Here is a 72,089-nt window from a genome sequence, read left to right on the forward strand (position 1 = left end):
GAAAAAGGCAAAAATAATATCCAAGTTAGAAGCTAATGAAGGGAGAATTGCTATCACAACTGATATGTGGACTGTTGATCACCAACAAAGAAGATACATGGCTGTCACTGCTCATTACATCGATAATCAATGAAACTTACAAAAATGCATCATTAGGTATATTTTTATTAAATTATCTTATTTTGATAATATTTATTTTTTATTAAGTAATTATTATTATTGAATTAATTATTAAATTAGTGTAAATAATTTATTGTTTAATTAGGTTTGAATATGTGCCAACTCTACATACAAAAAAAGTCATTACTTTAAGTTTGATGAAATGTTTCCTAGATTGGAATATTGATAGAAAACATTCATCTATTATAGTGAATAATTGTAGTGTGAATGATGGTGTTATTGAATTGTTAATTGATAGAATTGGTTGTGATGCATTTTTGCTTAATGGGACTTTTTTTCATATGCATTATTGTGCACACATCTTGCATTTGATTGTGAAAGATGGATTGAGTGTGATTGGAGATGGAATTGAAAGAATTCATGATAATGTCCTTTTTTGAGGTGTTACACCAAAGAGGTGAGAAAAATTTAAAGAGGCGACGCATCAATTGCGCATTCCAACTCTAAAAAAGTTATGTGTTGATGTCAAAACACGATGAAACTTTACTTATTTGATGCTTCGAACAGTTTTGTTTTATAAAGATGTTTTTCCTTATTGTGTGCAATTACATGATGATCCTTTGTACAAATATTTATCAACTGAAAATGATTGGATCATTGCAACTGAGATTTGTGAGAAGTTAAAATTATTTTATGATATCACTAAAGGGTTTTTTGACACAAAATATGCTACTGTAAATCTTTATTTTCCTAATATTTACAAAATTAGATTGGCATTGAATGAATGGATTATGCATACCGATAGAATTCTTTCATATATGGCTGTGAGCATAGGTAAATTTGAAAAATATTAAAATAATGTGCATGGTATAATGGGTGTTGCTACAATTTTAGATCCAAGGTACAAAACAAAGTTGTTGGAGTATTACTTTGAAAAGATTTATGAAGAAAATGCTGAATTTGAAATTGAAAGGATTGTGCAAATATGTCAGGATTTGCTTAAGAGGTATGAGGAGAAATTGGCTTTGAAAAAGGAAGAAGGATCTTCTAGTTCAAGCTTTTCATTCTTAGATGGTGTTGGTGTTACTGAATTGAGAAATTTGAGAGACTATGATGATTTTGTTTCAAGGAAAAAAAAAGAAAAAATCAAAAGTAAAATCAAAGTTAGATCGTTACTTGGATGAAGAAGTCATACCAAGAAAAAGAGATTTTGATATATTGAATTAGTGGAAACTAACTGGACCTCAAATTTTGACTTTACAACTTATTGTTAGAGATATATATGCCAAACTAGTTTCTACTGTTGCTTTAGAGTCTACTTTTAGTACTGGAGGCAAGTTGGTGAGTGCACAGTGTAATAAACTTCATCCATCAACTATAAAAGCTTTAACATGTTGTCAAAATTGGTTATGGGCTAAAGAAGAAGGTACAATAATGCATATTATGTAATTTTATTTTTTATTTTAGCATATTGGTAGTTATTATATTTTGTTGTTATATATTATTTGTTAATATTTTATTATTTCATTTGTAAGGTCAATTTCATTAGAAGAAAATTCTTTTTACAAGGATGTTGATGATAGTGAGATTGAGGAAAAGATAACTAGTTTTGTAAATAATATTATCTTTTTTAATTAATTCATTTTTTATATTATTATTTTTAAATATATTATTTTATGATATTTATTTATTCATCTTATTGTTTTATTTTATAGGACTAGTGTGGTTAGAAGAGAATGATGATATGAAGCTTAGTGATGATGAAATGATTTGTTATGGTCTTGAAAGATTTTCACCATATTGGATGAAAGAATGTTCAAACAATTTAACTTTTTATTGTGGTAATTTAAGCTTTTAATGTTTATCTTGTATTATGTACTATATTTAAATTTTAGTTATTAACTTATGCTTGTTTAATATTTGAATTTTAGTTTACTAAGTTTTATATATTTCATAATTCCATCATCTCTTGTAAGAATTTGTGAGTTTTGATTTACTATGTTTTATGTATTTTATAATTCTATTATTTATGGTAAGAATTTATGAGATTTTTATTAAATAAAAAAAGAAGTATGTACTAAGTTTGAATTTGTGAGTGATTATGTTAAATTTGTTGATGTTTGTAATATATTTAGATTATGATTTATTACATTTGCAGTAAATTTGAATAGATAGTAGATTAAATTAAGGTCGGGTAGGGTAAAATTCGGGTAAATAATCTTCAAGCGGTTTGGGGTCGGGTTTTTCAGCTACAACCTCCGAGTGGAGATGGGTCGGGTATCGGATAAAAGCATTAAAGCGTCAAGTCGGAGGCGAATAAAGTAAAAAGCTGATCTGCCCCACCCCGATGCCATCCCTAATCGCATGTCTTTCTTAAAAGAACAATATCTATATATATATATATATTATTGAATGATGAATTAAATAATAAAAAAGTATAAACATACTTTTACTTTTGTAATATTATTCAAATTGTTGTACAAAATATGAAAAGATGTTAAGAGATGTATGAAAAAAAGAAAAAAATATTGAAAAAATATTAATTTTCATAAGAACGAACTTGTAATAGTAATAGAATATACCTTAAAAAAAGAAATATGCAAATAAAAAAAACAAATTACAATAGTAATATAATTCCAAAAAATTGCAAATCAAAAAATTAAAAATGATATAACACATTACATGTATATTCTTTAAATTGTAGAATAACTCTTTGATGGCATTTAAGATTGAATAGATAATTTTTAAATTATTTAGAAAAATTAAAAGAATATAATAAATGATAAAAATTAAATCAAATCAAATTTTTTACCTATATTTTAATTATAAAATTAATAGTTAGAGTTGAAATAGATATATGTCCTATTATTTAGAAATTTAATATGAAAAGACTATTTGAATTTTTAATATAAATTTTTTAAACGATAATTTTTGTTTGATACAAATTAAGATAAAAAATATAGCAAGATTTTTAAAAATTTAGATAAACTTAATCTTTATAAAAAAATATTGAAAGATTTTCATAATTATATATATTATTATATTATAACATTCATAAACATCGGATAAGATTTGTTATATTGACGCTTACCTAAACAACTTATTTAAATGACTTGGAGGACAAATTTTTTAAAAAAGTATAACTTTTTTTAATTACAATTGAATAATCTTGAATTTATTTAAATATAAAATTTATTCAAATTTTGAATAAAATAAGATTATATGGTAAAAATTAAAATTATTCAAATAAAATTCATATTTTTAATTTTTAATTTTTAAAAAAATATATCTTTAGATTAATTTGATTTATAATTATAATTTAAATAATTTTAATATTTAAATAAATTCAAGATTATCCAATTATAATTAAAAGAAATTATACTTAAAAAAAAAAAAGCTTACAAAACAAGTTATCCATATAAGCATTTGTATAAAAAACTTTACTAGTGTTTATGTATGTTATAATATAATAATATATATGATAATGATATATAATTTAATGACTTTAAATTGAGCAAAATTATTGATAAAAATTAATTGAAAAAACAAACATGATACAAATAAATTTTTACCTTAAGCCTATTTTTTCATTCATTAGATAAGGGTCGGAGGACGAGGAAAGAGAGATTCAAATTTTCACTTTATATTTCTTCATAAATTTTCTTATTCAATGGATCAAGACTAATCTATTTGATAGTACATGTATCAATCTCGGACATTTTTCCAAATATCTTTGTTCCATAAAAAAAAAAAAAACAGTATTTGTTGTAATTAGGGTTTCCAAGCATTTTTTCCCGCACATTACTCGTTGTTTGATAGGAACTAGGAATGCTACGGAATGTCCCTGACTGTCACCGTAAGAGATGTCAGTCACCAATAAAGAAAGAAGAGGAGTGAGAAACAGAACAAAAGAGTGATGCAAAGCAACAAATAGGATAGTGCCACGTGGAAAGACAACTGGAAGGGGGATTAGGTGACTGACGGGTGAGAATGAAAGAGAAAGAGGAAAATTAGAGAGCCCCGTGGTGGTATTTGAATCACCGCATTTGGATGGACAAAACCCTCTTTCTCTCTCTTACCCTAAAACCCAAAACTCTTTTTGCTTCTCTCTTTGTGTGTCTCCTGGCGGCTGAAGCTAGGCTGAAAGTGTAATTGGCACCCTTTGTTGCCTCTCTCTCTTCTATCCCCCTAAAACACACAACTGAGTTTTTGGGTTGTTATTTAGAGTTTAGAGAGTGGATCTGGTGATGGCGGCCACAGTTGCTCCCCCTGCAGACCGTATCCTCAATTATTCGATTATGTCACTTTTGGGTATTATTATGCTTTCATGTAGATCTGTACTTCTTCGCACTTTTCGATCCACCTGTTATGCATGTCATATCCTATTCATTCATTGAATTCGCTGTTTAAGGATTCATATTCTGAATTCCATATGGCTTCGCTCCCCTTTATATTGTTTTTGAACTTCTTTCAATTATTTAAAAGGAATAATTCTTTGTCTTTTTTTTCAGGTAATTTATTTCCATTATTATTGTTATTGATTAAATTTGTTGTAACGAAGTGCTTTCTCTGTTAGCTTGTTCTTTGTAGCACTTTTGAATTGTAAAGGGTATTTGGGATGCTCTTTGTATTTCCTTTACTCTTTGCTTTCTTATAGAAACATCAGAGCTGTTGCAGAAATTGTCTTTAGACTCGCAAGTAAAGCCCTTGGATATTCCTGAGCCTACCAAGAAGGTAGTTCCGTTTCCTACTTTTGTTTCTGTTATGGATAAAACTGAACGTCACATGGGCCAGTTAGTTTGATGTTTTGAAGATTGCCCAGGTCATGGGAGAAAAATTAAATAGAAAAGAATGCAGATCGGTATTTGGTCTTTCTTCTAACTGGCAAGAATTTGGATGGTAACTAAATGCCTGATTTATTTTCTGTGCAGCCTTCTGTTTATCAATATGGATCTGTTGATTCAGGCAACACAGGAAATACCCAAATTCCATCTTTTGAGCGATCTGCAACACCTTTGCTACCAGATTTTATGGATCCAACTGTGTGCTATCTTCCTAGTGGTTATCCATCAGCCTTTTACTATGGTGGTAAACAAACTGTTCCAGCTCTTTTAAGCTGAAATACATTGGCGCTTTATATGTATGTGTTATTCTGAATTAATTGGGGCAAGAATTGTATTCATCTGTTCATTGTTCCTTGCAGGCTTTGATGGCACTGGTAATGAGTGGGATGAATATTCACGATATGTGAACCCAGAGGGAGTTGATATGACTTCAGTGAGTCTTTCTTTTTTGATGTTCTCATTATACTGGTAGTTATTAGTTGTGATATCTTTCGTTTATTTTTAATAATTTATATCTTGTTCAGGGAGTTTATGGGGACAATGGATCTCTTATGTATCATCATGGTTATGGCTATGCACCGTATGGACCATATTCACCAGCAGGTACCCCGGTTCCAACTGTGGGAAATGATGGTCAGCTGTATGGGCCACAGCACTACCAGTATCCTCCCTACTTCCAGCCGCTGACTCCAACCAGTGGCCCGTTCACTCCAAACCCTTCTGCCCCATCCCAATTGGAGCTTTCGACCTCTGCTGTTGCCGATCAAAAGCCATTGCCTGTTGAAACAACTAATCCTAATTCCAATGGAGTTGCTAATGGGGTCACTGTGAAGGGAAATAATGGTTCAGCTGCAATAAAGCCACCATACCAGAGCTCATTTAATTCTAATAATTCTTATGGAAGGGGAGCTCCACTAGGAGGTATTCCTTCCTCCGGATATCAGGATCCAAGATATGGATTTGATGGGTTTCGGTCTCCTATCCCATGGCTTGATGGTTCTATGTTCTCAGATGGGCAACACAGGCCTGTGACTAGCACTGGCATAAACTCTTCATTTTCAAAAACAAATAACTTTCCATCTTCAAGGAATCAAAATTTCCGCTCAAACTCCCATTACATGGTATGCATGATTTTGCTTTTCTAATTAATTTTCTTGTTTTGCATTTGACGTCATTGATCTTCCTCTGAGTTTTTCCTCCTAATGATTGTACCCTTTGAGTTTGTAGGGACTCTGCCATCCTGGGCCAATGTCTGGCATTGGTACAGCTCATGGGTTTATTAATAGGATGAACCCAAACAAACTATATGGCCAGGACGGAAACTCATTCAGATCTGGAATGGGCTTTGGATCTAATGCTTATTATGACTTGCAAACAAATGGAAGGGGCTGGTTGGCTACTGACAGCAAGTATAAACCAAGGGGACGAGGCAATGGTTACTTTGGTTCTGGCAATGATAACATGGATGGTCTTAATGAACTGAACAGGGGACCTAGGGCTAAGTGGCCTAAGAACCAGAAGGGTACAACACTTATCACAACAGCTATCAAGGGGCAAACTATTCCCACAGATGGAGCTAATGCTGAGGAGAAGGAAAAGGCACATGTTGTTCCAGACCGCAAACAGTATAACCGAGAAGAATTCCCTGTGGATTATGCTGATGCCAAGTTCTTTGTTATTAAATCATACAGTGAAGATGATGTCCATAAAAGCATTAAATACAATGTTTGGGCTAGCACACCAAGTGGTAACAAAAAGCTTGATACAGCTTACTATGAGGCTCAGCAGAAGTCTGGTGGCTGCCCTGTATATCTTTTCTTCTCGGTTCGTGTCTTGGTGCAAGTTGTTTATTTGGGTTATTTGTACCTTGTTTTTGCTGTGCTTAATGCTCTTTGAGTTTTTGAACTTTTTATAGGTCAATACAAGTGGGCAATTTGTTGGCCTTGCTGAGATGGTAGGGCATGTTGATTTTCAGAAGAATGTGGAGTACTGGCAACAAGACAAGTGGACTGGCTGTTTCACAGTAAAGTGGCACATTATTAAGGATGTACCTAACAATTCTTTGAAGCACATTACACTAGAGAACAATGAGAATAAACCTGTCACGAACAGCAGGGATACACAAGAGGTACTCTTTGTTCCTAAAGCCCATTTCACTCTTTTATTCTTGTTTTTTCCCCCATTCTAAGGGTAATCTCCTTTTGGTTTGTGCAGATCAAATTTGAGCAAGGACTTAAGTTGATCAAAATCTTCAAGGAGCATTCCAGCAAAAGTTGCATTTTGGATGATTTTGAATTTTATGAGGTTCGCCAGAAGGCAATTCAGGAGAAAAAGGCTAAACAGCAGTTACAAAAGCAGGCAAGACATACTTGGCTTTACCCCTGATATTGCAACTGAATTTTGCTTTGATCGAAGTTTACTTGGAGAAAATTTTGTGCTTGTGGCCCATGAAGTTGAACTGTTTTGCATGCTTTTGTTCTCTCATATGCAGGTAGGGGAAGGAAAGCCTGTAGATGAGAAGAAAGATGTAGTAAATGGTTCACAAAAGTGTATGGAAGTTGTATCGGATTTGATCAAGGAACCTAGTTCAACTGCTCATTCCAATGGGGATCTAAAGCTTTCAGAGAATGGTTCGGTTACAAAATCTGGAGATGCCACGAAGGGTGCAAAGCCAGTTATTGTGTCAGAGAAGAGGATTTTATCAAATGGGATTGCAAACGGTTGCTAACTTGTGCCAGCATCCCCTTGCGGCGGTTTGTGGTCTTGTAGAATACGATGATGAGTTTTCACTGAAATTTTGCTGTTATAGAACAGATTACAGAACCATGGACCGTCGAAGTGGGTCATCCGTACTGTCTTGGCTGATAATATGAAGTGAATAATTTATGGCGTTAGGGTTTGTCAGAATCAAGAAGGCAGGTTCTGTAGTTGGTAGCTTCTGTTGTCAGGTTTCTCTTTAGGAGGTTGGGTTTAGGGTTTTAATATCAGTGGCTTTTCCATTGTCGTTTCTTTATTTTATTTTTTTTTCCAACCTTTTTTGCCCCTTTCTATCCTATTATATGTTTTTACATGCTTGTCAATTTCCCTCCGCAAAAATCTAGAACAACTTGGTGCAGAGCAACTTTGCTTTGTACTTTTTTTTACTTTTTACTTTTCACTTTTCATTTTAATTTGTTTGTCATTTTTGCATGATGCTAGCAGTAAGTGTCATGAAGATTTAATAATTATTATGCGTGAAAATAATTAGAAATTGCAATGTGAAGAACGCTTTCGTTTAAGGCATAGCAAACGGTTGTCGTTTTTTACTCATCACTCTGGACGTGGCTGTGGCTTTATCTCTCTTATCTTTTGGTTTGGGAACAAGAAGGGTTTAGGAAGCGTGGATTATGGCTACTTTTTCTGTATCAGCTGTAAATTGTTGGTTAAAGGATTTATGAACTTTTCAATAGTAAGGTTCCTAATGCCTTAAATCATCCAGCCATTTCTCAAAGGGGTGTTCTAAAATACAGCATAAAAACTTCTTTATGTATCTCATAAAATTTTTTTCCATAATACTCTAATATCAAATACTAAATTTACGTTTTAGGAAATGATAAAAATACATTCAATGTCTTATACATCCATATCTTCTGTTTTTTTTCCCATTTCTTCCTTCTTTTTCCTTCTTTTTCTTTCATCCTTCTTTCTCATACACTAAACCTTAAATCTTTTTATCTAAAATTCAATTTTTGAAACCTTAATTAAATCTTACAAATAATGCAAGAATGGATTTAAAAATGAGAAACAATAATGAGGGAGAAGAGCTCAACGAGGTAAAGAGTCGAGTTTGAATTTTAGTAATTCTAAAAAATTTGGAAATTCATTTTCGAGAATTACATTATATTCTCGAAAACATATTTATGATAATTATGTTGTATTTTTTAAAATAGATTTTCAAGAATACAATGTAATTCTCGAAAATATATTTTTGAAAATGCAGTGTAACTTTTGAAAATCAATTTCCGAAAATATAACATAATTCTAGGAAATAGATTTTCAAGAATATAGTGTAATTCTTGGAAATAAATTTTCGAAAACACGATGAGATTCTCAAAAATCCATTTTCGAGTATTATTATATTCTCGTAAACATATTTTCGAGAATATAATATAATTTTTTACAATCTTTATATGTCTTTTAATAAAAGCTTTAACATATTGTGATATGTCGATTAATTTGGAAAATGCACTAATAGAGTGGGATCAATCACCACACAATTTAGATATTAAATATGATTGCACCGATTCATTTACTAGAAAGAGATAAGATTATATTTTTGAGATTTAGTGTTATTAGAAGGCATAGAAGCATAGAAGCATAGTTTGTATATACGAAATAAGTTTAAAATGTTTTGCAAGTGTTTTGTAGTAGAAAAGTTTTGATTTTATGGGCTAAACATGTTAGAAAATATGAAGGTTTCATGATAGTGATTAAACACTCTAAGATAGAAGGCTCGAGGAAACCTAAAATAAAATTGGCATGTGAACGAAGTGAAAAATATAGATAATTTAAGAATAAGGGCAATGTAGAAGAAATGAAACGTAAAAGAACAAAAACGAAAAAGTGTGATTGCCCATTTGAGTTACATGGGATTAAGTTGACAATGGATGATGAATGAGACATGAAAGTAGTCTGTGAAATTTACAATCATCTAACGGCATGACAATTAGAGGGACATTCATATCCGGGTTAATTAACTTAAAAAGAAAAAAATTTAGTTACTGATATGTTGAATAGTATGGTCAGACCCAAAAACATATTGTTTATTATAAAACAACATGATGAGAATTATGTCAGCACTATAAAGATAATATATAATGAATGTAAAAAACACAAATATGTTGAGAAAGCTGACAGATTACAAATGCAACAATTGATGAAGAAGTTGACAGATTGTAAATAACTAGAGTGGCATAGGTCTGATGAGTCAAACAATTGTGTGAAAGACTTATTTTGGGCATATCCTACTGGTGTATAATTATTGCAAGCCTTCCCATCAATCTTGATTATGGATTGCACTTATAAAACAAATAATTACCATATGCCACTACTTGAATTGTTGGTGTGACTTCCATTGAGATGACATTTTTTGTTGTATTTATGTACATAGAGACTGAGTGTTCTGAGAATTATATTTGGGCATAAGATAAGTTAAAAGATTTAATACTTGCTAGCAAATTTTCTATTGTTATTGTTATTAATAGAGAGTTGGCATTGATGAATCTATAGAGGTAGTATTTCTAGGCATGATCAATCTTTTTTGTAGATTGCATATCAATAAAAATGTGCTTGTGAATTATAAAAAACTTTTTAAGCAAAAAGAAAAATGAGAGGCATTCATGTCCGGTTAAAATGTACTAATGTATTCATCTACCTATGATGAGTACGAAAGGCATCTGAACTCATTAGAAATTGATTACCAAGCTTATCCAGGACATATTTGTTACGACTTGGATGGGTAAAATAATGCACTTTGACAATGTTACAACAAAAAGTTATGATTTATGTTACTAATATTATTTATGGTTTTTAGTCTTTCATAGCAAATTATTAATATATCTTTATTATTTCTTTTAGACCTGAAAGTGTACATTTGAAATTAAAGAGGCACCTTGGATTATTGTAAGGGGATTTTGAATTATCATGAAAAATAGTCAATGCACTTATTGAGCTTCAACATAAAATGATCAAGCCTTCATTTGAGCAAAGTGTTACCATTATGGAGCATAATTTCAAGCCTTTATTATTTAAAGAGTTGCAAGGTTTGGTATCTAAGAGCACACTGAATATGATATTGATAGAGATCAAATGAGCTAATCATGTTAAGATTGATGCACATGCTTGCGGTTGTGTGATAATAAGCATGGATGGATTATCTTCTACTCATAAAGTTAAAGAGCATCTAAGAATGGGAAGTCTAATTTTTTTATCTAAAGTGCATCCGTATTAGAAAAAGTTAGATTTAATAAAGAGCGAAAATAATTCAATATTTGATGAATTAACTATCTAGTTCGAGGTTAACCGAATCATCAAATGTTTTAATAAATGTGATGATTTGGGTAAATTAGCCATGAAAAAAAAGCAACGAGAACTTGGTGATCCATCCATAATTGTCTTGATGCCACCATTATAGATGGCTAAGCCAAAAAATCACAGAGCGTTAAAAGCATATACCTTTACACGAAGTGACTTGTCACACTAGGAGATTGTGTTATCAACTCATAATAGTACATCACCACTAAACTTTGTAAACTCAAATAAAACAACAAAGCGTATCACTAAAATTCTTGTTCGTCGGCCTATGATAAACAGAAAATGCAATATTTGGATAATTTACCAATGGAGTTATATCCATATATACAAGCATTGTTGATGTTGAGGCAGATGGATGTTATGGGTTTCGTGTTATTATTAGGTTGGTTAGATTGGGACTAGATGGTTAGGTACAGCTGTGATAAGATTTAATTGAAAAGCTTAATAGGTATCGAGGTAATTATATGACTCTGTATGAATCCATGAAGCATATTAAGGGGTTGTTACAAACTTTATCATGTTTAGAAACTTCTGCATCATACAATAAGTGAATGACCTTACCTAATATGAGTCATTTGATTGCCTCCCGATATAATGTCATGCTAATCCACATTAGTCTGAGACAATGTGTAATATATCTCCCTATTAATTTTATAACACTTGCATTATTGGAGCACAAGTTAATTACGATTGGATTTATTCATTATTATCATTTTATACAGGTATTGTTAATTAGTGTTACCAATTACTATTTATATTTATTGTTTTTATTTTATGTAGGTGTTAATGACATTATATAAATAACATTCCTATATTATGTAGGTGTTTCTAAAGCCATTCGCACTAATACCTCTTACTGATGCAATTGGCATAAGATTCGATATAATTTTGCTTGAAGGTAGGAGATTTTATATATACCTTGCATTGAGGATTTCAATTTATTATTTAGTTCAAATTCTAATATGGCCATTTGAGAAACAATAGCCATTGATTGATTTTTCTTTTTTTTTTTTGTAATGATCCTAAACATTTTATAGTAATGTTTATTGTTTATATTTGTTTATGCTTTATATTATGTTATGAACATATTACCTAATGAACAATTATTAAATTTAGGGGATATTTTTTAAAGTTATCAACATGTTATCCAATTGACATTGAACAAATAATAAGTTAATGAATATTCTATAAATATCAACTAAACATAAACATTACTACATATTAAATTAGTATCTAAACATAATTAAGTAAATATAAAATCAATATCAGCCCATAGTAATAAATACATCAATTCTTATCCATCAACCTCTCCTCCAGCCTCTTACCTCAATGATGAACAAGTAGTATGAGAAGTGATATAGCTGTGAACCGGGCATCATAGTCTGATGAACATTTTTCATGCCTCTGATATCTTTGGCTTCAATGCTCAACCAACACAACGTGCATGTCTCATTATTCTTAATATTGGTCTAGGAGGCTATATATAACATCTTACTAATTGAACAATGGTTTTCGTCAAGTTCTAGACGAGGCCAACGATCTCTACGAAATAGTATGTACAAAGCTAAACTGGCATAGAACCCTCTCCAGATGATATGGCTCTACGATTACCTCACAATTGATACATCTAATGAAAAAGGCAATCTCATGAAATGGATATGCCTCATGTCATCAATGTATAGGGCCTAGTACATGTCCAATACTGTCAACCTATCCAAGCTCTAATGTAAAGTGGGTAATGTATCAACATAAGTACGAGCCTTCCATCATCGAGCATGCGATAAATCATCTAAGTATGTTAAATTGATTACTAGGCTCAAGGATGAAATTGCTCATTAATCCATGCCTACATGAAATATACAAGTAATATTTAGTTAGATAATCAAAGATATGACCAATAAAAAATAAATCAAATAATTATAATATGTTTTTAAATAATTATAAATACATACATGGATAAGTGTCAAATATTCAATGATTCGATACACGTGTAACCTACTCATAATCTCAATCTACCTATACAAGTAAGTGAGGCCAACCATCCCCTAAACATACCTCCTAATGACAATGAGGTCCTCTAGTAAGGGTAAGTACACTATTGAGACTTTTGTTGCAATCTTGTCACAAACTAACGTACTCTCTACCAAATATAGTAGAAAAACCCGGGATGCACATGAAATCGTCTCATCATTTGATGCATCAGTGACATGCCTGAAGGTTTTACACAACTAAAATAGTTGAATAGCAGATCCCTTACCAGATTCAGTCTCTCTTCTAGCATCATCATGAGAAATTTCAAGCAATCTCTACAATAATGTGTTTGCCTTATGCATCATCAACAAATGAGGCACTGTAATTGGGGTCCCAATGATTGGTATGTGAAAAAGGGTGAATCTATCATTCAATGTGATAGTCATATCACCAAACGACATATAAAATGTGTTCGTCTCCAACTGCCACCTCTCGACAAAAGTGAAAACTATTATTATGTTAATGGTATGATAAGTGCAGTCAATAAGTAAACACAACCCTAATTGGACCACATGAGCTCAGATCCTATTACTTGCATTGTCTAGATGCTATTGCTGTAACTTTAGCCCATGGTTAGTTAACTTCAACGAATCTTGCTCCTGTAACAATAACAATAACAACAAATATATTAATACAACATCTCCAATATCAAGATCATGCATAATATCAACAAAATTATTAATACAATATCACCAATATCAACATCATACATAATATCATCAGCAACAACAACCAACTAGAGCACTATAAATAGATAAACTAACATGATTCGTATAATATAATTCGAGTGATTACCTAGCCATTCCAAATTCAAAATGCAACATGAAAAATGAAACTTGATATAATGGAGGTATCAATCAGACCTCCTAGAAAGGACTTCACATGATGTTAATCTGTGGTGCAAGTTAAAGGTTCAGCTTGAGGAATTTCATCAACTGTGCGATCCTCCGACTCACCATCCCCTTTACTTGCCATCTTCTATTGAAGGTAGTCAGATGCTTTTGACTGAGATTGACATTAGCTTCAGTACCTTTGCTTCAAGTACGAGCCATATCTATAACAAAACATAACTCATTAAAATTGTCAACTCAAAAATAAATTTACAAAATATATTAATTCGTTGAAAAATTGAATAAAAGTTTTACAATAAAAAAATGGATTTTTAAGCTTTTTGAAAATCAATTTTTGAGAAGCTTTATATCTTCTCGAAAATTAATTCGGAGAGTTTCAAGTCTTCTTGAAACTGGATGTCTAAGAAAACTAATGCCTTCTCAAAAATTCATTTTCAAAGGCCTCAAATATTCTCAAAAATAAATTTTTAAAAAGCCATTAGTCTTCTCAAATATTCATTTTTGAGAAAACTTGAGACCTCTAAAGCATCTAATTTTTAGAAGATAAGAGGCCTCTCGAAAATGAATTTTTGAAAAACATCAGGTATTCTCAAAAATTCATTTTTGAGAGGCCTTAAATCTTCTTAAAAATGCATTTGAAAAGCTCAAATTCAACCCAATTCTACCATAAGCCCTAAACCCTACTTGTACATGAATTTCAATCAAATTAATCAAAAAGAAAGATAGAAATCTTACCTTTAATTAATGAAAAACTACAAAATAAAGCTGATTTGGGGTTAGTTTGATTTATTTGGGTTTTTTTTTAGATTGAAAATGAAGAAAGAGAAAAAGGGAATAAATAGTGAAAAGGTAGGAAATGAAAATACAAAAATGGGTTATGAGGTGTATTTAGTAGAAATAGGAAATTTGAGTTTGAATTTATGGTGTATTTAGTGATAGGGTGTATAGAGTAAAAATGTGGGTGTAAATAGAATTCTCCTTTCACAAGTAATTAATTGTTACTTTTTTATTATTTTATGGAATTTATTAGAATAAAGAATTAATTTTATTGTATTTAACCTTAAAATTTAATCATTTCATAAAATTGATATTTTGTAATTATTAATATAAGAATTTTAAAATTTATACATAAACTAATTTTTGAAGTATTTAAAAATTATAAGTGTTTTAAAAAATGAAAAATTATGTGACATATATCAACTAAGGTATATTTTAAAAAATAAAAAATTAATTAAAAATGAAACATTTATTGTTCTTTTAATTTTACTTTTGAAATTAAAAGATTACATAGTGTATTAGATGCTGAATATATGGATATGTAAAGTGACACATTAACATAGTTAAAGATATGTATGAAGAAATTGTAACGAATGTAAGGACATTTGGGGGGTTTGATTGATAACTTTCTTATTACCTTAGGATTGTATCAAGGCTTAACATGAAGTCCATTTCTTTTTACATTAGTTATGGATGTGCTCAATAGATATATCCAAGACAAGGTGCCATGGTGTATGTTATTTATCGATAATATAGTCTTAGTTGAGGAAACTAGTGATGATTTTAATGCAAAATTAGAATTATAAAGGTATACACTAGAGTCTCAAGGCTTTAAATTGTGTAAATTTAAAACTAAATATATGGAATGTAAGTTTAGTAGTAAAAAGGAAGCAAGTGTTAGTATGATTAAGTTGGATTGTGAGGTAGTACTAAAAAGTAGTCATGTTCAATATTTAGGATTAATTATTCAAAGCGATGACGAGATAGAAAGAGATGTAAATCATAAGATTCAAGTAGGATGAGCGAGGTGATGAAATATAACGGGTGTGTTGTGTGATGTAACATGTCTTTAAAGTTAAAGGCTAAATTATATAAAACAACTGTAAGGCTTGCATCATTATATAGGACTGCATATTGGACCATTAAGAAACAAAATTAAAAGAAAATAAGTGTAGTTGAGATGAGGATGCTTAGATAAATGTATGGTAAGTTAGAAGAAGTAATATAAGAAATAAAAAGATTCAAGAAAAATTAAGGATAATCTAAATTGAAAAAAAGATAAGAGACATTGTCAGATAAGATAATTTTAAAAAATGAATAGAAAGAGTTAAGATGAAAATTATTGTTATTTAAAATACATTTAACTCAATCACCCCAGTTAACACTTTGGTACATTTAAAAACTTACATATGTTAAAGACATTCAATTTACTTTTTTAGGTCAAAATTATATTCTATTCTCTATTTATTTATTTCTTTACATAGGTTATGAAAAAATATATATAAAAAAGGAAAGATATTAAGTAAAGTCATTCAACATCCTTTGCTAAATGTCAATGAAATCTTTGTTTTTATCATTATTTTTTCATAAATATTGTTTTAATAAAAAAATTTAAATTTGAGTATAATTATTTTAAATATTTAATTAAATTAAATTTTAATAAATATATATTTCAAAAGTTTTTAAAATTTGTAAATAAAAAAAATCAAACTTTTAATAGATAATTCAAAAAAGTCAAACACAAACTAATTATATTATATGAGATAAAAAAATACTAATTTTCTTTTGTTAAATATTGTCAAGTTAAAGTTATTGCATATCTAAATAAATACTACTTAAAATTTAGAGTTTAATTCAATTGGTTTATGTAATTACCCTTAAGTGATGGCATCTAATAGCTTTGAAATTCAAATCCTAACATCTACAACTTCTTTTAGTCTTATATTATGACTTTCTATGTATCAAATAATATTACTTAATTTTTTGTAGTAAATAATAGCAAAAATAAAGTAGATGAAATGTTGTCTTAATAATCCAATGTTCAAAATTTATCACAATAGAAAATTATTTATTTATTTATTTATTTTTATATGTGAGGTTCTTTGATACTTGGTCATTGAAACTAACCCCATTTGTTTTTTTCTTTTTTAAAAGAATAGATTTAAAACACTTTCTAAAAAATATATATCTTTTGAAAAAAGAGATATTATATGTTGTTTTTATGATTCAATAAAAGTACTTTTATTATTTGATTATTTTTTGAAAAATTTATACTTTTGTTAAAATATTAATATTGACATAATTATAAGATATTTATTATGAAAATATTGAAAATGATAATATTTTAACAATAGTTTTCTTTATTAAAATGTTAAAAATATTATATTAATATTCAAATATTTAACAAATAATATTTATTAATAAAACATAATTTATTTTAATGTTTTAAAATATTTAAAATAGAATTTATTATTAAAATATTATTTCTATGAATAAAAAGATTAAAAAGATTAATTTTTATTAGAAATTGTAAAAATTATTATTTATTTATATTTATTATTAAAATGCTAATATAAAATATGTGTTATTAAAATAGTAAAAATACTATATATATTTTAATTTACAAATATTAGAAAATAATTAAAATATGAAAACATTCACTTCATTAAAAAATTTTTACTACCATAGATTAAAAGGATACTAAAGGAATCAAAAGGTTGACACATGTTATCTATATGGATTTGTTGTTTAAGTTTTGCTTATAGTTGAGTTTTGTTTTGTGTTGATAAGTGCTTTGAGTGTGGACTGTGACTTTTTTAGTATTGTTTTTTGTTTTTTTGGAAGCTTTTATTTTTTTCCTTAAAGATCGAGAAACCATTTTTGTTTTTGTGTGATTTTCATCATCAAATAAATAAATTGTCAACATTTATTGACATCTCAAGAAAGGAGATGTAAACACAAAAATAATGGTGTCAAGCTTATATATTATGGAGTTTAAGAAAGATAAAAAGATAAAGAAAAAAGGTTAGGCTTCATGAAAGTGGAGAGCACTTGGGATTAAAACTGTATTTATTAAAGAGGTCCCATATGAAAATATCAAAACCATAAGAAAACTTTCTTTACTTTTGGTTTTTGAATTTGATTTAAAGTTTTAAGGGAGCACTATAGCATAGTGGGATTGATAGTAAACACTCAACAACTATCTCTATGAAACAATATAGTTTAGGGGAATGAATAATTAAATAGTTGACTTATAATTTTTTTTTTTAAAGATAGAGATATAACTTAAAAAAATAAAAAGAAACATATAAAGAAAAGATCATTCGAGAAGTGGAGAGGGAAAATAAAGACGTGAAAAAGGAAAAAAGAATTAAGAAAATAGAGATAGAAGATAAAAAAGAAAAAAGGATAAGAAAGAAAAAAAAGAAAAAAATGAGAAAGAAAAAGAAATGGAAAATGAATCAAGTAGGAAATAATGGGATAAGAAAAGATCTAGATGGATGAGAGAAAATCTTTATTTAAGATTTCAACTGAAATGAATTTGTCTACATTAGAAGCAAAAACTTGTATTTTGGATGCAACCACAATAAAATGTATAATGTAGGAGAATTTTTTTTTTTTTTAACTTAACAGTGTATATGACTATTTAAAATTTTTTTTAATTATTCAATACTATTTTGTTTAATAAAATAACAAAATTTTAAACATATGAAAATGTTTGTCTAAACATTTGTAAGAAATTTATTTTTTAAATAAAAGGTAATATATATATATATGGTTTTAGATAGAAACCTATAATTGTCTTTCCAAAAAACTTTTTTTTTGTTAAATCGTTCATAAGTTCCTGTACTTTCAGCCTAAAAACTCTACAGATCAAATTAAGTCGATCATTAGGTTTTTATATGAACTTTAAAGCTTTTTGGTTTTTTAATCATTTTGAATTGCATGTAAAGGTTATGAATAGATTTAAAAATCCATAAAACCTATAAATTGCTATCGCATCTTGATAATTTTGAAACATGTATTGAGGGTGAATTATGAAACATACAGGTAGAATAATACTTTTGCCAACTATGTTTGCATCTAAATCTCTTCTAGATAAAACATCTCTTATGCAATTATAAAGCTCTAACCTCATTTCTTTTTTATTTAGCTTTATGTAATCTAGTCTTACACCTTCAACACTAAGAAATGCATCAACTAAAAATTGATGGAGTGATTTACCTACTTTTAACAATGTATTTTGATGTGTCATTTGCTACTGAATTAAATAAACAAAATATTCTCTAATTGTGACACACTGTCTTGATATTTGCTTTATACCACTAATGTGCCTATATTTGATATCAATTCTATAACCATCTTTCCTAAAGGGAAAAAGAAATGGATATTGCATAGCCATTTACAAAAGATGTTAACAATTTACTCTTTGAAAGATTTCAGTCCTATGTTCGACAACAATATCACGTTGGCTAATTAATTGATCTAGATTTGACAACTAATCTAACAATCTCAAAAGCGATTAGTGGAATATAATTTTGACATGGATCAATTCTATTGCCTATTAATCTCAGTTTAACATTTAGTAGTTCTGCATTCTTAGCTTGATCCCTAACCATGCAAAAAATTTTGAGAACTTCATTATTTTGATCCAACATTTCTAACAATCATTTCATTAAGTTGTCATCAACATCCTTTTTATTTTCTTGATAGTTTAAAGCTATTTTCCTATTTTGGATTTCATTTTCTATGTCATAAATGTATAATTATGTGAATTGAGGTTTTTCCCTTTAGCTGGTATCAAAGATCCAATTTTATGATAATTTTAACAACTTATTTTAAACATAAAAGACTTGGTCTATTATTCATTGAATAATCGATTTTTGCTCATAAAGAAGTAAACTGAAACATTACATTATAATAAAGTTTAATTTTTTTTTCTAAAAGAAGTAGGTTGTCCAACTATCTCATAATTTAGTAAGTGATCTAGGAAAGTAAGAGTTGATTTAGGTGTTGGCAAATGAACACACCCTTCTAGACAACACAAAGAAAATATTGGATTTCAAGATTGTTATGAAATGTCAACTCTTTCATCATACCACATAAAGGCACTACAAAATGAGTACATATGTATTAGACCACCAAAATTTGAAGGTTCGTTAAACTTTCCTAAAAATAATTTCAAAAAGAAGGAAAATTATTTAATTTTTTTGATATTAATGATAAGTTGTTTCATTAACATCTTTGGATTTTTGTTTCAAGAGCCTACTTATATAAACTTAGGCTAGTTGTTGTTCTACATTGATATTCTCATTGAAATTTCTAATAGTTGTTGACCATAATAGTTTCTGTATAAATAGTTCCAAAAAGAATTGTTTAGTTAACCATGATACATTAGTGATTTGTGGTTTTTTCTTTTTAACATTATATAATTTTAAGATTTAATAATACCTACATTTTCTAAGCTATCATTTCTTTCAATTTGTGTGTTTTATGAAAAAAAATTTTGCTTTTTGGGCATTTGAATGCATCTAAGAATTGGCATTATTTATATGCTTATCTAGAGATATGTTTTTAGCAACATCTTGTTGCATGGCAACATGCCTTTTTTTTTTCCTTTTAATAGTGATTATAAAATATGATAGTTCTAAATCTTTTTTATTTATATTCCTTCTTAAAATCATAGTTCTTCTAACTTTATTTTCTCTAAGTTGAGAAATGTAATTTATGTCTATTGAAACAAAGCAACAATTAGTAATTTCAACCATTTTAGTATATAGCTTCAAGCAACTTAGCATATATTGTAATATCAATAATAATAAGAAAATGAATGGCTATTTTCAATTATAAAAACATCAAGTGATACATAATTACCTTTTTATTTAGTTTTCTCTGAAATTTTGGAAATATCTATGAACATTAATCAATCAAAATTCATAAACAATACAATAATTCAAACTGATAAAATCACAAAGTGCAAATAAACATACTATTAAATTCTATTATCATCAACATATGTTAGACCATTTACGTATCTTCATAACAAATCAAATAGCATTTTTTTTTAAATTTCTACATATGCTATAATCAATATAGGTTGTAAATATGTGAACAAGTATAAGAATAAATTGGAAAAAACTCACTAGAATAAAATGATAAAATTGTGGTTTATCTACAACTCATTCTCTTGATAATTCTTTCATTGTAATCAATTGAAAATTTTTTAAAATACACTTAAGAAGACTTTTAAACAATATAGAACAAATTTTAATTTTATTTTAAGAAATGATTTAAAAGTAATTGGATAAAATAACTTACATAAATCAATAGTTGCAATAGTTGCAGCAATTGAAGAAACTTTATGGGTGATGGTATTGATTAACTTGATAAGAAAGGAAAGAAAGATTTTGGTCTTTTTGGAATGAAAGTATATGGACAAATTGAAATGGGAAAAAGTATGAAAATAAGTTCTTTAGAGAACTAAAATGATTTTTGGAAGCTGACACTTTCTTTCCTTTCAAACTAATCCTTTTCACCATTATTTTTTTTAGAAAACCAATAGAATGTTAAAAAAATAATAAAAGATAGAAGATAAAAAATTTCAAGATTTTAAATGAAATCAAAATTCTTCTCCCTTAAATGATTTATTAAATGGAAGGGGTAAAAAACTATAATCTGAATAAAATCAAAGAATAGAAAAAATAAATAAATAGCATATGTGGAAGCTAAAAAAATAGAAGGTATATGAAATTTCTTGTTCCTAGAAAGATTAATTCAATGGAACAAATGGTGAAAAATTTTATTAAAAATGGGATAAAGGTGTTTAAGTTTTTCAACAATAAAATATGTTTCATTCAAAGTACATAAAGTTAAAATAAAAAAAGTACACATTGGACATTGTCAAAATGACACAAAGAAAAATAATATATTGTTAGATATCAAATTGGCTTGATAAAAAGTATATATAAAAAAATTTATTAAACATAAAAAAGAAAAAAATTAAAAAGTAAATTAAAATTAAAACAAAAAGATATAAATCCACAATATATATTTTGCAAGGAAGTTCATTATTGCTAATGTAGCGTGATAACTTGACTTTGTTCTTTATTCTTTATTCTTTTTTATTTTCTTGTTTTCTTATTTACTTTTTTTGTTTTTTCAATTATATCAATTTAAAAAAATAAATGGATGTACACGTGTGGTATCCTATTTCACTTTTTTTGTCTTTTGACTTTTTTTTTCATTTTTAATTAGGTAATTTTTGCACAAAAAAAAAAACCATTAAGTAAATCTTTAAAGAAAAAAGTCAATGGAAGTATGAGTGACAAAATAATCAATATCCAATGAGTTTTAATTTGAATAGATCCAATAGGTGCACTTTTTATTGGGGATTAGATCGAGGTTTTTTATCGAAATCAAATCAAGTTAGAGGCAGCTTTAAGATGTTTGGTCTTCATTTAGTATATATATATATATAATTGTATTTTTAATTAATTATTTAATTTTATATATGTATTATATTAATAAAATTATTATTTAATATTTTAATATAATAAGAATATTACATTTATACATAATTAAGATGTAATACATCCATGTATTATATAAATTTTACTTATTTTAACTTTTATTTGACCCTAAAGTCTCGATGTGCAACTTATGACTCTTTCTTTTTTCTTTTTTTTTTGCTTTTTTAACTTTTCGTGTTTTTAAAATTTTTTTGTTTTTAATTAAAATAAATTTTGTGAAAAACAAACCAATAAAAGTGTTAAGTGGTACCATAATTTGTTTTTTTTTTATCTTTTTTTTAATTAGATAAATTTTATAACAAAAATAACTGATAGAAAAGAATAACAAAAAATTCATGAAGTTTTGGCAAAAACCAATCGATCCCCTCCCTGTAGGGATCGATTGGTTGGGGTTTCAAGCTTAACCAATCGATCTCCTTCTTAAAGGGATCGATTCCCCCTTATAGAGGATCAATCACTTAAAGAATGGATCGATCAGGTGCATTAGCTGATCGATCGGGTAAGGTTTTTCAAGCACAAATTCAAGCCTTCTCTAACCTGAACCAATCGATCCCCTAAAGGAAGGGATCGATCCCTTAAAGGAGGGTATCGATCCCCTGAGTCCCAAAAACCCCCCAAGGCTATATTTTGTCTGAATTTTTGTAAGTTTTGAAGCATTAAATGCAAGGCAACAGCTCTTAACTTTTTCTTACCTATAAATAAAGCCTTTCATTGCAGAATAAGAGTAAGAAAAGCTAAGAAAACTTATTGCTATTCACCAACCAACTTGTTCAAGCATTCAAAGCTGTTCAAAGAGAGAAAAGTGCAAAAAATCCTATTCATATCAATTTTTCTCTATTTCTTTGTCTATATTATTATGTACTTCAAATTAGCAAACACCCAACCTTTGAAAGGTTATTATAGTTTGCAAAATACTTCAGAAACTTTGTATTGTAAATTTATGATCTTAAGGGGGAGGTTAACCCTTAAGAGTTTGTAATGTGGATTGTGTATAGCTTTTAGAAGCTAGGTTGTATCCTTCAAACTCATAGTAGATTGAACTCCTTGGTAAGTGAGGCTAAGGGAGATAACGTAGATGCCTGAAGAAAAGATCGAACTTCTAGAAATCTTAGCGTCAAACTCTCTATCCCTATCTCTTATTTACTCTTATTTATCGTGTTTATTTACTTAGAAAAATTGTTTTGCTAAAATTGTGATTATTAAGTATTGATTTTAAAATTTTTATTATAACCAATTCACCCCCCTTCTTGTTTTATTTCAAGTCTTTGAGCTAACAATCAATATCAAAGCTAGTACTCTTTTTTATAGGTTTAACAACCCAAGAGTGATCCTAAAAATGGCTCAAAGAAATATGGTAATCAATGTGGAAGAACCATTCTCAAGCTACAACAAATATAGTGGACAACAAAAGTGTGTCTCATGGCAAATGAAACAGTTGCAACATCTTTTAAAAGTGAAGGCCATTTAATTGTAAAACCTTCTCTCTTTGTTGATGACAACTACTCCTATTGGAAGACTAGAATGAGGTTGTTTATTCAAGCAAATGAGTATGAAGTTTGAAGGGTTATTATAAATGATCTTTAAATTCCAATGAAGATGGTAGGTGGTACAGAGGTGATGAAGTAAGAGAGTGAATGGGATGTTAATGATATGAAGATAGCTAAACTCAATGCCAAGGTAATGCATACACTCTTTTGTGCATTGGAGCTTAGTGAGTACAATAGAGTTTCTCTGTGTGAAAATGTTAAAAAAAATTGAGATAAGTTAGCTGTCACTTATAAAGATATAAATCAAGTCAATGAGATAAAAATTGGCATGCTCACTCATGATTATGAGTTATTCAAGATAAAACTAGATGAAACTCTTAGTGAGATGTCAAACCACTTCACTGACATTATTAATGGTTCAAAGGCTCTTGAAAAGACTTACTCAAATGTGAAGATGGTGAAAAAAATCTGTAATAGTCTACCAAAGAGTTGAGAGACTTAAGTGACAGCCATTGAAGAGTCCAAAGATCCTAACACACTCTCTTTAGATGAACTGATGGGTTCTCTCCTCACCTATGAGATGAAGCTAAAAAATGGACAAAAACCAATCAAGAAAAGTGGCATTAGCCTCAAATCTACCTTACAAAAAAATAAAGAAAATCTTGGACAAGAAAAGGATGATGAAAATGAAAAGATGGCCATGTATGCAAAAAGATTCAAGAAATTCATGAGGATGAACAAGTTCTCAAGTAGAAGAAGACCACAAAGGGAAATGATTAAAAAAGAATCAAGTAGAAGAGAAATGGATCAAATCATTTGCTATGAATGCAACAAATCAGGTCATATCAAATTTGATTATCTTTTGTGGAAAAAGCAAAACATGACAAATCCAAAGAAGAAAGCAATGGTTGCAACATGGAGTGATATAACTTTTTCAATGATGAATCAAATGAGAAGGAAGTAGCCAATCTATATTTCATGGCTCTTGATGAGCCCAAGGTGGATGGGCATTGCTACAAAGCCAATTCAAGCATGAACAATCTATGGTACCTTGATAATGGATGCTTAAAACACATGACTAGAGATAAAACTCTTTTTAAAGACTTAAGAGCTAAAAGTGGATGAGATATTACTTTTGGTGATAACTCTAAATGCCAAATTAAAGGGATTGGCTTTATCGGTAATAATTCTTCTACTACTATTAAAAATGTTTTACTTATAAAAAGACTCAAGCATAACTTACTTAGTATTAGTCAATTGTGTGATAAAGGACTTAGAGTTGTATTTGAATCCATGCGTTGTCAAGTGATTGATATCAAAACTAACAAACTCATTTTTGTTAGACATTGTCAAAGAAATATTTATGTAGTACATCTAGATGATTTTTCCTCTAAAAATGTTTGTTTTATAGCTAAAAAAAAATGAAAGTTGGATTTGGCATAGAAGGCTTAGACATGCAAGTATGCATGTAATTTCAAAACTTTCTCAAAATGATTTGGTTGTCGGTTTGCCAAAATTGAAATATGAAAATGACAAGATTTATGATGCATTTGCACAAAGAAAACATAAAAAAGTCTATTTCAAACCTAAGAATTGCATTTTAACTACTAGACCTCTTCAACTACTTCATATTGATATTTTTGGCCCTACTAAAACAAAGAGTCTTGGTGAAAAACAATATGGGTTTGTTATTGTTGATGACTTTACTAGATTCACATGGGTTCTTTTTTTGCATTCAAAGAATGAGGCTTTGGAAAAATTCATCACTTTTAGCAAAAAAATACAAAATAAAAAAGGTTATTCAATTACTAGTATTAGAAGTGATTATGGAAAAGAATTTGAAAATCTTGGCTTTAATGTTTTTATAGTGAAAATAGTATTAGCCACAATTTTTTTGCTCCTAGAACTCTTCAACAAAATGGGATAGTAGAAAGGAGAAATAAAACTTTGAAGAAATGGTTAAAACCATGCTTTGTGAAAATAATTTACCTAGATATTTTTGGGTGGAAGTTACAAATACTTTTTGTTATATTATAAATAGAGCTATAATTAGGCCAATTTAAAAAAAAACTCCCTATGAGCTTTTTAAAGAAAAAAGTCATAACATAAGCTATTTTCATCCTTTTGGTTGCAAATATTTTATTTTGAACAATGAAAAAAATGATCTTGAAAAATTTGATGCAAAAAGTGATAAAAAAATTTTCCTAGGATTTTCTTTGATTTCAAAAGCCTATAGAGTCTTTAATAAAAGAACATTAGTTGTTGAAAAGTCTATACATGTTATTTTTTATAAATCTAATCCACCTTCGAGAAATGTGTCTCTTGATGATGATGATGTATGTATACTTCAAGAAAATGTGAATGATGTATCACTTGACATTGAGGAGAACAATCAAAAAGAAGATGATGAGTTTTTAGATGAGCCATAACATATAGAGAAAGAGCCAAATCACTATAGAGAAATGAGATATGTTAAAGATAGTAAAATTATTGGTGATCTAACTCAAGAGGTAATAACTAGATCTTCTTATAATGTGTGTAATTATGTTATTTTCCTATCTCATATTGAACCCAAAAATATAAATGAAGCCTTAGGATGATCATTGGATATTGGCCATGCAAGAGAAATTGAACCAATTTGAAAGAAGCCAAGTATAGAATCTTGTACCTAGGCCTAGTGATCATCCTACTATAGGCACTAAATGGGTTTTTAGGAATAAAATGGATAAGCATGGGAATGTTATTAGAAACAAAGCTAGATTAGTAGCTCAAGGGTATAATTAAGAGGAAGGAATTGATTATGATGAAACCTATGCCCCGGTTGCAAGGTTAGAGGCTATTAGAATGTTGTTTGCATTTGCATGTTTCAAAAATTTCAAGCTTTTTCAAATGGATGTCAAGATTGCATTTTTAAATGGTTTTATAAATGAAAAAGTGTATGTAGAGCAACGTTTCAGTTTTGAAAATCCAAAACTTTCAAATCATAGTTATAAATTGACAAAAGCATTATATGGTTTAAAACAAACTCCTAGAGCTTGGTATGAAAGATTGTCAAATTGTTTTATTGAAAATGATTTTAATAGAGGGAAGGTTGATACTATACTTTTTATTAAAACAAAAGGAAAAGACATTCTCATAGTTTAAGTTTATGTTGATGATATTAGATTTGGTGCTACTAATAAAGTTTTTTGTTAAGAATTTGTTAAGATTATGCAAGGTGAATTTAAAATGAGCATGATGGGAGAACTCACATTCTTCTTGGGACTATAAGTAAAGCAAACAAAAGATGGCACCTTCATCAATTAAGCAAAATACATCAAAGACTTACTCATAAGGTTTGGATTAGAAGAATCAAAGCCTTACTTAACACCTATGAGCACTTCAACAAAACTTGATAAGGATAAATATAGGTTTATGATTGGTTCATTGCTATATCTTACTACAAGTAGACCGAATATAATGTTTAGTATATGTTTATATGTTAGATTTCAATCTTCAACTAGAGAATCACATTTATTTACTATCAAAAGAATTTTTAGGTACCTTAAGGACACTCTTAATTTAAGATTATGGTATTCAAAAGGTTTATCTTTTGCTTTACATGCCTATTCCAATGCAGATTTTGGTGGGTGCAAAATTGATAGAAAAAGCACTTTCGGTACTTGTCAATTGTTTGAAAAAAAATACTTATATCATGGTTTTCCAAGAAACAAAATAGTATTGCTCAATCCACAACCAAAATTGAATATGTAGCGATCGAAAGTTGTTGTGCTCAAGTTTTATAGATTAAGCAACAATTGAAAGATTTTAGAATAACTATGGATCATATTCCCATTAAATGTGACAATACTAGTACCATCAATCTCACCAAAAATCCAATTCAACACTCTAAAACCAAACACATTGAAATTAGGCATCATTTTATTAGAGATCATAATAAAAAATGTGATATCGTACTTGAATATGTTGATATCTTACATCAATTAACTAATATCTTTACAAAACCTCTTGATAAGGATAGGTTTTATGCAATTAGAGGTGAATTTGGTATGATGAATGCTTCTTGAAGTGAATTTTTTGATGTTTTAATTAATATTGGACTCTTGATTAATCAAATTATGTTTATCTAATTTTTTTAAGCTTGTGTATGATTGCATGATTCATGTTTGAATGATCATATTGCATGATTTTTAAATCTTCAAAAAAAATGCTTCAGTGAAAACCATTCGATCTTCTTTGGATGGGATCGATTGGTCATTCTCTCTGTAGCCAAATTAAAAGGAAAATATAAGAGAATCGATTGATCCCTTTCAAAACCAATCGATCGGTTCAATGCAAAAACCATAACTAATTGATCCCTCATCTCAGCTGATCGATCAGGTCATGCTTATTTGGCACTATGCTCATCGTTTTGGCATGATAAAATTAGGTTCCTTTTTTTTTTAAACAATCATTTTAGCCTCTTTACCTGTTATTCTTCTTTCTCAAACTCATTCTCTTCAAATCCTAAGATCTTTCACTTATTTTTCACTTAAAATTGCTCATTCTCACTAAAATTTTTTGTAAATTATTTCATTTCAACTTGATTTCTTGTAAAATTCATCCTTGAAAACCATTAAATCACACAAAAATTGATACCCATTTTTTTTCTCACTCTAAAAAATTGATCCTCTTTTGAAACTACCACATTCACTCATCCTTTTTGCCTTTTCCACACATATCTTACTCCTTATCACCTACAATTACTAATTCTCTCATTAATTTCCATTATCTCATCATCTTCATGGCTTCAAAAACTAAAGTAAGTGCTAGAATAAGGAATCCCCCAAGGGAAGATTCTAGCTCATCAATGAGGCCTTCTTTCAATCAAAATTTTGTCAAACCAGATATAAAGAAAAGATATGAGACCCATTTTGGACATAGAGAAGTGAAGTATGGAAGGGTAATTTCACTTTAATTCTTTCAATCTATAGAATTCTCTTGCTTATAAACTTTTGAGAGATTTGGATGGTTAAATTACTTATGCATGAATGGTCTTTTATTTGAGAATCTAGTGAAAGTATTTTATAGCAATGCTAGTTGTATTCAAATGGAATGATCACATAGGTATTATCTTGATAGATTTAGAACATATGTGATAGGGAAAAAATATTAGTTATCAAGCAATTACCAGCTGAATCTTTCATGTTAGATGATGAGATGGAAACCAATACTAGATGTGACATGGTGGAGCTTGCTCAAGATATTTTTAGAAATAACAATTTACAAGTTACTCCCATTCAAGCTTCTAGGCTATCAATGCATGATAGGTTGCTACATCTTATTGTCACTCATATGTTGGCATCTTCTGGCACACAATACTCCACCATTAAGAAGTAAAATTATTGATGGATGTATAAGATCAAGCATTAATAAAAACCAAATTTGGTGCATTTCATTTTCAATGATATGATGAGGATAGTGCAGAATAAAGACTATACCTTGGTATATGGGTTTGTCATTAGTAATCTTTTGAAAAAGTTGGATGTCAATACTAGAAGAGATAAGGAAATGATTTTAATGACCCATTTAGTGTTCTTAGTGCTCCTACTTTGCACAGCATGGGTTATGTTCAAAATGCAGCAGGTTTATAGGTTAAAAAGTCTGATATTAAGGGTGCACAAGAATAAGGGGAAGAGCATGAACCTTCAGATATTCTTGAATATCAAAGAGAACCTTCCACCCTATCATTTGATATTCAAGGAGCCTTAAAAATGCTTTTACTTCAAATGAATAATCTGCATTTAGTGGTTAAGACTATGAACACTTGATTGAAAAATATGAAAGAAACTCAAAATGAGCTAGTTGCCCAAATTCGTCACATTAGAGCTGACATTGAGCAAATGCGATCTATACAATAACACATGAGGTAACCTTTTCCTCATTCTCCTTATCCTCACCAATCTCCTCATTCTCCACCTCTTCTTCAATGAGCTTTCTTAGTGCCATTCCTCATGTTTTCCCACATCTTTTTATGTTGTTGTAAATATGTCTTTAAAATACTTTGCATTGTGGTTTGTATCAAACTTTGTTACTTGATGTTTATATTAATGAAATCTATCTTTCATCCTCATTATGATATGGCTTGTGACATTGTGGCTTATGATATTGTGGCCTATGACATTGTGGCTTGTGATATTGAATTAGTGTGGCCTTGAATTGATTGCTATTTCACTTTGATTATGCTTTAAGATTGTCATCATTTTTGCTATGATAAAAAAAGGGAGAGATAATGGCATGAAGAATTTCTTTGATGATCTTGATGATATTGATGATTTTGATACTATTATTGATAATATTGACATTGGTTTTGTTCTTAGTTGCTTTAAAATTTATACTTAAATTCAGGGGGAGCTATATTGTTATTCAAATGGAGTTTGTTTTTCATAAATTCAGGGAGAGCTTGTTTTTCAAATGAAAAAATATTTTTAAACAAAAATTTCACTTGGTTTTGTCATATAAAAAAAAGGGAGATTGTTGGCCTTGAATTGATTAAGAGTTTTGATTTGATAAAACAAAAATTTGCCTAACTTGAATCAATCTCTTCTAAGCTTAAATTGAACATTTTTCCACCCTTCTATCTTGCCAAAATTTATTTGGGAACCAAAACAAGTTAAATTCTCAGAACAAAAAGGGATTAGTGTATGTTTTGATATAAGGGATCGATCTCCTAACAGAATGGATCATCCCCTCACCAAATTGATCCCTTAGCAAAAGGGATCGATCCATTTTTCTTCTAAAAGAAAAAATTTATGAAGTTTTAGCAAAGACCAATCGATCTTCTCCTTATAGGGATTGATTGGTTAGGGGTTTCAAGTTTACCCGATCGATCCCCTCCTTAAAGGGATCAATCACTTTTTCATACAGAATGTTTTCCTCGTTCAAATTTTCAAAAAACGGATCGATCTGCCCACATAAGGGATCCATCACCTAAGGTATAGGATCGATCCCTCTCTTAAAGGGATCCATCAATTACTCAAACAGAATGCTCCCGAAACTGAAAATCTAGAAAAATGATCGATCCTTCCATATAAGAGATCGATCACTTAAAGAATGGATCGATTAGGCGTATTGCCTGATTGATCGAGTAAGGCATTTCAAGCACAAATTCAAGCCTTCTCCAACCTGAACCAATTGATCCCCTAAAGAAGGGGATCGATCCCCTGACTCCTAAAAACCCCCAATGGCTATATTTTGTTTAAAATTTTTACAGGTTTAAAGCATTAAATGCAAGGCAACAGCTCTCAACTTCTTTCTATCTATAAATAAAACCTTTCACTATAGAACAAGAGTAAGAAGAGCTAAGAAAACTTATTGCTATTCACCAACCAACTTGTTTAAGCATTCAAAACTATTCAAAGAGAGAAAAGTGTAAAAAATCCTATTCATATCAATTTTTCTCTATTTCCTTGTTTATATTGTTGTGTACTTTAAATTAGCAAACACCCAGCCTTTAAGAGGTTCTTATAGTTTGCAAAAAACTTCAAAAACTTTGTATTGTAAGTTTGTAAGCTTAAGAGGGAGGTTAACCCTTAAGAGTTTATAATATGGATTGTGTATAGCTTTGAGAAGCTAGGTTGTATCCTTCAAACTCATAGTAGATTGAACTCTTTGGTAAGTGAGGCTAAAGGAGAAGACGTAGGTGCCTAAAGAAAGGATTGAACCTCTATAAATCTTGGTGTCAAACTCTCTATCCCTATCTCTCATTTACTCTCATTTATTGTGCTTATTTGCTTAGAAAATTTGTTTTGCTGAAATTGTGATTATTAAGTATTGATTTTAAAAATTTTATTATAACCAATTCACCACTTTCTTGGTTTATTTCAAGTCTTGGAGCTAACAATATTCAATGGGTTCTGATTTATCTCAATTCAAAATGAATGTTTTTGTAAATTATAGATATCAAGTCGAGTTAGATTGATTTTTCTTAAAGCAAGGATGGATCAAAAGCATATTTATGGTACTTTACTTTAAGCTTCCTCATGGTATAAATAAAAGTATATATTTATTATCTATTTAATTTTATATTTATAGATATATATTATATTAATAAAATTATTATTTGATGCCTTAATTTAAGATATTAACATTTTAGACCCAATTTGAATGTTTACGTGGCACCCAAATGATCTCTCTTTTCTCTTTTTTTTTTTATTTTTGTTTATTTGTTTATTTTTATCTTTTTCATTATATTTTATTAATAAAATTATTATTTAATATATTAATTTAAAAGATTAATATTTTAAACTCAATTGAGATATCCATGTCATACCCTAATAAGCTCTTTTTTTTTTCTTTTTTTTTTTTTCTATATTTTATTTTTATATCTTTTTAATTAAAGTAATTTTGTGAATAAAATCCAATGGAAGTGTTAACATGGCACTCCATTTAGTTGTTTCCCTTTTGTCTTTTTTTAATATTTTTTAATTAAATAAATTTTGTAACAAAATGTACTAATTGATAAAAATGTCAAAACAATCTATATTGGACATGTTTCAATTTAATTTGATAAGATAAATGATGATTTTTTTAATTGATATCAAGTTAAAATTGAGTTTTTTTTAAGAGAAACGAGGTTGAGTTGGAATTGTTTTAGTGTGCAATTCATTTTGAGGTACGTGTAAAAGTATATATTTTATTATTTATTTAATTTTATACATATATATATGTTAGTAATGAATTAATTATTTAATACCTTAATTTTAAAAATTAATATTTTAAATTTAATAGGAGTGTCAACGTGGCACCTAAGTTTTTTTTTTTTTTTTCATTTTTTCATTTTCTATTTTGTTTTTTCTTCTTTTCACTTTTTTCATTTGTTTTATTTTTATATTTTTATTAGAGAAATTTTATGAAAGAATAGCCAATTTAGATATTCATATATTATTTTTATTATTTTTCGTCTTCATTTTTTATTTTTTATTTTTTAATTAAATAATTTTTATAAAAAAAATAAAAAATAAAAATGGCGAAACAAAACGTTTTTACGCGTGGATATCCTCTTAGACGTATATAAATTTTGGAAGTGCAGGAAAAGTCACTTTTTGCCGCCGAGGAAAAATAAAAGATGGCAGCTGCATTCAGAAATATTGCGAGAACAGAAGGTCTGCCTCTGCCTCTTGGGCTTGGTAGGAGGAGATCATTTTCGACTTCTACTTGCGATGTTGAGAATCAACAGAGCGCCAAATCCTTCAATCTTTACTCTACCGCCAACCAAGCCCTTCATATTGCTCTCGAAACTGATCGTCAGTTCGTTTCTTTCTAATTTCCCACTTGGGATTTTGGCATTTTTTCCTTCGTTTTATTGACTGATTAATTTGTTTAACATATATGAGATTCTTTAACGCTAATCTGTTTCTTCTTTACGGTTTACGCCATGGTTCACTCAAATTTTTATAATGTTGGAGTTCTAATAGGAAATTTTGAACTTGATTGAGATTGATGTTTATCGTTGTGAATGGAGAATATGCTTTTGTCACATACTGCTACTTACTTTTGCACTGTGCTTTATTTGTAATTCAACTCAATTTTCTTTTCCCAATTACTTCACAGTGCATTAGTTTTTGGAGAAGATGTTAGCTTTGGTGGGGTTTTACGTTGTACAACTGGACTCGCTGACTGATTTGGTAAAACTAGGGTTTTCAATGCCCCGTGTTAACAGGTAAGGTGACCAATTACAATCTATTTATTGCTGAATGCTTGTCCACCCTTGTCCATAGATTGTAATGATATCTGATTTCTTGGTGACCTCTACAATGCTTACTTACTACCTAATGAATTTTGAGTTAGAAAGGACAATAATATATTGTGTTGCTCTTTTCTAATAATTACTGTTTTGAGAAGATGTATCAATAAATTTCAAACTTAATATTCTTGTAGGTTATAGTCGGATTGGCATTGGCCTAGCAGCAAAGGTGAGTGCAGGGATTTAATCAGTTGACTGCATAAGCTAAAAAATTCAACCTTTAAACTGTTTGCCTTTTTAATCTAACATAATGCTCTGCTTTCATTGAACATAACAGGGCAATCGAGCCATAGCAGAAATTCAGTTTGCTACATTTACCCTGCTTTTGATCAGGCAAGCATCTCCTCTAGTTCTTTGGTATTCAATTTTCCAGTCTCCACCTTTTTCTTTTTTGTTGAGCATAATTTATTCTCGTAGATTGTAAATGAAGCTGCCAAATTTAGATACTGGAGTGGCAATCAATTTAATTGTGGAGGTATGTTTGGTCATTCATTTTAATGCTTAGCCTTTAAGTTTGGTTCTCTCAACCAGCTACTGTCATATCTTTTGCTTGATGACATTTCTATCAAATTTCCAGGTTTGACAGTAAGAGCCCCTTAAAGTGCTGTGGGTCATGGTGGACATTACCACTTGCAATCACCTGAAGCTTTCTTTTGCCATGTCCCTGGTATCAAAGTATGTTTCCACTTCCTGAGCTTACTTCTCTTTCTTTCGTTATTCTCAGATGCTAACTTTTCTTTCAAGTCCAGTAGCCTATTAGTACATGCATGCTTAGAAAAACCATAGAAATGGCTCAATTTTCTGTCTTTCAGATATTTCACTTGCGAACAAGTTAGCAACCACAACACAAAAACTTATGTTATTCCTTCTATTTTAAACTTTTTATTCTTTTAGCATTTACACTTCTCTTTCCCCTTTTCCTTCAAATATAGAATTGTTTACACAGTTCTATATCAGATCCAAAGGATATGTTCCATGTGAACATTCCAAATTTGGTCATGGAAGAACTGACCAACATTAGCTGACTTTTTCCCTAGTACTTGTTGCACTATGAACTTGGATAATTTTAACGATAAGGACAATGCCTTTATTTGTTCTATTGTCTTTTTCTTTTACCTATACGTTGGTCAAATTACTTCTTATTTAATCAAACCATTTTTGAGATGCTCTGTTCAATATATTTGTACTGGTTTATGAAAATTTGTCACTTTTTTTGGTTCCTAAATTTTCCCTAGTACTTTAAGCTCGTAGAGCTTTCTCCCTCTAAGAAGTGCTTCTCTTACAGCTGGTCATTCCTCGCAGCCCATGGCAGTGACATCACACTAGTAGGGTGGGGAGCACAACTCTCCATCATGGAACACACCTGTATTGATGCAGAAAAGCTTAGTGATTTGATTTCCCGGTTCTGTTTATCAATGACCTTCGGGATACACAATAAAGGGAAAATCCAAACCCCAATTTTCTCAACTTGCGTACCTTGAAGATTAGACCTTAGAGTACCGCTTGACTTCAATGTGCCATTGTTTACTTATGTTAGCATAATTTAAGGTACAATCCTAATACATATTGGAATTATTAAAAATATTGTTTTCATCTATCTGAGGGGCACTATTATGTAGCTACTAGTCTTGAAGTTCACTAGTATTGAAGTTTTCATAATTAATTCTCATATTACAAATGAAACAAGTTAAGTAAATTCAAAATGATCTAAAAACTCTGATACCCTGGGACAAAGAAACAGCTGAAGCCTTGGTCAGAAAAACTGGAAGAGTTCTTGTGAGCATAATACCTCTTTAGTTAGTATGAATATGTCCCCTCGAACTGGTTGACAGTTAATGGGTTCTTCTTTTCATCTGCATAGATTAGTCATGACACTCCCAGTTACAGGAGGATTTGGTGCTGAGATCTCGGCTTCCATTGTTGAGCAGTGCTTCTTAAGGGTAAGTATTTCCATTTGCTTTCTTCTGTTTATAGATTACTGTGAGACTATTAAACTATTTCTTATTTTTTTTCTTTATAGGCACTAGCAATCTTAATTTATAAACACACTAGCCACCACCAACCCCCCTGCCTACACCACCCCAAAACCAATAATAATAATAATAATAACAAGAAAAAAGAAGAGGTACAGCATGCCGACTTGTCTTTGTGGCGACAATAGTATGGTATGCATGAAGTGGAATAGAAACTAACCAAAAGTTGCTAGAATCTAGGAGGACTGGTTAGCAACATGTCTGTGTGGAAAATAATTTTGATTTAGCTGACCTAGGATAATAACGTCATCAGGTTTTCCATCCATATAGAATACTTATTACCCCAATGTACATGTATTCATGGAATTTGATTTTTAATGGGGAAACAAATTTCATGTGGAGATATGCTGCATTCAAATTACAACACATTTTAATATCGCGTTTGCTTGTACCCTGTTACAGAAACAGTTTTTGCACAGCATTGGGATTCCTCTTTTTCCTCGTAAATAAGTAGTTGTGCTTTTTTGGTGCCAAGTACCAACCTAAACTATTTGTTGCATGCTTTTGCCAGCAATGTTGGACCAAGAATTGTGCTTTTTGGGAAAAATAGGTACCAAAGTTGGCTGTTGAATTAAATAATTTGAGATATTGGATGTTCAATTAAAGAAAGGATGATGAGCTCTTTCTGTAATTGGTAAACAGAATCCCGATTATTGTGCTTGGGATAGGAATAGGATGACATTTGATTGAAATACCTTTCGATTCACATCATTTTCCTGCTAGATATTTCTCCTTGGCACGATTACAAATAAAGCGACCGTGCAGCAGTCATTGGCAGTGGAAATACTGTTAAAATGGATGTTTTGGAGAGGCGGGTATTAGTGAAAAGGTTAATGAAATGCATGTATTGTGCAGTTAGAAGCTCCTGTAGCAAGAGTTTGTGGCCTGGACACCCCCTTCCTCATTTTTTTAACCCTTGTACATTCCAACGAAGAACAGGGTTATTACGCAGTCCTTCAATTCCAAAATTTTGGGTAAATTATGTTTCTGGCATCTTTGCTAACACGTGGTCGATGTTGGTTACTGGTGTGCAGATATTGGACGCCATCAAAACAACCTCCAATTACTAGAAAAATTCCCAGATCAGACACACTTGACAATTAATGTATGTTCATAGAGACGAAGGCAAAGAAGAAATAATATTTGTTTTATTGCAAATACAAATCCTTGCACCTTGAGAATCGAGTGTTAGTGTAAGGCAAAAAGTATATCTGTATCTTAACTCTTATTTTTAATAATAATAATAATAATAATTAATTATTATTATTATTATTATTATTATTGCTGCTGAGAATACCTTGTTGAATCTTCTTCTATTCAAAGGTAGTTAAAATTGTTGATGCGGATGATATTAAAAAATTGATTAATATTCAATCGATCGAGAACTGGTCAAATTTGATTTTCAACTAATAACCATCAATCTCAACACTATTTTTATTTCATCAACACTGAACAACTGAGCCCTAATGCTAAAAAGCTTCAGTAATCAACTCTAGTTCTTTGCATATAAAGCATCACACTGAAAATCAAAGATATAAATCTGATTCAAAATAACATAATGAATTATTATTATTATTATTATTATTATTATTATTAATCAATGTAGAGTTTGTGTTTTATTAGTAAAAAATATATAAATATGTAGTAAAAAATTAGCACAAGACTATTTATCTTCAAATTCAATTGTTTTATCTGTTCAAAGTCAATTTCAAAATTTTACTCATTTTATTTGCATAATAAGTGTATTTGATAATTTTTCAGATAATTATATATATCAACATCATATAATTAATTATCTTTAGAAAAAAATAATGACAAATATAGTGAAAAAATTAGTTGCATTTTTATATTTTTATAAAGGAATTTAATTATTAATATTATCATTCTTTAGAAATTGAAATAAAAATTTTTACTTTTATATAATATAAGTTAAATAGATAATTGAAATTCTTAACAAAATATTCTTTAATTTAAATGAAATATTCTATTTTCACCTATAAGTAAAATTGTATAAAAAATGTAGTAGAGTAAATTTGTATAAAAAATGAAGTGATAAATATAAAACTCTCAATACAATAAAGTGATAAATTTGATCTTTTTCCTTTCTTTTATTACTTAGTAAATAATTTTTACTATAATTTGAGTAGATTTTACTATAATTACCTAAAATAATTACATTTTAACAAAAATTAAAAATAAAAATTATTATTTAAAAATAAAAATAAAAATAAAAAATAAAAAAATTTCTCAAATCATCAGAATCCACACAACCAATGCATCATTTGTGGATTTATTTTCTCTCATTCTCCTAGAACCAAAGTTAATTTCAATTCGGTTTTAAATTTTAATCTTCAATATATAACTTTTACACGTAAGAATTTTTATCAGCATGCAAATGCAAATGATAACAAACAAAATTGATGTAAAAATCAAACATTTGATATTTGATATATGTTTTGGTGGACAAAAATCATCAGATGGTGGTTTAAAGATAACCCCATCAAGAGTAGCAAATATTTTTCTCACATCACTGGCCTCATTTTTTTTTTTTTTTTGTTTAATCACCCTAATTTCTCAAAAACATAACTTTCAAGAGAGGAACATGAAGAGTCAGAAGTAGCTGGTAACGTTATCATATTGGAATCAATGTGAATCCGTCTGATTGATTTCATCATTCTCCAGCAGCCCCCTCAACCTTCTATCGATTTCAAATAAAAAATGAAAGAAAAATAAAAGAATATATCTACTTTGTCACCGAAAAGGTCCTATCAAAGAAGAAAAAAAAAAAAAAAAAGATAATGGGAGCTAAAGGGGGAGTATACCCAGTGGAAAGTTGCGCATACAAAAGCCGTCACTTTGGCCTAATGATAGATCCTTTGATCCGATCAATACAAAGATCAAAGAAATACAATTACTAGCCTTTCCTTCTAAACCAAATCAAATAAGTCATTTTTTTCTTATTATAAGTTTTTTGACCCCCATGGCATAGTTTGTGAATATATATACAAAGCGGTGACACTCACAAACGGAAACCCTAACGCCTTCTTGTTTTGGCTGTGACGGCGCCCTCACTCATCCATGTTTGCTTTTTCATTTTATAGATAGCTTTTATAAGAGAAAATATGATATACAAATAACAACTACTCAAAATTTTTATGTGTATAAAAAAATTTTATGTGTATAATTTATGTATATGTATAATCTAATCTAATCTAATATATATATATATATATATATATATTATATAACAATATACATAAATAAATTTATCATATGGACACCTATGTGGTTAACTTACTTAAATGACACATAAGATAGTTTTTCTTTTAAAAAATAGTTTCTTTTAATTATAAATTAGATAATTTTAAATTTACTTAAATATCAAAATTATTCAAATTATAATTAAAAATCAAATCAATTTAGAAAACTATTTTTTTAAAATTAAAAATATGAAATATGGATTTTATTTTTTTAACAAATAATTTTAGTTGTTTATCAAATAATTTTATTTACAATTTTTTTAATTATCAAAATCTTTCAAACATGTTTTAAAATTACAAAGATTAAGTTTATCTAAAATTTTTAATAATATTTTTTTATCTTAATTTAAAAAACTATCCTTTTAAAAAATTTACATAAAACATTAAAAATTTAGGCAACTTTATATAAGATTTTGAAAATTTAAAAAATTTTCATCTTAAATTTTTAAATAATAAGATAAAAAAAATGATCATATTCATTTGAATTCTAATTATCAAATTTATATTTCAAATAAATGAAAAAAATTTATTATTATCTTTATCACTTATTATATCCATTTTAAAATTTAAAAAATTAATTTAAAAATTTTCTATTCAATCCTAATTGCCACTAAAGAATTCTTATACAAATTTAAGACTACAAATGTAATGTATTATACATAATTTTATTTTATTTTTTTAGTAATTTTTTTCAAGGTATATTTTATTGCTATTGCAATTTTTTTGTTTATAACTTTTTTTCAAGATATATTTTATTGTTATTATAGTTTCACTCTTTTGAAAAATAATATTTTTTCAATTTATTTTTTCTTCTTTCACATAATTTCTATCATTTTTCATATTTGCATAATAATTTAGTCAATATTATTAAAGTGAAAATATGTTAATACTTTTTTATTATTTAATTTATAATTCAGTAATATATATTTTTATTTTTTTAAGAAAGACATAATTTATTTTTATTTGATATAATCTTACAAGTGTATAAATATTATTATAAACAAAAATATTGAAATGAAAGACATAATTTTTTTCTTGGTATTTTCATAAAGTTTATTTTTTAATGACAAGTCAATATATATAAATTTTATATATGCTATAAGTTTTAAAAATTTGAATATAATTTTGAAAAAAACTAATTTCTATATGTATATTTATATTAAAAAAGTAAAATTATTTCATGCATCACACTAGTTATAATATAGTATATATATTATATTACAATATAGAAGGTTACAGGATCAAAATTACATATGTGGATGTTTAGATGGATAATCTTTTTTAATGACACATAGATAATATTTATATTATTTTATTTATCAAATAAAATTTTTTAGTAAATTATTTAAATTGAATATTTTGGATAATTATTTAAATTAAAATCAAAATCTATCTAAGATTGAAATTTTTGCATAAGATTTGAATTCTAATATATTAAGTCATAATTTATCTTTTCTTTTTAAATTTAATGATAATTCCAAATATATATACTTAATAAAATTTTATTTTCTGTAAAATAATTTTAATTAATAAATTATTTAAATTTGATATTTTTAGATAATTATTTAAATTCAAATCAAAATATATCAAAAATTAAAAATTATTTAATAGATTATTTAAAGTTAATATTTTTAGATAAGTTAATAAATTATTGACTAGAAAGCATGTATTTTTAAAGTAATAAAAACTTATATCTTTATATGAAAATAAGATAAATTTGAATGTTGATAAAAAAAAAAGTTAGATAAAAATATGTTTTTGCTTTGGAAACAAATATAATGTTTTATTTATGTTCTAATTCAAATATTTTTATATTATATATTTGGTTAATTTATTTGTTTCTCTTTAGTCCATAACTTTTTTTTAAAATTTTGCTTAGATTAATTATAATTAACTTTTGTATTATGTATATTTTTTATTAATTTTTTCAATATTTTATTCTCTATTAATATATTAACATATTTACTTTTATTATTGTATATATTTAATCTTGACAAATTAATATGTAAATTGATATTTTTTATTTCTTTTTGTTATACTTTTTATTATTGAATTTCTTTGTCCACGATGGATGATATGAGAAGAATAATAATCACTATCATATCTAACTCACAAAAAATATTACCAATTATGTTAAAAGTGATTAAAAATAAAAAAATATTTTAAAAAAAGTTTTTAAGCATAACATAAAAAATTATTGGTTTCCTTTTATTTAAAAAATAATTTTATTTTGTTGACATATATAAAAATAATTGTTAGCCCAATATATTTGTGTAATAATTACTTAAAGTATGTCAAAAATAAGAATTAATAAAAAGCAAATGATTATATCAAAATTAATAATTGTGATTTGTTGTTCAATCAAATATATATATATATATACACACACACACACTATCCAATCAACATTATGATAAAAACAATTATTAATCTTAACTATTTAAATATTAATTCTTGATTTTTTATAAAACAAGAAAAAAGTGGTAGCAAAATTTTTTATATTTAGCAAATAAATTGAAGAAAATATTTTTAATGAAAAAAAGGATTTTTATAATTTTTAAAAATTTACAAAAATTTAGACTTCTTTTAGATGAATACTATCATTCATAATATATTATGTATAAATTATCATTTAATTGTAACTTAACATTTATAAATATATAGTTTTATATTAGATAAATAATTAAAAAAATAAATTTAAAATTTTGTATAGGTGAAAAAAGCTAGTATATGTTTATAGCAATAGCACTCTGATATATATATATATATATATATATATATATATATAAATCATCAATATAAACCCAATGCTTATTAGCCCAGCTCACTAATCCAACTCACGATCATCATTAGCTTCTTATATATATATAAATAATCAATATAAACCCAATGCTTATTAGCCCAGCTCACTAATCCAACTCACGATCATCATTAGTTTCTTTTGTTTGGGTAGTTTCTTCTATTTGGGTAACTTGCATTCGGGAGTCAGTATCACCGATCATTAAAAAGATAGATTGCACGGATCAAGTTAATTTAATTTTAAAAAAGTTGAGTCGTTGTAAATTTAAATAATTTTCATTCAAGTTGTTTCGAAATTAATTTTTGTTAATTTGAATTTATTAATTTTAATTGTTTTGAATTTTAATAATTTTGAATTTTCATTCATTTGGTTTTGAAGTTCGAATTATTTCAAGTTTCAAGATTTTCAATTATTGACTTTTAATTAAACAATTTAAAGATATATATTTTTTAATTTTTATTTTTGATATCACAAAAATAATATTTGAAATACCATTAAATCATATAAAAATTAAAAGTATTTAATAATATTAGTTTTAAATTGATACTTATTTTAAAATTACAAAATATTTAATTTAATAGCTTTATTAGACATTTTCTAAGTTTTATGCAATACAAGCTTTTAAAGATATATAATTTGTGTTATTAAATAAAACCTAAACTTCCAAATTAATATACTTTGACTTGAAAACTTAGGGTCTGTTTATTTTGTAGAAAATAATTTTTAAAAAATGATTTTTGAAAAATATTTATATTTTTTGAATTTAAAGAGATTTTTTGTTGTTTGGATGAGTTAATGAAAAATATTTTTTGTTGTTTGATTTTTTTTTAGAAAATCTATTTTTTTCAAATAATATTAATATAAAAAATACTTAAAATAAAACTATTTATTATTCTTTATATTATTTATTAATATATTATAATATTATTTATGAATAATATTTATGAATATATTATATTAATAGTATATTATTTATTAATAAATTATTATAATATTTATTAATATAATATTATATATTAATATAATATAATATTATTTATTATTATAATATTATTATTAATATATTTTATTAATAGTATATTTATTCATATAATATTATTTATTAATATATTATAATATAATATTATTTATAAGTAAAATTATGCTCAAAAGTATTGATAAATAGTTATACTCGTAGATAACTTTTTTCCCAGAAATGTCTTTCATTTTTCAAATTTGTAAGGTAATTTTCGAAAAAACAATCTCATTGTCTATTAATCAATAAGTAATTTTCTGTTAACTAACTAATTTTCTGTCAAACATCTAAAAATACGAAAATCATTTTTCATGAAATAAACGAGATTTTATTGGAAAATTGTTTCAATATTTTGGAGTTAATTCTTTTCTAAAAATGGAAGTTATTAAGTAAACAATTTTGGTCAAATGTTTTTCAACTAAAAGTCAATCTTTTTCAAAAACAAAAATGTGTTGAATTTTCTCTTAAAAAAATGTGATGAATTTTGATTTTTAAAAAAAGGATGATTCCCTTATAAAATTGATTAATTAATTTTTAATAAATCATTCACTTCACACGCATCATCATGTAGTTCAAATTTCATTGAATGAGAATTTGGATGTAGCCATAGATTTTAACATTTAATTTTGAAAAGGCTAATTAATTACATATACTTTATTTTATTTTTAAAAGATTATTCTATCATTCTTATTAATATACATATATGAAACTAATATACTAATAAAAATATGATGAGCTTATAAAATTATAAAATAAAAATATTATTATGATAACATTTTATTTTTAACAGTATCAAGATTTACTATTAGCGATAGATTTACTAATTGCACAATCTATCAGTAAATTATGAGAACTTTTTTTGTTTTCATGAAAATTTAAAATTGAAATAAAAGGGTATGAATAAATCAATCATTAAGCATTTGATTGAAACATGAAAACTAAATATATTTTTAAGAGAATAATGATAAAATTTTGAGATTAAAAGTTATAGTATTATATAAAGACAACCTTTTGTTACGAGACCTTAGATTAATGAGAAGCGGAAAACAACTTTAAATTATTTCACTTTATACTTCATGTAGCATTTCTTCTTTAGAATTTGAGTCTTGAGCTATGCTAATCCTAGCAAGATTCTTTAAAAAATTCCTTCAGCACCCATTAATTACTCATGGTGCTACCCTGTTACAAAATCGCTTTGAAGATCAATAGCCTTTATAGAACACGCTATGCATAATTTAAATATAAAGCTAATGCTTAATGGTTAGAAATATGCTAAAAGAAAGCAATATTCATGTTGGTGTTGAGCTATCCAATGAGATTAATAACATGAAATGATAGATAAGAGGTCGATTAGAAACATAGGTAGAAGGTGTCTTCAGTATTTGTACTTCAACATTTAAGTCATTACTTGAAAAAAGAGAGAATGAGAAAAAAATCTTAGGAAAAAAAAGAAGACATTGAATGCTCATATTTGGAAAAAATGAGTTATTTATACTTATGGGGTGATTATGTCGAGCTTAACTGGTTAAAGAATAGTATTGGTCTGACCTGATATGGCAAACAAAAGTCTAATTGAAGGATGAAAAATTATCATGTTTATGTGCATTCAAGTGAAGAGTTGACCTGGTCAAGCTAATGTGGATCCTTATTTTGTAGCTCGACTAGCCACGTTAGCTTTGACTTGAAATGATCACAATGTTTTTGCTTTGTTAACGAGTCACCTTCTTATGAAAATAATTCATCATTCCCTTATAACCATAAAATACCCCTAACAATATGTTCCTTTATCAAATAGTTTGAGTTGTTAGATAAATGGAAGGTCAATCTAACGAATCTATTAACATGGGGCCAGGTTAAGAATTAAGTGTAGATTTTATAAGATTATAACATTTTTTTAGTGTAGTGTCAATGGGATAGTCTTTATGGTAGATCCGATATGGCTTTCATAAAATTTGTTTGCTTTAGGGGGTTGGTTGTAATGTGTGACTGGCGTGACATTTGGAGTAATTTTTAAATAGTTTGGTGCATTTATTGATAAAGAAATTTATGTGAGATTTAAATTTTTAGGTGGTTCTTTGAATTTGAATAGAGAAATTAAAAGGTTATCCTTGGTTCGTGGACTATGACATGGCTCAATCTAGATCGTTTATATAATATGAGCTTTGCCTATATAAAGCATGCTCGAGACCTTTATTGCTCCACACTTCTATCATTTTCTTACTTTTCTACTTTTGTTGACATGTTCTTCCATTAATTTTTAAGTTTTTGAGCTTTCTTTATCTAACCTTTTTTTTTCTTTTTTAATCATTTCGTTACATTTACTAACTTTTAATATATCTTCTATTTTAGATTTATCTAACTTTAGGGTATAAGTTAGGAAAGGTCAGCTCAATTATGGCATGATAAAGGTTTTTTTAAATGATGTGATCCCTTATGTTATTACAAGAAAAAATTATAATCTAGTTGCTAACTAGTTGAATCAAATGTCTGTAAAGGGCAAAAATAACTTTAGTCGAAGGTTCTCCATGGTATGGATGAGCTCTCGGTGGCAATAGATTCTAATATCCAAATTCTTTCTGTTCCAACAAATGTGGTTAGTTTGGCTCTTGTGCCTAACATTCTTTTACTTGCTTCAGCCCCTTTCTCTTTAATTCCTTCTCTAAATACTTCTTTTAGCCAACCTCCCATCCTTTTTAAGATTTTAATAATTTTTCTTAGTGCCTAAACTACCATAGGTCAAATCTTAGACTTTGATTTTGTATAATCATCTGATTCTAAATCTTTTATTTTTGAGTCATCCTCATATTTCTTTGACATTGTGAAGATTTTAGTCCTAAATAGGTTTAAGAATCTTTTTAGTTTTCAGTAGTCAAGCAAACTAGCAGTGAGACTTTTAGATTTGAGCTAGTTTAGGGATCTGGGCAAGCTAGTGGTTCCATTTAAGTTGAGAAGAAAGGGGTGTGATAACTTTATGAAATAAAATTATTTTTAATACTTAATTGATTGATTTTTACTTAATTCTTAGTGAAATAATTTTTTTTTACTCCTAATGGGCTTAATTTTCTATTTTGTAGGAATCTTAGATGAAAGAGTGAATCTTGTTGAATCTTAAAGAATTTTGATAATTCTTGATCAGTTTTGGATGATTATTGATGCATTAGAAGGAATCTTGGAATGTTCATGACATGGTTTTGGTGATTCTTGAAATTCTTGGAATTCTTTAAAATCTTGAAGTGAAAAGATGTTCAAGATTTATTTTGTCAAATTTAGAAAAGTTAGAATTATGCAATCTTGATGAAAAATGGAGAAAATTCATGCAAGAATCAAATTAGAAAATTTTGACAATAATGAAAGGTAGAATTGTAATTTCAAGTGAATGCAAGTCTATGGTAGTTTATGTAGGTGCATATGCATAGGATTATTAATAGATGACATGGTATTAAGTCTTTTTTTATTAGTGAAGAAAAATGAGTTGGGGCTTATATGGCATAATAAAGTGGCAATTCTTTAAGTTTTCCTACTTGGATTTGGATTTCTTATTCTCATTAGGATTTGGTATTCCTAATTTTACTTGAAGTAGAATTTGCATGAGTTATAAAAAGATCATTCATAAGGGGCGGCAAAAGCAAGTGTTTTAGTTGAAGAAAAACTAATTTTTCTCCAAGATTCAAGATCAAGTTTTGTGATGTTATGAAGAGTTCAAGAACATGCAATTTGAAGAATGTTAGCACACCTTAGTATAATGTATATTCTTAGTGTGCAAGATTCGATTTTAACAATTTTTTATGAATTTTTTGAGTTGCTACATGATAAGAAGGAAGATAGTTAAGGTCTAAAAGATAAGATATGATCTATAAGAATTCTTTTGAAGAGCTTCACTTGCATTCAACTTCAAAAAGCTTTTTTGGCTAAAAAAAGTTCAATCTAATCAAAATTGTGTGCTATCACTTAAAGATCTATATTGGCTGAATGCTTTTAGGGTGTTTTGTGCCTATAAATACATCTTTTAGGTCTTAGATAAAAGACTAGAAAAGTTAGGTTTATAGAACAATTTTATTAGGGTCTCTTTTAAGCTTTCTTGTGCTTTCACTTTTGGTTTCTAAAGCGTCATTGTTATTTTAATTTTTTGTTCTTTTAAATTTAGTTTATGCAAACTTCTGTTACATTCTTGAGTCAATTAAGTTGTGTTTTAAAGTTCTTTCAATTTAGTTTTCATTAGTTTGTTGATTTTGGTTTTTTGCTATTCGATTTTTACATCTTAATTATTACAAGTTATGGTTTCGCTTGGTTTTGATTCTATTAATGTGGTTTTGCATTTTGGTTTGTTTTTATTCTTTTAATTTCAGATTTCATTCATCTTAAAACTTTCAACTTGTGTTTTTAAGGTTAGATTTACATTTAGTTGTTGTTCAATTGCATGAATTCCATGATTAGGATTTTTATTAGGTGACTTTGCATGATTTAGTGCATGTTAGTTTAGGTTTGCATTATTTAACTTGAAAAATAGTTTCGGCTGGTATAATTAGGATTGATTCTAATTATTTAATTGCATCTTTAATCTTATTGTATATTCGGTTTAAGGTAATTGGTTATAGCTTTCATGTTTTGCATGAAATTAGGGTAAATAGTATTCGATTTTTACTTATTGAGTTGATTTAGGTTTTTTTTGGTTTACTTAAGTTTAATTACATGTTATTAGATTAAATTGAATTCATAACAATTTGATACATGATCTAAGTGTTAATTAGGGTTAGTTAAGGCTTAATCTCTTGTTTGAGGTTGGTAAACTTAATTTTCATACTTTGTATATTAATTGGTCTAGGTTACATTCGGTTATTGCATAATTGATTTAGATAGTTTTGATTTTTTCTATATGGTTTAACATTTAATGTTTATTGGTTAATTGGTTGCGATTTAGGTTAATTAGGGTTTATATTGTTTCGGTTTGATATTTAGGGTTTAGTTGATTTAAATTTCACCTTATTTGCATTATATAATTTTAGTTTTACTTAGTTTTGTTTATTTGCATCTTGTTATTTTTTATTTAGATATTGGTTTATATTTTTGTTTAGTTTATATTCTGTTTTTGCATATATCTTATTGATTTGTCTAAGTATAAGCTTGAATGAGAAAATTTGGGTATTTGTCTCTCATATGCAATCTTCTTGAGAATGAACTTTACTTATCACTTTATTACTTGTACAATTCTCTCCGTTTGTAGATTGCCTAATAGGGTAAAGTGATGATGAGGAAAGAGATCTAATGATAGTGTTGATACCTTTATTCCTTTTTATACTCATTGTAAACTCAGTACCAATTTTAAGGATGTGATAACAAATTTAAAGGGTCAAGGTACTCTGGTGGAATGCCCTAATCTTTACTTGGTTCATCACATTATAGCCATAAAAGATCAGTTTGATCTTTTTGTAAAAACCTATAAAATAAGTATGCTTAAGTTTAAAGATAGGGTGATTGACCTCGTAAAATTTGATAGGTTATGGGTTTATTGGGACTCCATCTTGTCTGGTCTTAGGTTTTCTTTTTATTTTTTTCATTATTCAGCTTCTTTTATCCTACAATTTAACTACCACTCAGCTCACCTCTAATTCTTTTAGGTACATAGTAAGTTTTATTATTCTTTGTAAAGAAGTAGATCTTGTTCCTTCTATAGGTCTCTTTAGAGAATTTTTACTTTTAAAAAAATTTTTATGAAAAAAGGTAGTACTATATGATAGCTTGTCTCTTTAAATGAATTTTTGCCAATTGCCGAAACTTCATAAAAACCTAAAAATCTTTTTCCTCTGTGTCCAAAAGAACAACAATATTTGCAAGATAAATAATTCGTTAGCTTTCAAGGAGGTCAATAAAAATCTCTTGACCAATTTTTTATTTGAATGCTTGCAAGGGCATAAATTGTAATCAAATAATATAAGTGATTAAAAAGTATCATTTATTTGAGAATTATAGAGGAAAAAAAGACTACCAACTATCAAAAATATAAGAAGAAGATTATCAACTATCGAAATTATACTTTTTCTCTTTATATTTAGAAGATGGTAAAAGAGATGTTTTAGGAAATGCTTGAATAAAACTATAGCAAACAAGGCTGAAATAGACCAAGATTGTATAAAAAATCTATGAGCATGAGCTAATGCTAATGGGATTACTAAACTGAATTTGAAGTGAGTAGTAACTCAAAATAGAAAAATCATAAAGATAGGTTTAAGATGGGATTTCTATGATAACTTGTAGATAGCATGATTGTAATTAATGTAAGCCAAATAGACTATTGCATTAAAACAACTAAAAGTGCATGGAAGCTAAAAGTGTCGAATGTGCTTGAAAACTAAACGTAAAGTTTTGCAATTGAAACAAGATGAAAGGAAAGATTGCTTAAAAAAAATTAAAGTAGCAATGTAAAAGAAAGCTTGAATTGAAACTCTTGCAAAAAAGAAAAAAAAAGATATTTAAACAACTTGAATTTTGCTTGAAAAAGAGTTAAACAATATTTGAAAAGAGTTTGGTTGGGTTATCACCCTAAACCAAATACATGAAAAAAAATGCTAAAGTCGGCATCTAAGAGAGAATGAAGAATGAATGTGTGTTTTTTCTTCCTATAAACTATCATATTTATAGTTAAGAAGTCATTGGGGAAGAAATGAACCTAAACAATTTGATATTATCACAACTTTATTTAATTTCAAAAGCTTCCTAATTTAAGTAAGAATAAAACATTGACTACAAGAGAGGTGGCCTAGGTGGATGTTTGTATGATAGTTTTCTTACTTGTGGTTGGTCCATTTTTGCTGATTTGGCCTTGTATCCTAGCCATCTCATTTGAATTTGAAGAGATATGAGAAAAAGAGGGGATTTGATCATATTTGAAAAGATCCTCAATCTCTTTTGATCTATTTCACTTGTGTTTGAATTCCTTTCAAAATTTAAAAGTCTTTTATCAAGAGCAAACTTGTTCCATACTCTTTATATGCATGAGCTGATGATTGCTTCTTTTTAAGCTTGTAAATGCATAGGTCACATCCAAGTAATAATAGTGAGTGAGTTAAGTTTCATTCCCATAAAGATTATTTTTAAGGTGTAAAACCAAGTACAAAAGAGATTCTTCCTATCTTTATATTTAAATAAATCGAAAGATTGATTAGTTGTATTGAAAGCAAAAGTAAAAACAATAGAAATTGTAAAGTGCTGAAAATATGATAACCAAATGTCAAGCTAATCAACTCACTTGATAGCTTTAAAGGACAAGTTAATTTTATAAGAAAATAAAATAAAATTGAAAGCTTATAAATAACACAATTTAGCCTAATGTAAAGAAAGTAATAAAAAACACTGTTGAATCTTAAAAGCTTTTAAAATAAAGAAAGTGCTTATGGAATCAAAGAAAGAGAAAGCTTTGAACAAAGAATAAAAATAACTTGTATTATGAAATCTTGAGACAACAAAACTTATGACTAGTTTATCACCCTAGTCGTATTATAAAGAAAATGAAAGTAAACCAAAATATAAAGAAAAAAAAAAGAAAAAGAAAGAATGAGATAGGATGGGATATGTTTACAAGTGAGAGGGCCTAGCCTATTTATAATATTAGTTTGGCTAATGGGGGATAAAGTCTAAATAGTCCTACTTTAACTTTAACTCAAGAGATTATAATGTAATCTTGATCATGGTAAAAGGTTGGCCAAATGTGGGAACTTTAAGTGTAAGATGGAACTTCTGTTAGTCAAATGTGATTCTTTTATTAGTCCTCCATACTTATATATGTCTTGTTAAATCAACATGATTTTTTCGTCCATTAAATGTTTCAACTAAATCAAATCCTAAAACTAATCCTCTTGATTTAGTTTGCTTGATTTTAAACTCTTTTGAATTAGAATTCAAAGAGTCTTTGCACTATAACTTTAGTTTAACCTACTTTGATATGTTTTTTTTTACTTAAAACTCTTTTAAGATAAACAAAGAGTCTTTATGTAACTACAACTCCTCTTTGGTTGAATTATCTTAATCAATCTTTAACTAATTGGTTTGACTATATCCTTTAGGTGCATAGTCAAATGGTTTGAATTTCAGTCTTGGTCGAATACTTATACCATCTTTGCATGGGTTGCATTGCATTCAAGTCCATATGTACCAAACCATAAAATCAAGATTTCACACATTAAATGTACCAAATTCATAAAATTTTTAAAAATCTTAAAGCAAAATGGACTTATAAAAATTATATATTTAATAGTTATTAACATATTATACTAGCTAGAGAGGAGCTTCTAGAAATGTTTGACTTAGGCTTGAGACATTTGCTGCATGCTTCACCACCTTCGCATGTTTTGCCATTTCATGCATTTCATATAAATGTGATACAAATTTGGTCCAAATTGTGTCTAAACATTGCCAATAATTTTCCTTTTTATATTTTCCTACAAGATAGAGATTTGAACTTATTATGAGCAAAAAAAAAAAAAAAAAAAACAAAATTTAGCAAAGATCAATTAAAATTACAAAATTAAAGCTTAAATTGCCATATGAAAAATCCTATTTTCCAGAGTCATCACATCCTACCACTTAGCTTTTTGCTTATCCTTAAGCAAAAAATCTCAAGCCAATTATGCTAAATATCAAAATATATGTATTCTTAATCAGACATTCATAAGTTCTCAAAATTTACACAATGATATAATTCGCAAAAAATTACAAACATAGAGTAAACGCAAAATTCATTCAAGAATACGATCTTTTTTTTTTATGCAAATTTTGTGTGTGAGTAGTTTATTTTTACTCCATACATGCAATCTAGTAAAGAACATACAAAAATGTCATTAGATATTAATCCAAAAACAAAAGTAAACTTTATAGGTTTGCTTTCGTCATACATTTTCCTCTAATGTAGACTTACATATTTAACTAAAGACCAATAAGTCATTATTAGCTTGTAATGTGAGACTTGGGTTAAAGGTATAATGAAGGATATTTTAAACTAAACAACCCTTACTTATCTTTACTTAGGATCTTTTCTTGAGATTAGGAGCTTTCAAAAAACAATATGCACCTCCAGTTTTTTTTTTCTCTTTGAACTAACGGCCTTATTACATAATTTTAAATTGGTACTTGGTTGTTTTGGGTGTTTTTCACCCCTTTTGTTTTTTTAATAAGCTTTTCTTTGCCATAAAATTTTGCTTCCTTTTCTAGCTCTTCCTTTCCTCCTAATTGTAAATATTTTCTCATAAGTATAGTGGGTTAAGTAAAAAGATAGAAAAACATAGAGAAAATGCTAGGTTAAACTATGTAGGTGAAAAAAAAAAAACAAAGAAAAGATTTATAGGCTCAAATTAGTGTGACTATGGATAAATAATGTAAGGATTAGCTTAGAAGGCTCAAACTGTCCAAAGATGGTTTAGATCATTTTCTTAATTAAGTACAGTATGAGATTTTACCTTAAAGGATGATTAAGCAAATTCTAAAATACACTTTTGTTTCAAAGATTTATGCAACTTTATACTCACAATATTTCACCAAGATTCATTCATTTCAAGGATCTAGACTATAGTGCTCAAAATTGTGAAAATTGTAACTCATCCAATGTTTTCATTGTATTCATGCTCTTCCAAGATTATACTCATAGGCGATCATTTGGATTTTTGAAAAAATGATTAAGAAAACATCATAATGACTTAAAGTATATTCATTTAAGTTAAAACAAAGAGATTTTTAGTCAAAAATTTTGAAAAAATTTTGAAAATTTTTTTAAAAGTTTCCTTCCCCCTAACTTAAATAACACATGGTACTTAATGTGTATAAATAAGGCAATTGAATGTTAAGGGGAAAAGAAAAACTCCCTTATCTATACTGCCATGGTTGAATCTTCCAAATTCATCTAACTTTTTTAATTTCTTCTCATTCCTACAAAACAAATAAATTAATCAAAGCATAAATATCTTAATGCATATAGAAAATAACAAGAAAAATGTAAAATTTTGGGTTGCCTCCTAAGCAATGTGTTAGTTATAGTCCATAGCTAGACTAATTGCAAGACTTCATGAAGATTTACTAACATTTTTTTGGTGGTGTGCACACTTTATGTTTCCTTCTAGCTAGAATGACATAGGTTGATTGTGTTTTTAGACTTAGGCTTTTGGATTTATCTTTTCCTAATTGTTCTCTAGATGGATTCTTATGGATTGATTTTTCTTTTTTTTTCTTCTTTTATATGCAACATTCCTTGTATCTCATCCCTATTCTTAGTGATTTTTTGACCTCTAATTTTGAAGATAATTCTCTTATATTTAAATCTTAAAGTTATCTCATAATTGAAATATCAATTAAAGCCTTGGAGTTTGCTAAAAATGATTTGCTTAAAAGGATAGGGGCTTCTCCATCGTCAATATCAAGTACCATGAATTCAACAAAAAAAGCATACTTACTTTTATTAAGACATTCTTTATCACTCTTTGTGGATGCTTGGTTAATCTGTCTGTAAATTGAATGCTAAATGTTGGAAGTTTCAGCTTACCAACTCTAACCTACATAAACACATGTAAAGGTATTAAATTTATGTTTGACCATAAATCATATAATGCTTCTTTAAAGTAAAAAGAACTAATAGAATAAGAAATGTAAAAACTCCATGGCTCTTCTAATTTAATGGGTAAAACTTCTTTTACTGCATTACTTGATTGGTAATTTTGCAAATGCACAGGTCATACAAGTAATAATAGTGACAAAAATCAAAGTATCATTTTCATGAATACTAGTGAAGTAATCCTAGTTAGATACCTATTATTAACATATCCTATTTATAGTTAACTCTTTCAAACAGTGTTGGTTTTACTAAGCTAATCATGAAAATAAAGCATGAATAGAAAAATAAAATGCATAAACCAAAACTAAATTAAAGCACATGAAAGGAAAGCATAACATGAAAAACAATAAAAATAAAGGCATAAAATGAAATCAAATAGTAAATGAAAGCATTCTTAAACTAAACAACATAAAACATAAAAGCTTGAACTAAAGAAAAACAGTAAATAAAATGTACAAAAATGAAGTGCAAATGAAAACCAAAACTAAGTAACTATTGTGTTTGAATTGTAAATGCAACTATAATTTAAATGGATCTAACTAAAACAAGAATTTAAATGCAAAAATAGTAGCTTAATATGACTTAAATGCAAAGTAATTGAAAGTGTATAACAAAAAATGCAAGAAAAAGTAAAGAACATTAAAATTGAAACCTAGAATTGCAATTGAAAATTCAAATGTGCTGAACTTTAAAACTATATCTACATTTCTAGAATACAAATGAACTAAAAATGAGCTATAAGAACTTAAATCAACATGTGAACAACAAATGCATGTAATGAAATCAAGTAAAATAATGCAAAGTCAAGCATAATAAACTTATACAAAAAAACAATGCATAAAATGTAAAAACAGATCAAGTAAAATTAAATCAACCAAATAGTAATTAAATCAACAAATTGAGTGCAATGAATTGAAACAAATTAAGTAAATAAGTAAATCAACAATCACAAATCAAGGAAAAAGTGGACTAATAGCTAAGCTAGAAGAGAAAACATCACAAATGCTACCACTATTTACTGTTACCTTTGTTACTAGCTTCTTAATCGAAACATCCAAGATTTTTAGAAAAAAATGCAAATTGAATTTGGCAATGAAAGTTTTCAGATCTAAAATCCTATGAATTGAGAGTATTCAAAAATAATTTGAAGCAAAATAAGTAGGAATTAAAGAAGAAAAGCTATGAAAGTTGTAAGGTGTTTAGATTAGAAAACTGCCAAACAACATTAAGAAAGTAAAAGAAAAACATGTAAATGTATTAAAAATATAAAAGAAAATTAAATTGTATTGCAAGAAATTTTAAGTGCAAAATAGTTTTTGCAAGAAAATTAAAAGAATTTCTCTCTAAACAACCCCTTAAATAAACAAAGAGAAAACTGCATAGAGAAAAAATGAACAATAAATGCAAATTGCAAGAAATAAAAAAAATTAAAAAACTAACTCTATTCTCACTCTCTTTCCATAACTAGCCATTAGTCCTATTTATAGGCCAAGGATGATGTATTTCAATCAATCAAATTACAATAAAATAACCAGCTAGGATGCCATAAATGCTAGACATTTTGATGTCATTAAAGCTTTCTTCATAAGCTTCCTAATTTGCTTCTCTTCTTTTCAATTCTTTTCAAGCTTTCATTCTTTAATCTTTTGAGCTCTAAAAAATCAGAATTGTAACCAATTAGAAGCCTTAAAAATGCTACATCAGTTATTGTTTATTGGTCTCCCATTTAAACACAAGAAGAGGTGCCAATTTCACTTTTATCACACCACACTGCATCCAATGGTTAGGAGTACTTCCTTGTCTTCAAATTTAGGCTTCATTTTTTCTTCAAATTCTAGTTAATAAGAACCTTTTTAATTACTAAATTAGCCATGAAAAATTGAAGAAACTTTCAATTTAAATGGTTGCTCCAAAATAGCTCTTATTGCTTACTCTCCTAATTAGCTTATGTAACTTTACTACAAAGATGGCAAACATTTAAATGAGCTAAAGATGATAATTCAAAAAAAATATGAAGAGTAAAACTTAAACGTTAGTTCACTAAAGCTTAAATCAACAAATAAAGTAATGAAATTAAGTAAGAAAAATTCTCTCAAAAGTGGCATTTGCACAAGATTCATACAAGTTTGGCCAAATGGTTAATTTTAGCACCAAAATGCATAAAAAATTGCTTCAAAACTTTATATTTCCTCCTTTTCCATAATTTTACCTACACATTAAATATTTAAATAATTAAGAGTACTTTTACCATATTTTCTCAAAGATCAAGTAATAATTCATCATAAAATACCCTAAAAAGCTATAAATTGCTAAAATTTAAGTGCAATCACTACTACAGTCATTAATAAGTGTAATTTTTTTTTAACTATTTCAGTAGTTCCTTCCATTCAGGCTTTGGCAATTTTAAAGCTACATCAAATAATGGATTTTTTAGTGTGGATTTTTTTGGGATCAATTTTTATCTTTTGACTTATTTATCTTCTTTTTGGATTTCTACAATTACAGCTGAACTTTTGAGAGTTTTATTTGCAGCTTTTACTTTTCTATCTCATTTTTTTCTTTAACATCCTTTTTAGGATCTTGTTCTATTTTTTCTTCTTTTAACATCTTTACAAAGCTAGGCATGTTTATCCTTACTGGTTAATCCATTATATCATCCTTAAAGTAGTACACTTCCTTATTCTTATAAAAAAAATAGGATTTATTCCTATTTGCCTTGTCTTTTTAGGTTTGATTTTTTATTACTAGGTAATGTTATTTGTTATGAGGAGGTTGTTAAGGCATTGCCTAGTTGACCCATTTGTATTTCAAAGTTCTTGATATAAGCAGTTTGGTTTTGGATGGTTGTAGTATGGTTTTGCAAGATTTAGGTGAAGGTTTCTTCCATAAAAAGTTTCTTTTCTTAGGTTGGCGGTTGATGTTGTGGTGGTTGTAGTTGGGAAAAACCAATTGGTTATAGGCGATTAAAATTTTAGGATTGAATTTAATGGTTACTCTAGGAAAAGTTATGATGATTTTTTTTATTTTGGGTTGTAAGTGTTGCTATAAGGGTTGTCTTATTACTTATAAGAGCAACATATTAGATGTTTTTAGTTCTCATTGAATGCCTATTGGTTGAGCGTGTCCTCTATATATTTCACATATAAGAAAATGGTTTTGTATAGCTTGGATTGGAGTTATAGTGGACTAGGTGTCTAGGGCTTCTACCTTTTTAGTTAATGCTATCAATTAAGATGTTAAGGTTGTCAAGGTATCAAGCTCATGAAAATATAGTGGCTTTCTTTGGAATCCTCATTTTTGTTGCCTATCGATAATTATTTGTTGCCATTTTCTCAATTAATTCACAAGCATAATTTATAGACTTACTCATTAAAGCTCATCTAGCAGCTAAGTTAATGGTGGTTCTAATTTGAATTGATAGTCGATTGTAAAAGATCTAAACTTTCAGCCATTTAGAAAAATCATGATGTGTACATTTTCTTAATAATCTTTGTGCTTTTCCCCAGCATTATATAGGATTTCTTTATCTTTTTGCTATCTTGGTTGGTGGAACAAATTTTGCTAGAAAATTTTGAACTAGATCATCCTAAGTTGTAATGGACCCTAGTGAAAAAAAAGTTAACCAACTTTTGGCCTTATTTTTAAGCGAAAATGAAAAAACCTTTAGTCTAATTGCATCGTCAGAGGCACCATTGTGCTTAAAAGTATCACACAATTCAAGAAAACTAAAAAGATGAAGGTCAGAATCACCAATTGGTAAGCCTCCAAACTATACAAATGTTTAGACTGTTTGGATGAAAGATGGTTTGATCTTTAAGTTGTTGGCTTGAATTGCAAGCTTCTTTATTATAGGTTAGCAACCATCTAGTTGTGGAATAGCATGGTCCCTAATTTTTTTTTATCTTCTCTTTAATTTGCCATAGGATTATTAGAAGTGTCTAATTGTCCTTTCTTTAGCATTTTTAAAGTTCTTTCGATTTCTTGGTCTAAATGAGCTAAATCAACACTTCTAAACCTGCGCACACAAATAAAAAATCAACAAAGTATTAATGCAAAATAAAATAAAATTTGAATCACAAAGAAAAAGATTGGTATTAATATTGGCTTTCTTTCATTGAAAAAATCTTCAATAGTAATGCCAAAAACTTGATTACTACTAATTGAATGCTTGCAAGTTTATAGATTGTAATAAAAAAATATAAGAGATAAGAAAGTATCGTTCTCTCGAGGATTATAATTGAAAGTAAGAAGATTGCCAATTATTAAAATTATACTCTTTTTCTAAATATCTATAAGATAGTAAAAAGATGCTTTTAGGTAGTGCTTCACGAAAACTATAGCAATTAGGATGAAATAGCTTAACTAAGAATTTTAAAAATCTTAAAAGCTTTAACTAGGTAAATAAGGAAATGGATTAAACACAACTTGGACAAATATCATAGACGTAGGCTCTTGGTGAAATTTTAAAGTAAACTTGAAACATAAACACTAGTAACAATGTAGGCTGATTATAGTTGTTTAAACAAAATGCAAGATAGCAACTAGACGTGACTAACATTATAAAGGAGATGAAATTGAAATTGTATAATTGAAACAAACTTGAAAAGGCAAACCAAAATAGTAAAGTGCTGAAAATAAAATAAAATAAAAAAGTAAGATAAATGAAACTTGATTTGATTTTGTAAGAAGGACAATAATTCTTAAACAAACTTGAATTTTACTTGAAAAATAATTAAACAAGACTTGGAAAGAGTTTGGCTAGACTGTCATTGTAAATTGAATACAAAAATAAAACTTTGCTAAAAAAATTCTAAAATTAGTCTAGGAGAGAATGAAGAAGAAAAGTGAAGAGATGTGTGTTTTGTGTTCTTGTAAACTTTCCTATTTATAGTTGAGTAGCTATGAAGGAGGGGATGAACCTATGATAATTCTATATTTTATAGAATTATAATAGCTTTTTAAGAACTTTTATGGTGAAATTTTGCTTGTTTTTTGAGAATTTTTGTAAAAAAATACTCATAATTGCTTAAATATTTGACATGTTACGTAAAATTACGAATTTTGAGGAAGAAGGATGATTTGAAGACAAATTAAAAGCATTTTAGTGCCAAATTCCTTCAATGGCCAAACCTAGTGTCTAACCTTATTTAATGACCATTGGAGAGATTTTTCTTAGTTTTTTTCTTAGTTGCTTACCATTGCATTTGAGCATTATTAGACTTGATTCAAGTTTTAATTTTTATACTTACTTTGCATGTTTTTCTCCTTAAGCTAATTAGAGTGTTTTTAGCTCTACAATAAACTTACAAGAAAGCTTAAAGAGGAAGAATGTAAATGGTGCAATTCCAAGGTGTAATTGGAGCTAATTAAGAGCTTGAGTTTTGATGAATTTTTATTGGCTTAGTCGAAATTTTAGTTACACCTCATTAATTGAAATTTGACGTCGAAAGCTACCATAAAGTGGCATTTTGGAAAAAGCTAAAAAGAAGTAGTAATTGTATAACAAAAGTGTTACATGAAAACTTGTTGGTGGTTCAAGTGTGAATACAAGGAAAAGCCAATGGTTGCTAGTTGACTTGATATTTTGAAGCTTTTTATGGGTTCAATTTAAGTGATTTGAAGCTTGGAGAATTCAAAGAGAAAAGGACTTTAAGAAAAGAGAAGAAGAAAAGAGCAACCAAGAAATCTTCTAGAAGAATTTACATAAGCTAGAAATATCTTCCCACTTAGAGTTTTGCATGGTATTTTGGAGCTTTCTCATTAGTTCTTTTAGATAAAAAATTGTCTATAAATAGATTGAATGGGTGGCAAGGTCAAGAGAGTTTCATTTTTTATTTTTCAAATTTACTTTCTTGTAACTTTCATTTTAGGTAGCTTTCTTTTTTTTTCTTTTGGAGTTTGTTTAGAGAGAAAATTCTTTACATTTTCCTAGAAAATTTACTTTCACGGACTTTAAATTTCATGTAAATTTACTATTTTTCAATGAAATTTAAATTTTCCTTTACTTTTTTGAACATTTACTAGTAGTTTTTCTCATTTTCTCAATTTTATTTGGTTACTATTTTTTTGTACTTGTTTTTTATTTTCACTCTAGATCCCTAGGTTTTAGTTGTGATTTTTCTTTTAATTTTTTTACTGAATATTCTATATTAATAGCATTATAAATCCAGAAGTTTTTAGCTTTAAATTTATTTTTTTTAAATTTTTTTAAAGTTTCAGCTTAGTTATTAACAATAGTGGTGACAGCATTTGTGGTGGTATTTTCTTCTAATTAGGTGGCTGGTCTACTTTTGTATTCTTTACTTTATTGTTAATTCATGTGTTGAGATGTATATTTATGATTCCTTGCAATTTAAGTCATGTTTTTAATGGCTATTTGTCTCATTTAAATGTTGATTGCTCTATTTTCTCTATTTTTGAGGTTGAATTTGATTTGAGTTCATCAATTATTTTTACTAGTTTTAAAATTCACTTGCTAATTGAGTTGTCTTTAGTCCAATTTCATTTCATTCTTTAAATTGAGCTCTAGATCTAGGATTTAGGATTCAACATATTCAAATTTTGTTCATGTTGTTCATTCTTAATTTGTAAATGCTTTACATTTTCTTTATTTCTTTCATGCATCTACAATGTATACAAATTAGATCTAGGTTTACTTGATGTTTTACATAGGTTTTGTAGTTAGATTTATAGTTCTTATGTTTAGTCATTTCACTTTTATGCAAGTTTTTATTTGGATTTCATTATTCTAACTTTACTCCTTTTTTGCTTTATTGTTTCAGTTCATGTTGTTACTTGTTTTCCTTAGTATAGGAATAACGTAATTGATAATCCTTGTTTCAATTCAACATTACTTTTTATAGCATTGCATACATTGTATTTAGAATATCTAATGCATGTATGTAGGAAAGATTAAGATTATGGTTTTCAGTTGAACATATCAAAGAGTTAAAAATCTCCGTCTTCGAATAAGAGATTGCAAGTAGGAGCTTTTGATCTTTAAATGAAAAAAATGTAAAGTGATAAGATTTTGATCCTTAATTAAGGAGAAATTTTGTAGGTAAATTTTCAATTTTGAAGGAAAAAACATTATTAGGTAAAAAAATCAATTATGATAGGAGAGCTTTTAAAAGTTATGTGCCTTCGTTTTGAAGAAGCCTTTAATTTTAAAAGTTATGTACCTTCATTTTAATGGAGCTTTTAACTTTAAAAGTTATGTACCTTCATTTTAATAGAGCCGTTAATTTTAAAAGATGTGTGCTTTCATTTCAAAAGAGCCTTTAACTTTCAAAGTTGTATGCTTTCATTTCGAAGAAGTCCTTAATTTTTAAAGTTGTATGACTTCATTTTGAAGATGCTCGTAACTTTTAAAATTGTGTGCCTTCATTTTGAAGGAGTTTTGAATTTTTAAAGTTGTGTGCTTTTGTTTCTAATGAGCCTGTTACAAAAATAGATGTGTTGAGTAATTTGAAACTAGATGTAATATATGTTTATGTCTTTACACAATTTTTATTTCACAAAAATTATACAAATAAGGGCAACTATAAATACGCCATTTAGTTTAGGGTCTAATTTTGTTGGGCTCGATCTAAGTTCAAGCCAAAAGGTCCAATTTTTATTTTTTATTTTTATCTTTATATTTATAAGTGTATTTATCATTATTTCGTAGTTTATATTTATCATTGTATTTCTCTTTTTTTATGTTTATTTTATCCATTTATCCTTATTCCACCTTTATTTTTATTTTATTTCCTTTATCTTAAATTTTATTTTATTTGTTTATATTTATAAAAAAAGGGTAGAAAAAGTGTGAAAAAAATTGAAAGTATTAAGAAAATTAAAAAAAAAAAGGTTCGGATAGAGTTCAAGCTTATTAAAATTGGATTGGTATTGGGATTAGGATTGAGGTTTGTTTTTAAGATGAATTTAAGTTTTGTAATATTTCAATTTTTAATTTGTAATCTTAGATGAGTTGAAATCCTAATTGAATTAAAATATGATGAGTTAAAGTCTTAAAAAGTGTTGAGCCTTTTAAAAGTCATCATCAACCAAGCAAATAAACATAATTTAAGAGTTTGGACAACTTTTACATGATTAACTTAAGTTATCTACATGATCGAATGAGCAGTTATGAGTAAACATTATATTATTGCCTTTTAGGACACAAAAAATCTTAAAAATTTAAAAATTCACAACACCATGTATGTATATGAAAACAAAAACAATTCAAGAGTTTGAATATATTTTAAATGGTTAACTTAAGCTATCTAGACAACCATATGAGCCATTATTAATCGAGGTTACATTATTACCCTTGTAGGAAACAAATGAGGAAGAAAAAGGCATTTACCTTTTCTTGAAAGAGCCTTGCCCAATGACAAGTATCATTCAACTAAACACCGATCAATTAAATAGAACTATTATTGTCTTTTTTTACTGTTCAAAGACAAGAAATAAGAACATTAAAACATTAGTCTAAGATTTGGATTTGAAGTATCAATTACTTTCCTATGGTTTAGAACAAAAATATATAAATATTTCATTATATTAAAGAAACATATGGCAAAATAATAAATGCAACTATTTGATAAAACTAAAAATTTAGAATTAAAAGGTTATTCAGTACCTAAAAACTGAATTTACATAACTAAGGTTGTGTAACCTAAAGTTAATTGATTTGTCTTTCTCCACCATGATTGCTATTGATAAGTTCCTACCAAAGTAGCATCGTTTTCTACATTTTATGTTTTACCAATGGAATTGCTTGGATTGAAATTTGAATCTCAACTTAGAATTTAATAGATACAAGATAAAATTTTGGATATATATGTGAATAACTTTTATGTAATTATTAATTTACCATCATATATCCAAAGCTAAAAATCATTGCTATTCTCTTAAGTCTTAACTTAGCTCTAACTCGTTGAAAACATGGTCATGATCATAAGCTCATTAATTAGTATGTTTATAATAATTCTTTTTTTTAATCAAATTATAGTTATTGCTATTAATTTGTGAATCTCCTAGAGTACATTAGCTAAAACTATCTTTTTCCCAAATAACTTGAAAATTAGAGGTAGTAACTTTTTTATCAACCAATCACGCTCACTTTAGACGGTAGGGATACTTGGTCAAAGCAAGTGGTGAAGTTTAATTGCTTCAACATGACGTTAACAAGCTTATTCTATTTTCTTTTTTTTTTTTTTTAATACTCCAACTTCATTCATTTGCTGTTACTATAGCAGATGACATAAAGGGAAAAAATACAAAAAAATAAATTTGCTAGACTTATGGTAAGGAAGATTTGTTTTCCTTGGTTTAGCTTGCATATGAAATTTGATAGGTTGATAGTACACTACAAGACCAAAATAAATTTATCTGGTAAGAAAGCAATTTGAAAGCATCAATTCCTAATGTAAAAATGCACGAGTATTGGTCATTAAATACTTAAATTAGTCACAGCAATTGGCTATTAGGTCTTGTAGCTATTTCATGCTAAATAGAATGAGGAAAATAAAACTTATGTGAAAGAAGCTAGGACCGTAGTATAGTAAGCATGTTTTGCATGGAAATGCCAATAAGCAGTATATCAAAGATAAGAATCTTACATGAAAAATAAATGAAAATCTAAGGATATTTGAACTTTTATAACTATAACACAAAAGGAAATTAAATCACCATGTTGTTGCATCTTGAGATTCTTGACAGCCATTTCTCTCCTTTTTCTCTCAACAAGAAATAACAGCTTGAAATAAAATAAAAATTCAAAGCTTGATTCTAATCTAGGCCTTGTAAAAACATAAAGTAACAACCCATTAGTTAAAACAATAGTTGAACATGAATAAACTTGTAATATTAGGTCTATATAATTATGTGTAATAATATTCCTTTAATGGAGAAGATCTTTATCCTCAAAGATCAAAGCTAAAATACTTTTCCTTTACAAGATTATCATTTGATATGAAGACACTTGCAATTGATGATCAAGGTGCAATAATACCAACTTCTATTAGTGTTGCCAGATCAAGAATTTCTCATTATTTTTGTTGCAAACATATACCAGATCATCTGCAAGTGTAGTATTGCCTCTCGTATTAATGTTATTAACCTAAACTACTCTCTCATACGAAGATGTGACAATATCTTCAAGTCTTATACCCATTCTAGTCATCATGTTTTTACAAGATGCCACAATAAAATGAGCTTTTACCTTATGAGGTGTAAGTTATCCAAATGATTTTGCTATCCCAAAAATATTATAGAACCATTTATGTCAATTTCAATGATTTCAATTAAGCAACCGAGTTCAGCATTGATATTATAGCCATCATCACAAAAATTCAATCCTTTTCTAGCTAATATTGACATTGCTTTAATAGGTCCACTTGGGGTTTGATAGCATAAATGGATGAAATGAGAAAAGTTTACAAATATTACAACTTTAAGATAAGATTCCCTTTTCCTAGTGTTTATATTTATAATTAAGTAAATAATGTCATTGAAGTTTGATTAGCACATGTGGGTGTGAATCTAAGTTATAGCTTTGGCCCACTAATTTGTGATCCAAAAGGAATGATGACCCAATCCAAATAGAAAGATTGCTCAAAATTACTAAAAATCAAGCTCTCTTTCAAAGTAGCCTTATTCTTTTAAATTTTATAACACCCATAAATTTTGATTTTAATTATGAAAGCTTGATCTAGAAGGTTTTTAAATAAAAGAGTGATAATATTTAGCTTGATTAGACTATTGGTAGTGAGCAACATAGTACAAGGGTTGGGTTTTCTACTAGCAATGAATGAACATAACAATTTCATGTTTTGCTTTTCACTGGCCACATCTAGTTTCCTAGGCTAAATTTCATAGAATGTCTTTCATTGGTCTTGAAATTGGAATTACATAATCAAGGTAGAGACATCCCATATTATAAGTCTTATGATTTTCAACCATTAAACCCTAACACCACATCATAACCCTTCAAGGGTAAAGTTATAAAGTCAGTTGTGAACTCTATCTCCAAGATTGATCATTGTAAATTTTGACACAACCCAGCAGTCCACACACTTTCAACATTTGCTATGGCAACACCAACTTGATAGTTCTATCTATTATATGATCCTAACGCTTTAACTAATGATGTGTGTATAAAATTGTGGGTGTTCATAGAATCTACCAACACAATCAATTCATGATTTTTTACCATTCCTTGTATCTTTATGGTTTGGAATCTGAAAGTACCATGCATTGTGTGTAAAGAAATCAATGTGATCATTCTTTTCTTTTACAGCCATCAACACTTTAAGATTGTCTATACAATCAGAAAATTCTTTTGTTTCACCTTTTTTTTTTTTACGATCATCAATAAGTAATTGATATTGTTAAGATCTTATGCATTTATAGCCCATTATATACTTAACTTTACACCAATTATATAATCTGTTATTCATCCTATTCTTTATTTCAACTGCTGTAGGTCTTTTAGTAATGGGCCTTGAACTATTTGTGCTAATATAAAAGGATATGGTTTCTATCTGATGGTTGGTTAAAGGTTTTTATGTTAGTTATTTGAAAAATGTTAAGATCTGGTGGAGCTTTAGGTATTGGTACTAAAGGAGGCAAGTTACCAGCTCTTGTGTGAGTACTGGTAGAGATGGTTTGGTATATAATAAAAGTTGGTTTTGAATAAGTTTAAGTTTTTTTAATGTCAGGGTCAATAATAAACTCAATTTGTTTAGCTAAATGTAAAGCTCAATTCAAGATGGTAGGCCTAAAAAGTTTAATGGATTGAAAAATATCTGGTTTTAAGTTATTCATAAAGATGCTCAAGGCCTACGAATCAAACAACTATAAAAGATTTAAGATACCTAAAAAATCTTCATAAAATTGCTTTACAATGGTTGTTTGCTTTAGTTCTACTAATTTAGCCGTGGGATCACGACGTTTTTTATAAGTAAATCTATTTTTTATCTCTTTAATTTAAGCTACCCATATCAAGTTATTAAACCCCCCTCAAGTCTTGGTATAGTATTGATGCCATTACAATGCTTCCCTTCTAGACTCAACATTGTAACTTTTACTTAACAATTTCAAAAACTTTTTCAACCTTAAAATACTGTTCTAGTTTCATGAACCACCTTTTGAAATCTTCCCCACAAAATTTAGGCCATTCCAATTTAATTTAGATGAATTTAGAAAGAAATACTTGTTTTGAGATGTTGGCCAAAAGTTGTTGAAATTTTTCTTACTATAAAATGGTTTTAGAGCTTCAATGCTAGAGGCCAATTCTTTTCCCATTATTTTCTCTAGGTTTCTGACAAAAACTTGATCTTTTTTTTACTTTCACCATTATTAGAAGCCATCTCAAGCAGTTTCTTTAAGTGTTTCAATAGTTTAGTCTACATTATTTTAAACCTTCATGTTATCTTTGCATCCATTGTTACAAACCTCTACTCCATCTTTACATCCATTGTTGCAAACCTCTACTCCATCTTTGCATCCAGTTATTGAATATCATTTTGTAGCTTGGAGATTTCTTAGGCATTTTGATGGATTTTCTTTTGTATCCTAATGGCAATCCCTTTAGCCATGAGTGCCAAGTTGAAGCTTTGATACCAATGTTTTAGTTATTATTAAATTTTAATCAAAACCTAGAAGAATTTCTAAAAGTTACAGAAAAGATAATAGAAGAAAGAAAAAAAATTTAAAGAATGGCAAAATAAAAAAGATAAGAGATTTTGTATATTGCATTTACCATAACAGTACAATGCCCCTTCTACTCTTATTTATGTCAATTTAACCACCATGCAGTTGCATCTGAGATTCTCGATAGCCATTTTTCTCCCATTTCCCTCAATAGAAATAACAACTTGAAATAAAATAAGAATAAAAGGCTTGATTCTAATATAGGCTTAACAATAATATAAAGGAACAACCTATTAGTTAAAACAATAGTCCAGCATAAATAAACTCGTAACAATATATCAATATAATTTGGCCCATAACATTTAAATCTTAGAAAAACTTATCAACTATACATATACCAACCCATCTTACAATACAAATCAAAATCAAAATCCTTCATTCAAAATCAAAGCAATAAAAGATAGAGAAGCAAACATGAAAATTTATCTCAAATTTTTAATTGAAAGAAGAAAATGAGTAGAGAACTTACATGCAAGATTAGGATGTCTAAAAAAAAGGAAGGTGTGAATGAATGAAATGACCCTAAAATATATGATAACATCTAAAATTATAGTAATTTTACATGTTAAAATAAGTGCTAAATTTTGAATTTGGATGGATTTTGGTGTCATTAATGCTATTTTTGTGATTTCTAAGGTTTAAGTTTATGAAGTATGACTTTCATGCAATTCATGCATGCAAGCATGCAATATGCACATTTAGCCATACCATGAAGTTTGTGGCTGAACCCTATTGGTCCATCATCACCAATCCATGTGGCCAAGTGAAAAAAGTGCCATATGAACGAAGACTCTATTCATATTTGGCTATAACCATTCCAAGAAGAGATAAAATTCAAATGAAGAGGTCAAAGCCCTTAAGAATACTAGATAGGTTCGACCAAAGGTGTTTGAGCTCAATGAGGACTCTTTTGCTTATCCTTTGAAGAATTATACATGGAGTAGGCCTGTCGCTATTAGAATTTAAAGAGTTTAGATAAGAAACAAGTACTTTGTCTTAAATCAAACCTTAGTTAAACCCTAGGATGGAGATTGAATCACGATTTAATCTAATAAGATCAAACAGTCAAGATGATATCCTAAGAATCCTAATCGACCAAGCATTTTCAAGATCAAAGTGTCCATGTTTGGCCAACTCTTTGAAGATAAAGATCAACCCTATCCATTAGCATTTGAATTAAATTAAACTTATTGTAATTTTTATCCTTTTAGCCAAACTTATGCTTGTAAATAGGTAAGGTCTTTTCACTTGTTCACAATTCTCACTTCTTACCATTCTTTTCCCATTCTTTTCTTTAACTTTTCTCTTTAGTTTCCTTAGTTATTAGTTTAAGTGATAGATTTGTCAATTTAAACTTTCTTTTAATAAAAGCATTCTTCATTCAAGTTCTTTTTTTTTTTTTTTCAAAAGCTTAATTTCTACTTTACTTTTTATTTTACAATATTGTTTTCTTGATTTAATTTTTGGCAAGCGTTCTTTTGGTTTACAAGTTGTTTAAAACATTCTTACTCTAAAGCTAAGTTTCAGCCATTACTACTACTTTCTCCCTAAATTCTAGTTTCCATGCACTTAGTTCTTTTGTTCGTTTATGCTTTACAAGTCTTGACATTTACTACTTGTTTTTATTTCTCATGTGTTCGATCTTATTTTTTTTAGCTATATTCGACCACACCTCTTTTACTTACCAAAGTAACATTTGGTTAAGTAAAGATCTAGCCCTATATTGTTTTCAACATCTCATTCTTTGTTGTTTTTTTTTTTAATCATTATAAGTATTCACTTGTTTAGATATAAAAGTCTAAATTTTCATCATTGTTACTTGAATCCACCTAAAATTATATTTTATAATCCTTATGAGAGATAATACTTGAATACTTATAACTTTTATTATTCAATCAATTTGTACATTTACAGTTATTATGAAAATAAGTTATCAGGGTGACATCGTCTAATTGCTCAAGGTATCAAGAATGGGAGTGGTGAGGAAAATGACACAACAATAAGAAGACATGAGCGACAAGGGTTAGGGAAAGAAAGTGTGAAAGTCAAAATGAGAAAAGAGATTAGAGATTTTAGATATTAAAAAACACAGTTTTTTAATACTTAGGATAGACTCTAACTTTTTTTAAAAACATAACTTTTTTACAAATTTATTCTACTGAATGATTTTTTTTTTTTGTTATTTGAAATTTATCTTTTTAAATACAAATGTATTGTCAACAGAATAATTCTATTGATATTCTATTGGTGAAATATTTTTTTATGAAATACCGATAAAAAATTTTTGTCAATAAATATAGCACAAAATTCTTATGTTCTCTCTAAATTTTATTTATAAAATATCGATAGAATTTTTTTTTCATAAGTAATCAATAATTCATTGATAATTCGTAAATTAATTTTTTATTTTATTTCATGGATAATCTGTCAGTATTTGTCGATGAAAGAACTTTGTTGATAGAATTTCATTGGTATTGAACTAATTTATAATACTTACAAAACTAGTACGTACTACATACTATTTGTATGTATTTCTATTACTACTACTAGTAAATAAATTATCAGGTACTGTATCTGCGGAGAATAGTCGACATCGTTTCATCCTGGTTTTCTAATTTTAAGTCCTGAAAGGCTGAAACGCCTGCTCTGGCATCACCGGCAGACCAGACCCAGTTGTAGTTGTAGTTGTAGTTGTAGTTGTAGACGAGAAGTAGCCTTCTGTGGCTGGCTCTCTGAGTGATCTGGGTAGGTTTGGGTTCGCTCGGATTGCAGAAGATGAGAGTATATTCCATATTCATTCTCCTCGTGTTATTCATAGCTTCATTTTTTAGATCAGCATCTTGTTCTCCCAAATACCCTTTTCTTGGAATTTCTCCTCAAGGTCTTTTCATTTTTTTTTTTTAATCTTCAAATGAATTACATTACTATTTTTATTTTTGCTTATGCTGACAACAGCTGATATGAATGATAACCAGACGAAAAGTTCTACAAGCCATCATCAGATAGCATAAAGTGCAAAGACGGGTCCAAGAAATTCTCTAAATCCCAGCTGAATGATGACTTCTGCGATTGCCCCGATGGCACCGATGAGCCTGGTCTGCGTTCCCTTCGATTTTCCTTTTGTTTTGATTGATACATGGGATATGGGGCGTCTTCTTGTTAACCCTCATTTGCCCTCGTAGGTACATCGGCCTGCCCAACTGCAAAGTTCTACTGCCAAAATGCTGGACACCTTCCGCAATTCTTATTTTCTTCCAGAGTGAATGATGGTATATGTGGTAAGTGTCTTACTCTATTCTATTCTAAGCGCACTGCGTTCATTGAAATTCCTGATATTTTTACAACAATAGAAGTCTTATCGATCCTCTCATACTCTCTGTTTATATTGAGCTGCTTTTTCACTGGTTTCCAATTCCCAGATTGTTGTGATGGGAGTGACGAGTATGATGGTAAAGTGAAGTGCCGCAATACGTGCTGGGAGGCTGGCAAAGCAGCTAGAGATAGGCTGCTCAAAAAAATATCTACATATAAGGAGGGGACTACACTGCGAAAGCTGGAAGTTGAACGGGCTAAAATAGCCATAGCCAAAGATGAAGCAGAACTAACAAAGCTTAGAAATGAGGAGAGGATATTGAAGGGCCTTGTTCAAGAGCTTAAAGGTAACACCTTCTTGTGAAGATTCCTTGATATTCGTCCTATTATCATTGTCATTGTTTCAATGTTGTATTTTCCTCTAATATGAATTTCTTGTATACATTCAGGAGTTTTATTTACTTTCTCTTGAGGTTGTGTGTAATGTGAGTATCATCATGATTGGAAACAAAAAATTTTATAGTCAGAAGGTAAATGCTTTCACATGTGGCATGACATTTGCTTACTTGAAACAAGATTTTGTTATCAAGGCTCCAATTGGTGCTGTCATTAGTTTCCTCATATGTCCATTTAGCTAAATTTCTCAAGGATGCACGTTACAACTCTTATATGCCCTTAATATACGTGGATATGGGTTTATTATAATTTATAAAGTGTGTTTATAGCTGGCTTTCAATTCAACTCAACTCAATTTGTCCTGCCCTTTCTCTCATTAATTATGGTGTCATTTGACAGCATTTTATCCTGTCTAATGCCAATGTTCATGAAATTTTTGGCAATTAAATTGTCTCACAATGTGTATTGGTGTTTTTTAGCTTTCAATGTGTAATTTGTGCATCTTCAAGGTTAATTACACTATTCTTGTTTCTGCAACATAAGGCAGTTTATGCTTCTAGTAATCGATGACATTTTTCTTCATTTTTGTTTTCTGATGGAAAGGAGGAATAATTGAAAAGTTTTTAAACCAATACTTATGCCATAAATGGAGATTACAATATTTGACCGTTAGATTAGAAAATGTTCCAAGCTTTCCCCTTTTAGTCTCAACTGTCCACCTACTAAGCAGAGCCTTAATCTTCATTTGGTCATTTTATTTGTTTTATGAATATGGTCATTGTTTTGTCTGTGCTTCTGTTTTTTTTAGTCTTTGGCTAAGCAATCATCTTGTATTATGTACTTTGTTGTAGTGCAACTCTCATTATTATTCGTACCATCTTCTTTCTTAATTTGGACTTTGGCTTGATTATTTTCTGTATTTAAAAAAATTTCTTTTAAACTTGATGGGTATTTTATGACTGCAAAGCACTGGTTATGACGTCGTGATCTAATCTAGTGCTACCTCCTTATAGGAATATTTAAGATCTTGGGTTAGAATCCTTTTTTTTTTTTTTGGCCAAATGGTTTTGAATCTGGTCATCAATCATGGATAGTTAAACATGTGAAAAAAAAGGCCACCCATTTTGTTTCATAAGACAACCAATGAAATTTAAAAAAAAAAAAAGAAAAGCAAAGCACTTGTCTACCTTTTACTTTCCTTGCACGTCCATTTACAACAAATACCTTTATCAATTGAGTAGATGATCAAAATAAATGAATCCATTCTTTCTCTATAGCTGCTTTTCATTTTTTTTTTTTTTCTTCTTTGTTCCTTATCGTTTTAAATATGGTGCTATTTGATAATGCATTGAAAAAAAATAAAATTTCTAAAATTTTCTTTCTTCATTGTGATCCATCATTCATTGAGGGTACTACATGATTGAATATTTAAAGTTAAAAGGTGCAAAGAATGTGAAGTGGCTATAAGCAATCAAAATTGTTTCAAAATTTTCTTATTGTGTGACAGCATTAAATTTATTGTACTAACTAAAGTTCTTTCCATACTTTCTTCTTTGAACCATTGCAATTATAATCTATATAGAAACTGTGTATCTCTTTTGCATAAAACCAATCAGAATTTTTACAGAACTTAATTGTAAGACATATATTGAACGGTTTCACAATACAAATTTCAACGTTAAATTTTGTTAGTTTTTCAAATAGCTCCTAAATTGTGTCTGTGTAGGGATCAAATGATCAAATTTTCATCCATGTGCTGTTCAAATTGATCTAAGGGTCCAATTTCTTGATCTTATACCTGTTAATATTGAGCTTATTACAAAATGATTTTTTTGCTTATTTCGTGTAGAACGTATAGAACAGATCGAGAAAGCAGAGGAGAAAGCAAGGTTGCAGAAAGAAAAGGAAGAGAACAAAAAAAGAGAAGCAGAGGAAGCTTTAAGGGAAAAAGGGGAATCTGAGGAATGGAAGGTGGAAAATGAAAGAGTTGAGGGAGAAGCTAGCAATGAAGACAAGCCCACAGAAAGTACACATGATGATATAATTGGAAACATGGATGATTCTTCTTTAAATGAGGTCGGACTAGGTTTTTTTTTTCTAATTTTTCTTTCGGTGTCTTTACATTGTGCACATCTTGTTTCTTTTGTTTTGTTTGTTTTTTGTTGTCTTTGTCATTATCACCCTTTTGACAGGACCTCAAAATAGATGACAGTGATGGTGATCCAGCAGCAGAAGTTGAAAATAGTGATGCTCCCAAAAGTGAAGGAGCTCCACTAAATAGGGTAGAGGAGGTAGGCTAAGACATTAGAATGGTCTATTTCTTCCACATAGATCCTCCAAATGCTTGTACCATTGTTCTTTGTTAGACAATGACATATTCATACTTTGTTATGTAGCATGTGTCAGATAATAAAAATGAGTCTGCTTCACCGAGACACAAGGATGTTTCTTCTGTTGCAACTGAAATTGATCATGATGCTGGAAG

General features: G+C 28.3%; 2 protein-coding genes, 1 non-coding gene and 2 pseudogenes across 9 annotated transcripts in view; 4 read left to right on the plus strand and 1 right to left on the minus strand.

The window, feature by feature from the left end:
* Positions 1-4,182: 4,182 nt before the first annotated feature.
* LOC111302799 (YTH domain-containing protein ECT4-like) lies at positions 4,183-8,134 on the plus strand. 2 transcript variants are annotated; one of them, XM_022898637.2, is made up of 9 exons: positions 4,183-4,398; positions 4,778-4,854; positions 5,052-5,208; positions 5,324-5,397; positions 5,489-6,085; positions 6,192-6,788; positions 6,880-7,092; positions 7,179-7,322; positions 7,456-8,134. In XM_022898637.2, the coding sequence occupies exons 1-9, from the start codon at positions 4,368-4,370 to the stop codon at positions 7,690-7,692; spliced, it is 2,127 nt and encodes a 708-aa protein (XP_022754372.2). In that variant the 5' UTR covers positions 4,183-4,367; the 3' UTR covers positions 7,693-8,134. The 2 variants fall into 2 exon arrangements, with proteins under 2 accessions (XP_022754372.2, XP_022754373.2); XM_022898638.2 differs by having other exon boundaries at positions 5,052-5,205.
* A 1,490-nt stretch (positions 8,135-9,624) lies between these two features.
* Positions 9,625-10,649, plus strand: LOC149515311 (PKS-NRPS hybrid synthetase cheA-like; annotated as a pseudogene).
* A 22,168-nt stretch (positions 10,650-32,817) lies between these two features.
* LOC149515312 (2-oxoisovalerate dehydrogenase subunit beta 2, mitochondrial-like) lies at positions 32,818-36,892 on the plus strand (annotated as a pseudogene). Its single transcript, XR_016326819.1, has 7 exons — positions 32,818-32,995; positions 33,630-33,664; positions 33,773-33,828; positions 33,913-33,970; positions 34,073-34,170; positions 35,357-35,435; positions 35,931-36,892. The product of XR_016326819.1 is annotated as a 2-oxoisovalerate dehydrogenase subunit beta 2, mitochondrial-like (transcript).
* A 1,241-nt stretch (positions 36,893-38,133) lies between these two features.
* On the minus strand, positions 38,134-38,209 carry LOC149515313 (small nucleolar RNA R12). The gene has a single exon (XR_016327161.1). It is a non-coding gene; the product is annotated as a small nucleolar RNA R12 (small nucleolar RNA).
* A 30,272-nt stretch (positions 38,210-68,481) lies between these two features.
* The window catches only part of LOC111302801 (glucosidase 2 subunit beta-like), a 7,314-nt gene continuing 3,706 nt past the window's right edge, over positions 68,482-72,089 (plus strand). For 4 of the 5 annotated variants that reach the window (XM_089741840.1, XM_022898640.2, XM_022898639.2 and 1 more), the window contains exons 1-7: positions 68,482-68,777; positions 68,872-68,991; positions 69,079-69,174; positions 69,316-69,555; positions 71,454-71,680; positions 71,797-71,895; positions 72,001-72,089. The exon at positions 72,001-72,089 is cut by the window's right edge and continues 52 nt beyond it. In XM_089741840.1, coding sequence (XP_089597966.1) covers positions 68,672-68,777; positions 68,872-68,991; positions 69,079-69,174; positions 69,316-69,555; positions 71,454-71,680; positions 71,797-71,895; positions 72,001-72,089 — 977 coding nt within the window. In that variant the 5' untranslated portion in view covers positions 68,482-68,671. The remainder of the gene's footprint in view (positions 68,778-68,871; positions 68,992-69,078; positions 69,175-69,315; positions 69,556-71,453; positions 71,681-71,796; positions 71,896-72,000) is intronic. The other variant, XM_089741842.1, reaches the window with a different exon arrangement.

The sequence above is a fragment of the Durio zibethinus genome, chromosome 13, assembly GCF_047325235.1.
Source record: "Durio zibethinus cultivar Kanyao isolate XHJ-2024 chromosome 13, ASM4732523v1, whole genome shotgun sequence".
NCBI classification, from domain to species: Eukaryota; Viridiplantae; Streptophyta; class Magnoliopsida; order Malvales; family Malvaceae; genus Durio; species Durio zibethinus.

Excerpts from the sequence above, each read along its gene's own strand:
- LOC111302799 (XM_022898637.2), top strand. The coding sequence starts at position 4,368 with ATGGCGGCCACAGTTGCTCCCCCTGCAGACC. Across the intron at positions 5,209-5,323 it reads ATCAGCCTTTTACTATGGTG|GCTTTGATGGCACTGGTAAT; the intron begins GTAAACAAACTG and ends TGTTCCTTGCAG. Across the intron at positions 6,086-6,191 it reads GCTCAAACTCCCATTACATG|GGACTCTGCCATCCTGGGCC; the intron begins GTATGCATGATT and ends TTGAGTTTGTAG.